Source organism: Panthera tigris, chromosome B1 (assembly GCF_018350195.1).
Source record: "Panthera tigris isolate Pti1 chromosome B1, P.tigris_Pti1_mat1.1, whole genome shotgun sequence".
Lineage (NCBI taxonomy): Eukaryota > Metazoa > Chordata > Mammalia > Carnivora > Felidae > Panthera > Panthera tigris.
Window position 1 is genome coordinate 158,083,657 of NC_056663.1, and position 72,089 is coordinate 158,155,745.

At 38.0% G+C, this 72,089-nt stretch overlaps 1 pseudogene; it reads left to right on the forward strand.

The window, feature by feature from the left end:
• Window positions 1-41,422: 41,422 nt before the first annotated feature.
• LOC102957934 lies at window positions 41,423-51,112 on the forward strand (annotated as a pseudogene).
• Window positions 51,113-72,089: the final 20,977 nt, after the last annotated feature.

The window sequence follows — 72,089 nt, forward strand, 5'->3', positions numbered from 1 at the left end:
AAATCCACAAGGGTCTGGATTTAGAGAAGAAGAGACCACGTGAATCTTACCTTTCTTTCTTGACGAGGCACTGTAGAGATCTGGGAGACCTGACTCTGGTTGGAATTCTCACCCTTCACCAGCTTCTACAGATGCAGGTGACTGGCCTGTACATCTGCCTGTCCCACAGGCCATTAGCAGTCAGCATGGGATTCCATTTTCTTCACCAAAAACTGTTAAAAATTGATTGAAGAAAACAATTTAGGTGATAAAACAGACTTTATTTAACACTTCATAAAGTGGACGGTCTCCTTTCAGAGAACTACAAAATGGGTTGGAGGCAAGACACTTTTATAAGACAAACAATAAAGAACAAGGAAGAGAAACATAGAAAATACTGAATATCTGGAGCCACACAGTTCACCTTGTTTGGGGTGAGGGGGAACAAAGAAGGATGAACAGAGCCCAGAGCTGGTTTCACGTCTGGGATTAGTTGACTGGATATACCACAGTCTGGTCAAGCAGGGCACTTACAGGGACATGAAAGTTATCTAAGCTTTGGTGTGCTGATGTAGCACCCCCAGGAGGAGTGACTCTGTCTTGGTCCTGGAAAGTTATTTCAACCCAGGTAAAAATTCCCCTGATGTATAATAACTATGTAAGATGATGAAAGAATAACTGTCTAGACAGATGATGGTTTCAGCTGCAGCAATATTATCCAGTGGATGCATTCCCTCTATTTCAAAGTAATTCAATTCAGTAGATATTTATTGAGTCTACATTGTGTGCAAAGCACACGCTCTAGTGAAAAATTCATTTTAAATCACAATATTTAAGATGAGATGTTAGCTAGTCTAACCTTTCTTTTACAGATAACAAAACAGAAACCAGTGAGTTTAGTGATGTTTTGCAGGAGGTCTCCCAAATTTAAAACTTCATGGCAACACCAAAAAGAGAACTAGGCCAAGTCTTCTCACCATGGTGCAAGCCTGCCAATATTTTTCACCTTTTCTGGGAAACCTTCCCTGACTATTCAAGTAAATCTGATCGTTTATCCTTTGTGCCACAATGGGGCCAAGTACATACATCTATTATTGTCATTAATCATTGTATTACAATTATTTATATCCATCTCCATTTATCTGGCATAGAAATTAAGAATATGGGCACTAGAGCTCTAATCTCCACCACTGACAAGCTTTATAACACCTGGAGGAAATTTCTTTAACTCTCTATGCTTCAGTTTCCTTACCTGCAAGTTGGATAATATTGATATCCAACTCAGAAGTTTATTAATGAGATTTAAATGAGAAAATCCATATAAAGTGTTTAGCGTGGTGTCTGTTACATAGTAACAGCTGAAAAGAATATTAACTATTTTATTTGTATTTTTATTATTATTGAAAAGTACTTATTGACTTCAAGAATATTTCTAATGCCAGATATACCTTGATTGTTCAATACAAAATTTTGAGTACCTAATATATCCCAAGTGCTCTGGACTTTCTAATATTGGTAAAATACAGTAATGAATGTGATAACAATTATAACTAAAATGGATTGAAGTCATAAGGGTAAGCACAAACAAAAGAGTGGTTAACACAGCTAGGGGCATAGTGGAGCATGAAGACAAGCTTTATAGGAAAGAAGAAATATAGGTATTCTGCAATACCTCCCCCTCTTCATTTCTTTTGTTGTGTCAGAAAAACTAAAATTTTCCTACACCTCTATACAGGCTGGAGAAAAATCCTTTTTTGTTTGTTTGTTTCTTTCAAATTTTTATTTAAATTCTACTTAGTCAACATATAGTGTAAAATTGGTTTCAGGAGTAGAATTTAGTGATTCATCACTTACATATAACACCCAGTGCTCATGACAAGTACCCTCCTTAATATCCATCCAGCCATTCCTCCACCCACCTCCCTCCATTAACCCTGTTTGTCCTCTATAGTTAAGACTTTCTTATAGTTTGCTTCCCTCTCTCTTTTTTTCCCTTCCCATATCTGTTCATCTGTTCTATTTCTTAAACTCTACATTTGAGTGAAATCATAGGTATTTGTCTTTCTCCGGCTGACTTATTTCACTTAGCTCTATGCACATTGTTGCAAACGGCAAGATTTCATTCTTTTTGATGGCTGAGTAATATGCCATTATTTATGTATATGTACCACTTCTTTTCCATTCATCAGTCAATGAACACTTGAGCTTTTTCCATAGTTAGGCATTGTTGATAATGCTGCTATAAACATTGGAGGAGGGTCTATGTGCCCCTTCAAATCTGTATTTTTGTATTCTTTTGGGTAAATACCTAGCAGTACAATTCCCGGATCATAGGGTACATCTATTTTTAGTTTTCTGAAGAACTCCCATACTGTTTTCCAGAGTGGCTGCACCAGTTTGGGCTCCCACCACCAATACAAGAGGGTTCCCTTTTTCCACATCCTCAGCAACATCTGTTGTTTCCTGTGTTGTTAATTTTAGCCATTCTGACAGGTGTGAGGTGGTATCTCATTGTAGTATGGACTTGTACTTCCCTGTTGATCTGTTCTACTGGGTTTTATGTCTATAGCATTTATTTCTGCTCCAATCTTTATTATTTCCCTTCTTCTGCTGGCTGTAGGCTTTGTTTGCTGTCCCTCTTATGGCTCTTTTAGGTGTGAGAAGGCTAGAAAGAAATCTGATGCAAAGAAAAGCTATTTGGGCATTACAGTACATATTGTAAGCTAATGTATATGAGCTAGATAATGCAATACAGAGTAAGAAGGGGCAAATTCATTATTAACATAAGGCCAGGAATATTGTTTCATAAGAAAAACAGTCTAGGTCAGATAATCAGAAAAACATAAATTACTCACACAGATGAGAGAGAATGTTCTTTAGGGAGAAAAAAAATGAATATTCCCACTAATAATGCATGTCTCATTTCAGGAGGAAACTAAATAAAACCCACTATCAAAGCCCACCATTTTCCTTCTCTCCCCATACACCTATTTCCCTCTACAGATCAGACAGTTCCCTTCTCTTGTGCCCCAGATACTCCATCTCCCAGAGACATTAGATCACACTACTACATCTTCCCTCAGCCACCTGGGTTATAATACTTTTAAAACATAACTTCTACGATATACTAAAATTTTATTAGACTTTTATTCTTTTAACATGCCCAAAGTATAATTATGGCACAAAGAACACTAGTGGAAACGATCCAAATAACTGCATGACAATATGAATATCACACTAATCATCGATGACCACGCTGAAACATAAAGTCACAAAGAAATTTTAACCAAGATACTTGAACCTTGCACACTGCAAAAAACACAGTGGTGAATTTTATACATGTATCTGCTCAGTTGAAGATGAGAAAATGCAATTAACTCCTTTCTTATAGGCCAGTGTATTACTCCCATGATCATTACTTAGCTAAGCTACTTAAGGATAACTGTCCTTTAAAGAAAGGACTCTGATTCTCATTAACTAGATTTCTGACCCATAGAGGAGCTTTAGCATTTATTTTCAGGCCCTTTGTTTTGTTTTGTTTTGTTTTGTTTTGTTTTGTTTTGTTTTTTGTCAATTAAGCACTGCATCGAAATTTTAAGTAGTAATGTGATTTAGTATTGTTTTGTCAAAGGTTCTTACTTAATAAATCTAATCAGACTACTGACTTAAGTCCAAAAAATAAAGGTCAAGCTCCTTGAAATAACTGTTGTCTAAAAATTTACAAATATACAGAATATAGGCTGAGATATTCCTTAAGTAGGTTTGCTTTGAGAGAATGTTCACTTTGACATTTAGAAAACCAAAATAAGTAATAATCATCCTCATCTCTGAGAGATAGACAAACAAAAAAAATCTGTTGAAGTCATATATGCATGTCATAGAGATGGTTAATAATCCAATGTGAAGGAGAACTATGATACAGTATACATCAATTATCCTAGATAATGAAACCAAGGGTATTGTATTTGAGATAATCAAAGAGTAAGTTAATAAGGAATAACTGGCATTTACATACTTTGCTCCAGCAGGAAGAATGCAGTGAATGCAGTTTTGCTGAATCCCTTAATAGTGTGACTTAATAGGATTATTAACACAATATTTTCAAAATAAAAACTATAGACCTGAAGCATGACATATTTTTCCTAATACTTAAAGAAAATTAAGAAATTAAAATTCTGTGTTTTTGTAGCTCCTCCATATTTACTTCAAAATTTATTATCAGAGGTGCCTGGGTGGCTCAGTTGGTTAAGTGTCCAACTTTGGCTCAGGTCATAATCTCACAGTTTGTGAGTTCAAACCCCACATGGGGTTCTCTGCTGTCAGCACAGAGCTCCCTTCAGATCATTTTTCCCCCTCTCTTTCTGCCATTCCCCCCGCTCTAAAACAAATAAACATTTTTTAAAAATCTTTAAAAATATTAATTAATTAATTTTCTTATCTGTTATAAACTTCAAGTGTGATTACTCAGGTGACTTGATACCCACAACTACACCAAAAGGAAGACTATAGGGTAGGGGAAGCATGAGGAGGAAAATAGTGTCTCATATATGCTCTGTGGAAATGAAATGCTATGGTAAGTCACTACATTTTGCCTTTTCCTGGGTTTCCAGGTCTCAAGTAAGGAAGTCACTACTAAGTCCCTATGTCCCTATCAAAGCCGGAAGAAAAAGATTGAAGGCACATTTTCAGAGACCCAGAAGTGACAGAGGCAGAGCACAGCCATGTTCATGGCTATTCAGAGTGCAGAAAGTGTCAGTTGACAATGGGGCAACCACAGTACGAGAGGAGACTGAGAAGCCATGTTTATAAAGAGCATCCTATGCTGCATCTGGAGCTTGGACTTGACACTAAAGCAATTGGGAGCCATTTAACAGCTTTCATTAGGGGAATAATACCATCAGCTCTGTGCTCTAGAAAGATCCCTCAGGCTGCTATGTAGACAACAAGGTAGACGGAGCAAAACTGGAGGAAGGAAAACCAATTGGGAGGCAAGTGCAGTAATCTAAGGGAAGATGAAGTTGTTAAGAACAAAGTTTATGACAGTGAGGATAGAGAGAAGCAGCTGGCTGTGAGAGATATTAGGGAGGTAGAAGCTGCCAGACTGGGTGATGGATTGGGCAACAAAGAGGTTGAGGCATTAAAATGACATGCAAGTTTCTCCCTCAGGCAACAGGATAAATAATGGTGCCTGAGTTTCCTTTGGAACATCCAGGGGTGACATCCACCAAGAGATTGATATACAGGTCGAGAGCTCAGCAGAGTGACCCAGGCTAGAGATAAAGACCCCTGTAGAAGATGCATTTCTTCTGCATTTCTATAGCAAGCTGAATGTATTTTCTATCAGGTTAATCACATTATTGCAATTATATGTTTATTCTTCTATTCTCTACCAGGCTATACGTTCGCTGACAGCAGGGATCATCTGTATTCATCTTTCTATCTCTAGTGCTCAACAAGCAATTAAAAGAATATTTGCCAGGCACTGTTTTTACATGCATAAATTTATTTAAATCTCACAACAACCTATGAGGTAGTAGTATTATTATCCCCACATTACAGTTAAGGAAACTGAAGCTGAGAATCAGTAAATAAATTTACCAAAGTCCTGCTGCCAGTAAAAGAGACACTAAACACAGATTGTGACCTTAGGTACATAGTAGGTATTTACTATCTGTTTATTTAAATAAATTGACCTGAGGACTAAATGGAAAATATTTTTTTTTCAATGATAAACTTGAATTTTATTTTTTTATTTTTTTTTTAACATATGAAATTTATTGTCAAATTGGTTTCCATACAACACCCAGTGCTCATCCCAAAAGGTGCCCTCCTTAATACCCATCACCCACCCTCCCCTCCCTCCCACCCCCCATCAACCCTCAGTTTGTTCTCAGTTTTTAACAGTCTCTTATGCTTTGGCTCTCTCCCACTCTAACCTCTTTTTTTTTTCCTTCCCATCCCCCGTGGGTTTCTGTTACGTTTCTCAGGATCCACATAAGAGTGAAACCATATGGTATCTGTCTTTCTCTGTATGGCTTATTTCACTTAGCATCACACTCTCCAGTTCCATCCACGTTGCTACAAAAGGCCATATTTCATTCTTTCTCATTGCCACGTAGTATTCCATTGTGTATATAAACCACAATTTCTTTATCCATTCATCAGTTGATGGACATTTAGGCTCTTTCCATAATTTGGCTAATGTTGAGAGTGCTGCTATAAACATTGGGGTACCAGTGCCCCTATGCATCAGTACTCCTGTATCCCTTGGATAAATTCCTAGCAGTGCTATTGCTGGGTCATAGGGTAGGTCTATTTTTAATTTTCTGAGGAACCTCCACACTGCTTTCCAGAGCGGCTGCACCAATTTGCATTCCCACCAACAGTGCAAGAGGGTTCCCGTTTCTCCACATCCTCTCCAGCATCTATAGTCTCCTGATTTGTTCGTTTTGGCCACTCTGACTGGCGTGAGGTGATATCTGAGTGTGGTTTTGATTTGTATTTCCCTGATAAGGAGCGACGTTGAGCATCTTTTCATGTGCCTGTTGGCCATCCGGATGTCTTCTTTAGAGAAGTGTCTATTCATGTTTTCTGCCCATTTCTTCACTGGATTATTTGTTTTTCGGGTGTGGAGTTTGGTGAGCTCTTTATAGATTTTGGATACTAGCCCTTTGTCCAATATGTCATTTGCAAATATCTTTTCCCATTCCGTTGGTTGCCTTTTAGTTTTGTTGGTTGTTTCCTTTGCTGTGCAGAAGCTTTTTATCTTCATAAGGTCCCAGTAATTCACTTTTGCTTTTAATTCCCTTGCCTTTGGGGATGTGTGGAGTAAGAGATTGCTACAGCTGAGGTCAGAGAGGCCTTTTCCTGCTTTCTCCTCTAAGGTTTTGATGGTTTCCGGTCTCACATTCAGGTCCTTTATCCATTTTGAGTTTATTTTTGTGAATGGTGTGAGAAAGTGGTCTAGTTTCAACCTTCTGCATGTTGCTGTCCAGTTCTCCCAGCACCATTTGTTAAAGAGACTGTCTTTTTTCCATTGGATGTTCTTTCCTGCTTTGTCAAAGATGAGTTGGTCATACGCTTGTGGGTCTAGTTCTGGGGTTTCTATTCTATTCCATTGGTCTATGTGTCTGTTTTTGTGCCAATACCATGCTGTCTTGATGATGACAGCTTGGTAGTAGAGGCTAAAGTCTGGGATTGTGATGCCTCCTGCTTTGGTCTTCTTCTTCAAAATTACTTTGGCTATTCGGGGCCTTTTGTGGTTCCATATGAATTTTAGGATTGCTTGTTCTAGTTTCGAGAAGAATGCTGGTGCAATTTTGATTGGGATTGCATTGAATGTGTAGATAGCTTTGGGTAGTATTGACATTTTGACAATATTTATTCTTCCAATCCATGAGCAGGGAATGTTTTTCCATGTCTTTATATCTTCTTCAATTTCCTTCATAAACTTTCTATAGTTTTCAGCATACAGATCTTTTACATCTTTGGTTAGATTTATTCCTAGGTATTTTATGCTTCTTGGTGCAATTGTGAATGGGATCAGTTTCTTTATTTGTCTTTCTGTTCCTTCATTGTTAGTGTATAAGAATGCAACTGATTTCTGTACATTGATTTTGTATCCTGCAACTTTGCTGAATTCATGTATCAGTTCTAGCAGACTTTTGGTGGAGTCTATCGGATTTTCCATGTATAATATCATGTCATCTGCAAAAAGTGAAAGCTTGACTTCATCTTTGCCAATTTTGATGCCTTTGATTTCCTTTTGTTGTCTGATTGCTGATGCTAGAACTTCCAGCACTATGTTAAACAACAGCGGTGACAGTGGGCATCCCTGTCGTGTTCCTGATCTCAGGGAAAAAGCTCTCAGTTTTTCCCCATTGAGGATGATGTTGGCTGTGGGGTTTTCATAAATGGCTTTTATGATCCTTAAGTATGTTCCTTCTATCCCGACTTTCTCCAGGGTTTTTATTAAGAAAGGGTGCTGGATTTTGTCAAAGGCCTTTTCTGCATCGATCGACAGGATCATATGGTTCTTCTCTTTTTTTTTGTTAATGTGATGTATCACGTTGATCGATTTGCGAATGTTGAACCAGCCCTGCATCCCAGGAATGAATCCCACTTGATCATGGTGAATAATTCTTTTTATATGCCATTGAATTCAATTTGCTAGTATCTTATTGAGAATTTTTTCATCCATATTCATCAGGGATATTGGCCTGTAGTTCTCTTTTTTTACTGGGTCTCTGTCTGATTTAGGAATCAAAGTAATACTGGCTTCATACAATGAGTCTGGAAGTTTTCCTTCCCTTTCTATTTCTTGGAATAGCTTGAGAAGGATAGGTATTATCTCTGCTTTAAACGTCTGGTAGAACTCCCCTGGGAAGCCATCTGGTCCTGGACTCTTATTTGTTGGGAGATTTTTGATAACCGATTCAATTTCTTCGCTGGTTATGGGTCTGTTCAAGCTTTCTATTTCCTCCTGATTGAGTTTTGGAAGCGTGTGGGTGTTTAGGAATTTGTCCATTTCTTCCAGGTTGTCCAGTTTGTTGGCATATAATTTTTCATAGTATTCCCTGATAATTGTTTGTATTTCTGAGGGATTGGTTGTAATCATTCAATTTTCATTCATGATTTTATCTATTTGGGTCATCTCCCTTTTCTTTTTGAGAAGCCTGGCTAGAGGTTTGTCAATTTTGTTTATTTTTTCAAAAAACCAACTCTTGGTTTCGTTGATCTGCTCTACAGTTTTTTTAGATTCTATATTGTTTATTTCTGCTCTGATCTTTATTATTTCTCTTCTTCTGCTGGGTTTAGGCTGCCTTTGCTGTTCTGCTTCTATTTCCTTTAGGTGTGCTGTTAGATTTTGTATTTGGGATTTTTCTTGTTTCTTGAGATAGGCCTGGATTGCAATGTATTTTCTTCTCAGGACTGCCTTCGCTGCGTCCCAAAGCATTTGGATTGTTGTATTTTCATTTTCATTTGTTTCCATATATTTTTTAATTTCTTCTCTAATTGCCTGGTTGACCCACTCATTCGTTAGTAGGGTGTTCTTTAACCTCCATGCTTTTGGAGGTTTTCCAGACTTTTTCCTGTGGTTGATTTCAAGCTTCATAGCATTGTGGTCTGAAAGTATGCATGGTATGATTTCAATTCTTGTAAACTTATGAAGGGCTGTTTTGTGACCCAGTATATGATCTATCTTGGAGAATGTTCCATGTGCACTCGAGAAGAAAGTATATTCTGTTGCTTTGGGATGCAGAGTTCTAAATATATCTGTCAAGTCCATCTGATCCAATTTATCATTCAGGGCCCTTGTTTCTTTATTGACCATGTGTCTAGATGATCTATCCATTTCTGTAAGTGGGGTGTTAAAGTCCCCTGCAATTACCACATTCTTATCAATAAGGTTGCTTATGTTTATGAGTAATTGTTTTATATATTTGGGGGCTCCGGTATTCGGCGCATAGACATTTATAATTGTTAGCTCTTCCTGATGGATAGACCCTGTAATTATTATATAATGCCCTTCTTCATCTCTTGTTACAGCCTTTAATTTAAAGTCTAGTTTGTCTGATATAAGTATGGCTACTCCAGCTTTCTTTTGGCTTCCAGGAGCATGATAAATAGTTCTCCATCCCCTCACTCTCAATCTAAAGGTGTCCTCAGATCTAAAATGAGTCTCTTGTAGACAGCAAATAGATGGGTCTTGTTTTTTTATCCATTCTGATACCCTATGTCTTTTGGTTGGCGCATTTAATCCATTTACATTCAGTGTTATTATAGAAAGATACGGGTTTAGAGTCATTGTGATGCCTGTATGTTTTATGCTTGTAGTGATGTCTCTGGTACTTTGTCTCACAGGGTCCCCCTTAGGATCTCTTGTAGGGCTGGTTTAGTGGTGACAAATTCCTTCAGTTTTTGTTTGTTTGGGAAGACCTTTATCTCTCCTTCTATTCTAAATGACAGACTTGCTGGATAAAGGATTCTCGGCTGCATATTTTTTCTGTTTAGCACACTGAAGATATCGTGCCAATCCTTTCTGGCCTGCCAAGTTTCAAAAGAGAGATCAGTCACGAGTCTTATAGGTCTCCCTTTATATGTGAGGGCACGTTTATCCCTTGCTGCTTTCAGAATTTTCTCTTTATCCTTGTATTTTGCCAGTTTCACTATGATATGTCGTGCAGAAGATCGATTCAAGTTACGTCTGAAGGGAGTTCTCTGTGCCTCTTGGATTTAAATGCCTTTTTCCTTCCCCAGGTCAGGGAAGTTCTCAGCTATAATTTCTTCAAGTACCCCTTCAGCACCTTTCCCTCTCTCTTCCTCCTCTGGGATACCAATTATGCGTATATTATTTCTTTTTAGTGTATCACTTAGTTCTCTAATTTTCCCCTCATACTCCTGGAATTTTTATATCTCTTTCTCTCAGCTTCCTCTTTTTCCATAACTTTATCTTCTAGTTCACCTATTCTCTCCTCTGCCTCTTCAATCCGAGCTGTCGTCGTTTCCATTTTGTTTTGTTTAAAGCGCTTTTCAGCTCCTCGTGACTGTTCCTTAGTCCCTCGATCTCTGTGGCAAGAGATTCTCTGCTGTCCTCTATACTGTTTTCAAGCCCAGCGATTAATTTTATGACTATTATTCTAAATTCACTTTCTGTTATATTATTTAAATCCTTTTTGATCAGTTCATTAGCTGTTGTTATTTCCTGGAGATTCTTCTGAGGGGAATTCTTCCGTTTGGTCATTTTGGATAGTCCCTGGAGTGGTGCGGGCCTGCAGGGCACTTCCCCTGTGCTGTGGTGTATAACTGGAGTTGGTGGGCGGGGCCGCAGTCCGACCTGATGTCTGCCCCCAGCCCACCGCTGGGGCCACAGTCAGACTGGTGTGTGCCTTCTCTTCCCCTCTCCTAGGGGCGGGATTCACTGTGGGGTGGCGTGGCCCGTCTGGGCTACTTGCACACTGCCAGGCTTGTGGTGCTGGGGATCTGGCGTATTAGCTGGGGTGGGTAGGCAAGGTGCACGGGGGCAGGAGGGGCAGGCTTAGCTCGCTTCTCCTTAGGTGATCCACTTCAGGAGGGGCCCTGTGGCAGCGGGAGGGAGTCAGATCCGCTGCCGGAGGTTTGGCTCCACAGAAGCACAGAGTTGGGTGTTTGCGCGGAGCGAGCAAGTTCCCTGGCAGGAACTGGTTCCCTTTGGGATTTTGGCTGGGGGATGGGCGGGGGAGATGGCGCTGGCGAGCGCCTTTGTTCCCCACCAAACTGAGCTCTGTCGTCCGGGGGCTCAGCAGCTCTCACTCCCTTTGTCCTCCAGCCTTCCCGCTTTCTGAGCAGAGCTGTTAACTTATGACCTCCCAGACGCTAAGTTGTGCTTGCTGTCGGAACACAGTCCGTCAGGCCCCTCCGCTTTTGCCAGCCAGACTCGGGGGCTCTGCTTGGCCGGCGAGCCGCCCCTCCGCCCCGGCTCCCTCCCGCCAGTCCGTGGAGCGCGCACCGCCTCGCCGCCCTTCCTACCCTCTTCCGTGGGCCTGTCGTCTGCGCTTGGCTCTAGAGACTCCGTTCTGCTAATCCTCTGGTGGTTTTCTGGGTTCTTTAGGCAGGTGTAGGTGGAATCTTAGTGATCAGCAGGACGCGCGGTGAGCCCAGCATCCTCCTACGCCGCCATCTTCCCTCTCTCCCGGAAAATATTTTACCTAAAGAAATGGAGGACAGTAAATAGAGGAGCATTAAAGTACCAGTTAAAATACTACCTATTGTTAAAATCTTCTCTAAACCACTTGACTAAGTCAAATTCCTTTTATAACCCCCCTATATTTTCCTTTATAGCATTTTGTAATTGCATGTTTCTTTATAAAGCTTTGTATCTCTCTCTTTCTCCCACTGCTTTTCCCATAGTAATTTTCTCATCTTCATATCCTTAGTGCCTAGTAGTGAGGCTTGTGCTCAGAAAGTACTTAAAAACAAATTCTGCCTGACTTATGCTTTATTTGAGTCCCTTCTCTTTTCTTTTTGATAAGCCTGGTGAGGGTTTTATCAGCACTTGCGAGGTTTAAAAAGCCTGGTGAGTGGTTAGACTTTTAGGATTTACAGGGCCAGGCCATACATGTTATATCTTATGGCAAGACTTCTTAACCTTGGCTCTACTGACATTTGAATTTGGTAATTCTCTGTTGTAGGAGGCTGTCTTTGTGCATTGTAAGATGTTTAGCAGCATCCCTGACCACTATATGCCAGTAGCACTGATCCCCCAAGTCATAAGAATCAAAAATGTCTCCAGCCATTGCCAGATGTCTCCTGGGGGAGAAGTGAATGACCAAATTACACCAGGATTACAACTGTCTTGGGGGCTGAAGTGAGAAAGGACAGAGAAAAGGAAGAAGATTCACCTTAGGAGGACAGAATCCTCCTTCAGTGACTCCTGCTGCCCAGGCCTGGGAACTGGTTATTTCCTTTGACCTCAAATTCTCCTGAATCTTTCATTCTAGATGCATTCATGTTTCCATTCCTCACGTGCCAAGCCTTTGATTTTCCTCAGTGTTTTCACTTTCACATAAAAACAACTGTATTCTCATGCACTGAGGAATCATATATTGATATAATGTCAAGCTCTCCTCCCTCCTGCCTTTCCTCTCTCTCTCTCTCCCTCCCTCTCTCATTCTCTGTCTCTCCCCTTTTCCCCTTAGTCACTAGTTACTAACATTAGCTAGGTTCTTTTTGTTGAGTCTGCAATTGCCTGTACTAGTTAGCTAATGCCACATAATTGCTGCATCATAAACCACAAAAACTCAGTGGCTGAAAACAGCCATCATTTGTTCTCATAGAGCTGAGGCTCAGCAGAAAGTTGGCTGTTCCAGGCTGTGTTAGTCAGGAGCTGTTAAGCTCTGCTCTAGGTCTCATCCTCCTGGGACTACAGAACTAACCAAAACAGGCTTGTGCCATGGTAAAAGTAGAGAGAGCTAACCCAATTGGGCAAACACTTTTCAAGTCTTCAGTTATCTCATAACTGCTAACATTCCATTGATCAAAGCAAATCATATAGGCAAAGCCACACAAGCAAGAGAAGAAAACATTAAGTCACATACAAAGGGTATGGTTACAAAGAGGGAGGTGGAACTAGGACCACTGTAATGTACAACATTCCCATTTTTAATTATCATTATTTCCATCTTTTTATTAATCTTTTTATCAAACTTTTCATCAAGTCTCATGAATGTACTTTCAAGAGTAGGCCTGCTTGTGCTAGCAATGTGGTAATAAAATAATGACCCAGTGCTCAGACACTAGGCCTTACCTATTAATATTCAATTTAGGTGCCAAAGGTCTACCAATCAACTTTTATTTTATAAATAGGACAGATTTGTTCCCTGATACTCCTGTTAATTTCACTCAATTTTCAAAATATATAGTACTTTAATCCTACACAAGAGATATAATTATCACCATTTTTTTTAAACTTTGCACATTTTGCCTTCTCAAATTAGTCACTACCTACAAATGGGAGATTAAAAATGGTCAGAATACATAATACTAATCAAACACATAAGGACCAGAGTGTTTCATGTACAACGTTCCTTTATTAAATACAGGAGGCTGACAATATGCATCGCAGTGAGAAAGAGCAGAAACTGATGAGAAATCCCTTTTGAAAGACTGATAAGACACAGTTACATCATTAAATTGTGGTTGTGACACAATGTGCATAAATATTAATTATATTAAGATAATTAAAACAGAATGGCTTACTTCTTTCTAGACGAGGCTCTTTTGCTATTGGGATTCTGGATTATCCAAGTTGAAATTCTCATCTGTTGTCCTGAATTTTGAAGTTGGAAAAACCAGCTGGTTAGGCTCATTGCCTGTCCAGTGGTCCCTGTGAACAATCAGGCATGCACCTGGTAACACCGCTGCCCATCTGCCCAAACAAGAGCAATGGAAGGACTGGAATCAGCACCTACAGAGCTCCAGTCCTCCTGTGGATACCTGGTTTTTCTTCAGCTTTATTCATAAGGCTGCCCATAAAATACTACTAGCTCTATGGCAACCTGGAACATTACAGAGTTAATACGCTTAAATCCTGCTTCTATAACATCTCCACATCCATGCATCCCAGACACATAAAATTTATCGTGTTCAACAAAACTCATGATCTTCCCAGTCAGCTTGCTCTTTCTTCTGTGCAATTTCCACAAGTAGGTCTAACTACCTTCCTGTTGCTCAAGAGCAACATTTGTCAATGACTCCTTTTCCCTTAACCTCCACCTATATCCAAGCTATTCCCAAATATATTTGATTACACGTTCTAAATATTTCTTGATCACCCTTTCCTCTCCATCCCACTGATATCACCTTAGTCCAAACCACCATAAACTTTCACTAAATTTTTTAATTTAGTGAACTACAGTACCTTGCACTAAATCTCTTCCATTTGCCATTTTTCAGGCTGAGGGGTCAAAGGAAAATGTGGACTTATTACTCCACAAAGCCTTTCCATTTCTTATAGGATACCATTCAAAATCTTCCACCTAAACTTTTGGCTTTTTTCACAATGTAACTGTGGTGATAGTGAAAGAAAGCAGTTTACTAAAGAAATTTATGGTGACATAAATGGCTTCATTGGTCCCCATCAATCAAAAGGTCACTGTCCCAAGTTGTCCACCTCTTCTCAGAGGAAAACACTACTTTTTATACTATCTTCCCAAAAGGTACTGATTGACAGAAAAGGCATTTGGAGTTCCCCAGGAAATTGTAAGAGACAGATACTCAAGTCCACCTGCCATTACAGTGCCTGACACATTATTGGTATCTAATAATTATTTGTTTAATTAGTGAAAAGCATAGTAACAAAGATACTACCATCTTTACATTATGGAAAAGGAAATTAAGGTCAGTTAAGAGACTTGTGAAAGACTAGAGAGTTTGCAAATCCCTGAACCAGGTTTGCATCCTGCTTTGTCTGTCTGCACACCTCAGAGGTGCCACCTGCAAGGTCCAGTGAGTCCACACAAATATGCATCCTCCAGCTCCATTCTCCTTTACACTGCCCCAGAGAAAGTTGGAAGGTGGAATTAGCAAGAGGGTTGTATCCAGACATCACAGAGCTAATAGTATTTGAAGTAAGGGAATAATGGAGGATTTAAAAAGTTACTTCAGAGAAATAAATTTGAAGATAACTCAATTCAACAAGCATCTGCTAGAAGCTGGGAATACCAAGTTGAGGAAGACAGTGGTCTGGGCCCTCCAGAACTCACATTGTTGCAGAGAAAACAAACATGCAAACAAATGACTATGATAAAATCCCATGAGGCAGTTAGGTAATATAATGAACAAACATACAACTCACACTTCCATCCTCTGGGAAATTCTATAGCTCTCTTAGATAAGAAATGGCCCAAACCAAACCAATCTTGGGTAAGTTGTGAGGTTTTGAAAAGCAGTGAATAATTAAGTCATGACTTCCATTACAACTTGACAAGATAACTTGTTAATTCAGCATACAGGTTCTGTTCTACTACTTGCTAGATACACAACTTTGAATAAGGAGCATTTTTTATGCCTCAGATTTCTCATCTGTTAAATAACTGGAAAAAAATGATAAATAATTCATAGAATATCTTTGAGAATTAAACCACAATAAGAACTAACTTTTATAGAGTTTTGCAGTGAGCCAGACAGTTTTTGGTACATTATCTCATTTTATTTCTGCAAAATCCCTATGTGATAAGTATTATTAGCCCCATTTTTCAGATGAGAAAACTGAGGTATAGTGAATTAAGTGATTTTCCCTAAGTCCTATAACTAGTAAGTGGCATGGCCAGTAGTCTGGCTCCAAAGCCTGTATTCTTTAATTACTTATCCAGTTTTAATTTACCTCTCAAATTAGATAATGCCTCTAAAGCTTCCAGCATAGGCCTTGTCACATGATTGAATTAGCTTAGCTTTATAACAGAAATTGTATTTAAAATATTGAGCCAATGTATCTTTTACTCTTCTCCTGCAGCAACATGTCCATTAGATGACAAGGAAGTGGAAAGGGAGAATCCTGGAAGCAAAAAGGTGAATTCTCTCTGGGACAGAAAAGGAAATGAATATAAGTGGGAGAGGAGAAACGAAGGTGGAAAGAGAAATCACTTACCCATGCCAAAGTAAAACCCAGGTTGAGAGGAGCAAGGAAGGAATCAGAGAATTTGATATGAAGGCTGAAAACAGGGGCCTGTTCTGCTCTCTGTCGAAAACTCTGAAGTAATACTGTCATTGGGTATAACAGAAATAGCTAATGGTTCTGGTCAGGCTGAGGGACAACCCAAGTTCATGTTCTGAGCCTGCCTTGCCTTCCACATGGTGTGGAAGAAATCCTAAGTTCCACGTGCTATGGGCAAGTGAATTCAAATTTAACTAGGCCTCCCAAATCTTATCTGGCAATCCAAGTCTCCATGTAAAGTTTTTTAGGGGAAATGATCCCTCCTACAAAGCATGATACAGCTCTGTAATGGAATCTTTGAAGCAAAAATAATCCCCCATTGAGTCTTTTGTCCCTTCACACATGGAGACAAAATATGGACAAGAAACAGATGATGACTTCAAATTAGGGAGGGAAATGGTTAATATCACCCACACTATACTAGTTTCAAGGAACTACAAGCAAATATGATAAATATATGACAAACCCTGAGAAAAGTTTCAGATCAAAATCACATCCTCCTTAACAATGTAAAAGATAAAAAAGATGAAATATGGTATCATATAAAAGACTACATAAACTTTTTAGTAAAAAGTCAAAAATCTTTAGATAAGCTGTATGAATGTTGTTTCTATTACTGTCATTTTCCATAAGTCAGATACTCAGTAATAGGGTTTCCTTGAATTTATTATCCTAAAGCATAAGTTACTATTAATATGACCAATATTAAAGGCAATAAAATATAATGGTTGAGAGCACAGATTCTGGAGTCAGACTTGTATTTTTATCTTACTTATTCCATGTTGCCATATCTGGAAACCTACCACACTTTTTCAGACTAGGTTTTAAACTTGGATTAAATAATTCCTAACAATGTGGTTATTCTGAGGAATAAATGAGATACTGTAGGTATATCATAGGTATACGGGCATATATAGTAAGTGCTCAAGAAGTGATGGCTCTCTACCTATCTAAATCTATGCCTAGATACAGATATAAATGTAAAGACAGACAGAAAGATAGATACATAGATACATAGGTACACAGATAGATGTGTATGTATAATATTTATATATACTTGATCATTTCATAAGGGTCAATTGTTGGTTGTCTTTGCCACTTCAGTGACCAGCTGAAGAAGATGAATACAGAGAGGAGTATTAAATGAGGGAGGGGGAAGGTAATGAGCAGTTCTCAAACATATTATTCTTAGAAAATGCCTGAAGGGTTATGGGTGAGTAAATTGGTCCACAAAAACGTTCATCATCCAGAGAAGAGTTGGTTTTGATCTAAGTGCAGAGTATTCACTGTGCTCATCTCTATTTCAGTCTTGACTTTTCATCGTAATGCTTCAACCACTAGGACTTTGTCACACAGAATAGTGGAGGTGGGAAGATTCAGAAAGGAACCTGTTATAGCCTCTTGCCTCCAGAGACAGGAATGGGATCCCTTCCTCTAGGTTCTACAAGGAAGTTACTAGTTGAGCAAAAACAAGATATCAGTGTTTTGAAGCCAACCAGGTCCCTTTCCACCTTACCCTGTTACTTCCCCAAGGGTGTAACATCAGTGGGTGGAGAGGTGACTGCAAGACAGCTCTCCTCTCAGGGGGTGAGGGTCATTCACTGTTGTAGCTCCTAGGTCTCTATCCTTACTTTCAGCCTCTTTGCTTCCCACTCCACACATTCCCAATGAGACAGCTCATTTCTACAGTGATAGCTCCCAAACCAGTACTTCCAGCTCAGATAGTCCTGCTAAGCTACATGCCAATGTATCCATCTGCATGTCCCATGGGCAAGAAAACTACATTCAAAGTGAAAAATATAATCCCTCCCACTCTTGCTTCTCTTCCTGTGTTTACTACTTTGTGTAAGGCAGCAACAGCCACCTTGTGAGGCACTTTTTATGTGACCTGTATTCAAATGAGACTGACTCTTTCAATCCAATGGACTTTTTCAATCCAAATTGACATCAAAATTATAATTGATAACATACTCATTAGGGGGAAAATCCTTCAATGGTCCCCACTTACTTCAATATGTATTTCAGACCCCTGAGAACCCTCTGGTTCTCCTTCCACTCCCACCCCCGTCATGTCCCGGTGAGTTCCCTTCAATCTCTCCCATTGTTTCCATTGCACAGATCTATCCAGGTAGCATCACATGGTTCTGTGGCATCTACTTACCTGGTAACTTCTTCAGTGCCAGGAATAGAGCCTGACACACATTTAGTGACAATCACTATTTATTAGTTGGATGAAACAAATGAATGATTGAAAGTCAAAGTCTTAAGATCACTATTCACTGCCTATAAGTCTTGGATGAGGTAATCACTTAACCACCCTTTGTCTTAAGTCCTTCATCTCTAAAATGACATTAATGCCCATCCTACCAAGTCACTGTGAGGACTAAAGGAGGTCATAGATGTGAATGCACTTTGTAACAAGCCATGTCCAGTACAGTATCAGTTATGTCGACTTTGGTACTTTATAAGTTTATTCTACCAGTGTGAAGGCTGCTAAAAGGAAAATTTTCTCAGAATCTATTTAACTCAAAGAATAAGCCCTTGAAAATATCTTATTGAACAAAATCTGAAGACCAAGTTGTAAGTGCCGGTGTCATCAGGATCCTTAATTATGGAGTTACAAGAAGTGGATGAACTGTCAAGGTTATAAGAGCCACTTTCTTCCCACCCCACCACTTTATTTACACAGTAGAGCTCTCATGTACTTGCAGAGTGGTAGGGGGGGAGAAGTGGTAAATGCACAAAGTATTATAACAAAGTCCACTTTTAAATAATTATAACTTAAGTTAATTACATTGACATTTCTCAGCAAGGATTAAGTAAGTCAGAAGGGGGAAAAAAGGCCTATGAGAAAATAAAAAGCAAGGGTTGGACTACAAGAGCATCTCTTTTGTCTTTCATTCAGGAGTGTAATTAAATTAAGTAGGATTGATTGAGTGTCAAACATCTGTGGGAGTCATTTCCTAACTTCATTAATGCTATTGTGCCTGAAGAAGCCTCAGTGGTAATTTCTCTCACAAGCATCTAATGAGAGTCTAGTGATGTGATATGAAAGCATTACACCAAGCCGCTGTGCCCTACGCCGCTGCCGATCTGTGTGTGAGGAATTTATTAGAAATGCTGGCCTGGCAACAGCAAAGCTACATTATCCACCTCAGCAGTGGGAGTGGGACAGCAGGCAGCAGTGAGCTGGGGTAATGGAGTCATAAAGTTGAGAGTTTAGACAGCAAGCATAACAGAATAAAAACAAGACTGCTAAGGAGAACTAAATGGTCATAAAAAAGATCATATATAATGAGGTACAGCAGATAATGAGGTGCATTTAGATGAAAAATACTAAATAAAAATTATGACTGCTTCCTCTTTAACCCCATAACCATCACAGCTTCTTCCAGCAGCTGGATTTGCCAGGTAAACTAAAGTGAGTAAACTAAGTGAAAGGAAAAAATATATATGTTGGCCAGCTTAGTTCATTATTATAAGCATCGCTGAATGTACAGAGGACCCCAGTAGAATATGAGGCACTGGGCAAGACGTTATGAAAGATCTATAACTCCTATCCTTTTTATAGAATTATGATTTTAAAGGTTCTAATACTATTATAATTATAAAGTAATTAAGTGGGGGATAAATGTAAGGTTGGTTTTTTTATTCAATTTATCATTGTGGTTAGAAGCTGCCTGCTCCCAAGCTTTGTTCATTCACCCATCTATCAGTTAATGAGCATTTACTATGTACTGGGAGTTCTGGCCAGCTGAAAGGATGCCAAGTCGCATAAGACCAGTCTCTGCTTTTCAGTAGCTTTTACACTGGTACAGAAAACTCACAAGTAATCAAATCTGCAAAACAAAAATTGAAGTGGAAAAACAGAGATGAGCACTGAGTCCCATGGGAACACAGTGGGCACAACACATGGCAGGGCTCAGAGTACTAAAAATGAACAGAAATCAGGTTGATTCAGGGGTGTGAAGGCTGATAGAGAAGAGAAAGGGAGGATGACAGAGTTTCAGTGTGAGCAAACAGCATTTACAAAATCACCTGGATATGAGGTGACAAATTTAAAGAAGAACTAGAAAAAGAATACTGATATGATCTGAGGTTGGAGAGCCCAGGTTTGGGGCCATGACGTGGGGCTAAGATTTCATCTTGCACGTGAGCAATGGGAACCATAGAGGGCTGCTGAGCTCATTTACCACTGCTACAAGTGCAACATTTAAATGTAACTTTCCCTTCTGAATTCTCTTGTTGAGAGAAACTAAGTCTGAAAGAGATGATATATAATTTCATGAAATGACTAACTTAAATTTACACAGCTAATTTCTCATTGTAATTTCTCAACATACCATATGCTTCTATGGCAAGGTAGTCTGTACTTGACAGGACCAACACTGGAAACTTACCAATTTCACTGGATTCTAAGTAATCCCTATACACTAAATCCTACTTGAAAGCCTCTTTGTAATGTAATAGTATATGGTGCTAAAATGCACAAACCTGCTCTGAAGTTTTATGAAGTTATGGTCACTTAATATTTCACCCTATTTATAAATGGGAGTTTTGACCCAATCAAAGGGGATATTGTAATTTGAAATTAATTTATCCTCAAGTCATTACTATAAAGGAATTTAATAATCATATTAATATTTTTTAGAAACACCTTGAAAATTTAGTAGCATTATACTACTTATATTGTGATATAGTGTTTACATTTCTGGCCATTGTGTGCCAAGCTTCCACTAAAAGTAGCTGTTAAGATCTGGAGAGTTGATATGAACTGCGGTTGAAACAACCCTGCTCATCAATAGCCCATTATGTAACATGGCTCTACTGCAATGATTTGTCCTGGAGTAGCAGCTCAGCAAAATGTACCACCTTAGAAAACCAACACATACATGGTCAACTTAACCAGACTGTGAGCATCTTGAGGATAGAAATCACCACATTCATCACTATTTGGCTTGACAGAGGCTTAGCAAATATATTAGAGTGTTGTCAACCCAATGCCATTGTCATCCTCATAGACAGTATTCTCTGCTTGTGGGGGGGGGGGGGTGTGCAGTATATTGTGGAGAGATCACATTTCCCAGAATTCCTTTCCCCGTATTGTTCTAGGCTAGTATCTGTTGGGAGAGGAATATGCATATCCCCACAAATGAAAAAGAAGGACCTATTATTCTGGCAGCTGTAGAAGAAGAACCTGCTTGAAGATCTTCTACTTTGGTGTAGACACCATGAATAGTGGCTTCCCTGACTTTTGTGTCCCCAGCCTATCCAACAATTAGAAAAGCCTCTATTTTCCTGCATTAAAACCCTTCCTACTTGGAACATTTGAAGTGGCTTCTGTTTTCCTTACCTAAGCCTGGCTGGAATGAGCACTTTAGTGGAGAAAAGACAAGACAGAAAATAAAGAAGAAAAGAGAAAATAGGGAAAAAGAGAAAGAGGAAGAAAGATATGAAATCACCTCCTTGGTTTTACAAATACAGTGAAACAGCAAGGGGTAAGTCTCATTCTTAATTCTATGTGTACTCTATCTCCTCAGGACAGGAGTGTGAGTTCTCCCATACTTTGGAAATACTAAAATGTCAGGAACTGTGACTCCAAGCAAGTCTTCCTCAGTATCCATGGACACCATTAATATAAATCAATGAAGATGAGCATTACAAGAAATTGTTACTAATTCCCTAAATTATAAATCTGAAATGTTGTCATATTAATAATCACAGTTGACAGAATAATTGAGCCAATCAGAAGAAAGACTGGAACAGCAGTGTGAACATCTTCGTAAGCCCACAGGGAACTTCCAGGAAATGAGCCACATCAGTCAAAACCAAAAAGAAACTATTCTTTTGAAGATTTCTACTCTGAAAAAGAATAGGTGCTATGAGTAAGCAAACTAAAGCAATCAAGTTTTCTGTGAATCAAATCCCTAACTTTTTTGTTTTACTATTCATAAGCCAAATGCTAGGGGAATAAAAAGCAGCGTATGTTTGAGACATATGTTAAACAAAGGAAGGTGTTAAACATATGGATGTTGACATATTTAAATCTGAACTAAAACAACTACTGCTTGTAATACATCCAGTTTCTGAAACTACTAAGTTCAGTATGACAATTTCTTCATGTATGTGGATGTATTCATTTTCCACAATTTCTTAAAAATTTTTTAGCTAGTCAAATATTTTCACTGATCCACAAAATGTAATCAATCCTTCCCACACTCATTGTTGTCAGTGAAGTGACAACGACAACTGTTAGTAATTTAAGCCATATAGTAACAGTTTTTAAAATCGTCTTTACACAGTGTTTACTAAGAAAGCAATGACTTTTCAGCTGAATCTCTTAGAACTTGGGTCTGGTGGCCTGTGCTAATTTACTCTTCTATGTACATGTTTCTCAACCCAAACTTCTTTCCCAAAACCAACTCCTCTTGACTTCTTACTACCATTCTTTCAGTCACCTGGGCTTGAAAACTTAAGAGTTCTCTTTGGATTCTTTCCTTTATTTTGCACATTCAATCTGAAGCAAAAAAAGCATAGAATTTTCTAGCACCTTTCCCTTCTCTTCTCATTCCTACAATACTGTACAAATTGGCTATACCTTTCAACCCAGAGAATAAATGGAGAAATTATTTATCAAATGTGAAGAAAGTTTATGATATTTAACAGATTTTTAATAATGTTAGTTCTCTTATCCTGCTTTCCTTTCATCTTTCTGGTTTAATCTCTAAACCATATAAAGCATAATTCTAATCAGATTATTACCCTGCTTAAAAATATCCAGGGCACCTCTTTCCCAAAACATGGCCTACTCAGCCAGTATTCAAAGGTGTCTGGTTCACATTCACCTTTTCAATTTTCTCTCACTGCTGTCTTATAGACAACACTCATGCTTCATAAACTAAACCATTACCCAGTGACACACACAAATATATCTGAGCTCCAGTCTTCACCAGGCCAACCTCCATTGGAAATAATTAAATAACTTATTTGTTAATTACAAAACACTGGAGACTGAACCTAACTATCTTAACATCAAGTGTATAGCCTTGTATCTAACTTAACTCTGACAGAAGAAACATCAACAATGAATATGTTATATCCTTGTACCCCAATAGACCAGGCACTTACTATCTATGCTGTGGATCAGCAAATTATGGCCCACAGACCAAATCTGGCCCATGCTATTTTTGTATAGCATGCACGCTAAGAAAGGGTTTTACATTTTTCGATTGTTGAAAAAATTCAAATGAAGCATAATATGTCATGCTACATGAACACCATATGAACTTCAAACTCCAGTGTCCACAGATAAAGTTTTATTAGAACACAACCATGGTTATTCATTTACATAGCTGCTTTTATGCTACAACAACAAAGTTGAATAGTTGCAACAGAGACTATATGGCCCATAAAGCCTAAAATATTTACTATCTAGTCCTTTAAAAAAATATTTGTTGGGTCTTGATCTATACTATGAATTAGGAACTTATACTACTTAGTATTAATATTTATGCTTTGTTTGTATTTCCTATTTCCCAACTTCTCTTAAAGCCCCTCAAGAATAGAAATCTTTTTTTTTAATATGAAATTTATTGTCAAATTGGTTTCCATACAACACCCAGTGCTCATCCCAACAGGTGCCCTCCTCAATACCTATCACCCACCCACCCCTCCCTCCCACCCCCCATAAACCCTCAGTTTGTTCTCAGTTGTTAGGAGTCTCTTATGTTTCTTTCTGCTACATTCTAACACTCTGGCCTACCACAGATGTTATGTTTTTGTTTTTGCTTTTGCTTTTGTTTTTGTTTGTTTGTTTGTTTACAGAGTTGATAGCCATAGATGCTTGTGAGTGACTCTCATGCTATTTCTACAAATAGATATAGGTAAGCACATAGATTTTCCTGGACCACCTGGGGAAACAAACAGCAGGCTATATTAACTACAGTTTTAATTGTAGAAGATGTTGTTTGTTCTCCCACTAACAAAAAAAATAGTTGCCATATGCTAATACTTATTTGAGTATTTCCCAGAAATGCTTTCCCATCTCCCTTGTACCTTAGAGTACACTTAGAAGTACTATAAAGCCATTGTGCATCTTGGCTTATAAAGCCATCACTTTCACTGAAATTTTATTTTGGCCCAACTACACCTGACAAAGAAGTGTAAATCCTGGACACAGCTCTTTAAATAATGAAATTAGCAAACCCAAATTTTTTCATGGAAAAGGGCATGATGTCCCTAGATGAGACCAAAATAACTGGCCAGTTAGGTTGTTCCATTCAACAGCACAGTGATTCTGTGAGACAAAAAATAAAAAATAAAACTAATCATTTGGCTAATTTAGCTTAATTCTATCCAAATACTCTACCTAGGAGCACTGTACAGAAAATATATACCTTGATTATTCAAATGCTAATGCCCCTCCATCAAATATAATATATGTGTATGCTTGTATGTGTGCACACATGCGGGTATGCATGTGTATTATACTTAAGGTGAACAAATAGAGAGTAAAACATAATATAAAATATCACTATGAAATACACTGCACATTTTTGGGCCTTTGTAGATTTTGCCAATTTTCTTCCTTCTGAATCTCTAAGACCTGTCTAAGCGGTCAACAATGCTATGTCAATTGTTTACAAAACAGATCTCATTCACTGGGGAGATAGAAGACTGATTCAGTACTCAGAGAAGCTGAGAAAGGAAAAAAAAAAAAACTAGATGAAACACTGACAGTTGCAGATTTTCATTTGAACTAGTAAAATCTGATGAATAAATAGGATGGCAGCAGAATCTAAGACTTCTCTTTTGGCCACAGGTTTATCTTAAGAATTATTGGCACAATATTCTTTAGACATGAGAAACATTTTTAATAACAGGATTCTTGGAATAAGACAAAACTGATACATAATGGATTGTATAACTTCAGCATCTATTGTAATTTCCCTTTGTTTCTTTCACTAAGTTTTCTTATCCTTTCTGCATTTCTCATTGATAGCAATTTTAACGTGTTAAGACCATGTGTTGTCACTCAAGGTATTTCAAAAGTTTCAAATGATCTCTGTTGGTCTTTTCATGTTAGTTGTAAAGAGAGTCATAAATACACATTTCCAATAGTTTTTCCAAGTACATCATATACTGGTAGTATATGTCTGGTAGTTGCATTGTCATCAGTAAATCTAATATACAGTTGAGCTGTGCAGTGCAGTATATTAAAAAAAAATTTTTTTTTTTAAGTTTCCAAATGAGGAGGAAGTTGGTAGAAGCTGTTCTTTATTATATAACTTCATTACTCAGCTAATTTGGTCTTGTAAAATATTAACTCTCTTCCTAAACATATTTTCAGAAGAAAGTACTGCAAGGTCAGAGTGGACAACTATTATCTCTAAATCTCCAGAATCCATTCACCCTACTTTGCTAGTAGCATTCCAATTTTCATACTGGGACTCATCCTTCCTTCCTTCATAGACCACACAGTTGCTATGGAGGTCATTTCACTTCCATCTGGGGTAACATGATCCCAGCCTGGTCAGTCAGATCATCTCCTTCCCGGGGCGGGGGGGGGGGGGGCAGGCAGGGATTGATTTATTTGTGAGCACATGGTTCAAGCTGAGTCAGTCAGGTCCAAGCAGGGCTAGCCTCAGAACCTTAGCCTGAATGACTGACAGCATGCTTGAATTCATACCTGAATCTGGTGAGGTGTGAGGCTGATGCTGCACCCTAATGGCACAGTCTATCAGTAACTGAAGCCAAGGCCAAAAAGGTTATATGAAGAAGTGAAGAGAGAGAATGTTGTCCTGGTGAAAATCATTTGAGCACTGTCTTTCCCAAAGCAACTTTATTTCCAGACTTCTTATGTGCTAATAGATACCCTTTAAATCAGTTTGAGTTGGGCATTCTGCCACTTGCTATTAAAAAAGGCTTGATGGGGCACCTGGGTGGCTCAGTCAGTTAAGTGTCCCACTTCGACTCAGGTCATGATCTCATGGTTCTTGGGTTTGAGCCCCATGTCGGGATATGTGCTGACAGCTCAGAGCTTGGAGCCTGCTTCAGATTGTGTCTCCTTCTCTCTCTGCCCCTCCCTGCTCCTTCTCTGTCTCTCTCTCTCAAATAAATAATAAACATTAAAAAAAAAATTTTAAGTCCTGATATAACAATTGGTGACTCTTGTTCTCCCCTGTATCCCTAATAGGCATAGAGGGTAAAACTCCAGTGCTTGCACCTCCATTCAGAAATCTCAACTCCCCATTTCCATAGTGTAGGAAGCTTTCAAGAGCACAGGTTAAATAGCAATCTCCATTCCTAAAATATCTCTTCCTTCCACCACTTCAGCAGCCTTCAGGAAGATATAAGGAATATTGCTGGTTCCCTCCAAGAACTTATACTCAAATTCTCCAAGATCAGCCATTGCGCAGTAAGAGTAGAAATTTGTGTGAAGAGACTAAAATGAAGAGGAATCTCTAGGCATAGTGGTTGGGAATTAATGTTCAGTCATCCCTCACATGTGGAGAGCCAGCTTTTAGTGTCAGTCTGGGAGGAGGTATACCTTTGGTGCTTGATTTTAAAAGAGATGGTGAATTTCCACACAAAAGATAAACAATGGTGGAATTGGTCTACTTCAGTAAACAAACTATTAACAAAGAAATACTGGACATGACTGGGCTTGGTGAGCAGACTTTGAAAAATGTTAAAAATGTAAGAAACTAGTCTTAACTAACTCAGAAGTTGGATTTCCTTCTGATGAAGAAGTCTAAAATGTTTTCATTCCTGCACTAAAATAAAGACTATCTAAGATCAGATTTGGAGATCACCACCCAGAAGCGAGGTCCATGAGTCAACAGTGTCAGATCCCAGCTCCACAGTTCTCTTAATCTCTTTAGGTTTATTCTGTATTCAACTTCCCCACCAGGAACCCTTCCTCCAACTTTGGAAAGACTCAATCCTAGTAAAAGGTCACCTTCCTTCCTGTGTCCCTCTAACCCCTGCTCCTAAATATGAGATTTTAAAGCCTAGAATCTTAATTTCGTGTATTCCCCCACATTTGGGGGGAGGGGGGAAAAACTTTCTCTAGAAAGCTCACCAGAAAGATTTTTAGAATAAAGGTTTGGAAATGTGTGTGCTGAAAGCAATCTTCCTGAGCTGAGCAGAGAGGGCTGGAGGCTACCCCTCTCCATTCATCAGGCCTCAGTGAAGCTCCCAGAGGAGAGCAGAGTAGCCGGCACTGGAGAAGGCCTTGCAACCAGCTGGACTGGAGAGAGTGCCAGCTGCCACTGTACTCGGCATAGGTTCCACTGAAGTTCTGAGACCGCTTACATAAGGAGCCGTTCCCATGTCCTTTCAACATAGGTATGAAAACCCTTATAAAGTGATTTGAAGGAAGGGAAGTCTACTTCTAATTCACACCTAAGAAGGTTCTCACCCTGCTTTATAGAGAAGCCTGTCTTCAAAATCATACTTAATTTCAGAGAGCTACTACACTGAAAGAGGCTTCAGAAAACTGTGGAATGCAAGGTGCAAAACACTTCCTGGCCCATGTGGCCAATGTATGGACAAAGCAGATGGGATGTACTTTCTGGTGGTTTAGTCGATTGCAGACAAACACTTCTCTTGCCCACACCTTAGCTGTGTGCTCCAAACTCCCAGCCTAATACTACAGACAGCTGGTCAAACATGGAAAACACTTTATTTTTTTTAATACCATACTTTTGATTCATTTACTTTTAAACCAGTTTTTCCTGAGCTACAGGTACTAATATGTTTATACCGTTGGGTTAATTTTTTAGAAAAAGTGTCCTTTACAAATTCAAATTCAAAACAGATTAACTCCCTTGTTCCACACATTTTTGCCTAAATATATACTATTTTTATTAAGTTATAAAGTATAAATTTATTTCTTAATTTTTTTAACATTTATTTATTTTTGAAAGAGAGAGAGTGTGTGTGAGCAGGGGAGAGGCAGAGAGAGAGGGAGACACAGAATCCGAAGCAGGCTCCAGGCTCTGAGCTTTCAGCACAGAGCCTGATGAGGGGCTCAAACCCATGGACCGCGAGATCATGACCTGAGCTGAAGTTGGATGCTTAACTAATTGAGCCACCCAGGTGACCCATAAAGTATAAATTTATTTCTAAAAAGAGTAAAGTACCTTCACCAGTGATAGAAATCTCAAGCATGTAATTAAATGCCAACATAACACACGTTTATTTTTAAGTCTTCAGGCCATCTGAAAGTATTTTTTAGTGGACTAAAATAACCACAATCTACCATATTTTCAGTAAAAATAAGTTAACATATTAGAAGATATTAAAGTTCACTAAACTGGGAGATTGAACTTGGAAAGTATGTAGACATTATACAGCTATATAATAAATTAAATATAGAAGAGAAATATATATACTCTATATGAAATTAACCAGACAAGATTCTTTAAGATGGGGACTTGCATTTTTTATTCACTAGGTAGTCCTCACTTTGTAAAGTTGTGTCAGCACTATTAAATACACAGAACAGTCATAAGCCATAAACAAAAGCCAGCTGGATGTCAACTGTTGAAACTTTCCCATTTAGTCAGGAAACCAAACATGTTTTTCCTGCTAATTTACACTTTACTTCACAGTTAAAGTTACCTTAAAAGTGTTAAAGGTAACAGTAATTCTGTGATCTGATTAAACTTAAAAAGGCTCTGTCTTTCTTCTCCTTAAGCACAGAGAACGTTGAAAAAGGCATTCCAAACTAAGATATTCACAGGAGTTTTTTAATAAGCAAAATATTTTACTTCTAACACTGACTGCACTATTTATATATAGACTGCAAAGAGAGCCAAGCTTAAGTGATAACGATGAAATACAACTGTCTGCAGAGGACCCAACACGGTGCCAGGAATGCTAAGTGCTCATCGCCTGTCAGTCATTAGAGACTCTGCACCATGGCACCTCATGATCCAGTGGCACCTAAGATGACTCCTCAATAAATTCCAGCTCTCAGAAAAATCTTGCTTCATACTGTATTCCCCAGCTGCAGGGAGGCTGTGAGAACCTCTGAGTTGCCTAAGGACCCAGTCTCATGGCCAACTTCCTCCTCGTATTCCCAGTCCTGAAACACCAAGGCTCAAAGTTAACACTACAGAGGGAAAGACTGGGAAAAACATGGACTCAAGGAAAGCTTAAATAACTCACAACTTCTCTTTTGCACATTATTTTATATCTATAGGCAAAATGGAACAGAAACCTTATACACCCTGGCACTGCCCCAGATTACAATTTCTGCAGAGTGTTCCAAGTAGTGTTTCTTCCTACTATTTTTCCTTCTTTGAAACAGTAATGTATTGTCCAGTCCTGGTTTTTCATTATTATAATTCAAATGTAAGTTTTATACAAACATGCGCTGGCCTTACTAACTTCACCCTATGAAAACTCCCCTTCTCTTCTCCCATTGTCTCTATCTCCCCTCCCCTCAAAATACTGTATCGCTGTAATCTCCAAGTTCCCTTGTAGTTTTCAAGTTTTGAGTTATTTTCAGTTGCTCTCTTCACTCTTTTCACACAGCCTCCCACAAATACTGAAATTATGTCATTTTAATCTACCATTTCCTCTCCACTCCCACAGCCACCCAGCCCAGGGTCCTCATCAGCCCACATCTGAGTGGCAGTGATGGTTTCTGAGCGGGTTTCTCCGCCTCCAGTCTCTTTTCATCAGATCCCACCTACTCACAGATGCTCTAATGATTTTCCTCTAACTTCATTTTCTTCAGGTCCTTTGCCTGCTCAGCAGTCTCCAGTGCTTTAGTGTCACTTATTATGCACACCCCAAGCCCTCCCTGGCTTTCAGGGCTTTCCACTAATATTATACCCCCAGGATCCCATCCCACCTTCATTTCTCATTACCTCTCACTGCAGCCTCTCTGCTCTGACCAGCACCAGCTGTCTGCCATCTCACATAAGCCAGATGCTCATTTTCATCTCTGTATCTTTCCTCATGCAACCCCCACCCACCCACTGACCTACAAATTCATTTCCCCTCTTTCCATCAATATCTTCCTTCTCTTCAAAATTTGGCCCATCACTCATCTCTTCAGAAATTCCTCCTTACTTAACTGCAACCAAACATGGGATTCCTTCTGTCCTTTATCCCCTCAAAACAGAGCAAACCTCTAGAGTTGTTGAGGATGGGGACTTGGAGACAGAAAGAGATTCAGGGCAATGCATGTTGTTTAGGTAACAAAGGCACAGATAGTTTGATCTAAATTCATAACAAAGAAACTGTCTTGCAAATAAAGTGATCAAAGGTCCAAACAAATCATTATTTATTTTTAATGTATGTTTGTTTGTTTGTTTGTTTGTTTGTTTAGAGAGAAAGAGCATTAGGGAAGGATGGCGGGGGAGAGAAAATCCCAAGCAGACTCCTCACTGTCAGTGCACAGCCCAATGCAGGACTTGAACTCACAAGCCATGAGATCATGGCCTGAGTCAAAATCAAGAGTCAGATGCTTAATTGACTGAGCTACCCAGATGCCGCTGAACAAAGCACTCTTACTCATGAAGGCTTTTATAAGGGAAATATCCATTTATAATAACAATACTTACCATGCATTAAGGGCTTTATTTTACTTCTGCCGAGGACCTTATGTACTCCTTTAATTTTTATTATAAACAAGATAAGCATTGTCACAGTCATGTTACAGAGAAGAAAACTGATGGTCAGAGAAGCAAAATAACTTGCCTGAGGCCACACTGCTAGTAATAAAGGCAGAATTTGAACCCAGGTTTGTCCTAATTCCAAAATCTATTGTCTTAACTACATAAGCTACTGCCACAAATTCCTAACAGCATTCATATCATTCTGCTCTGACAGTTCTTGGGGAAAAAAATCACACCTGAGCTGACTGATTTCACTTTTTCAATTACTGTTTTTTTTCACTTTTTCAATACTGCCCACATTTTCCCCTCTCTTCCCATACAATTCCTCCTCTTTCTTCTACACCAACAATCTCCTAGTAAACCTGTCCCTTACAGCAACTAGAAAATTGGAGCCATAACATACAAATCCCTCCTATTCCCACAAGTCATCTTAAAAACTGATTGAATTTGAATGATATTATTATTTTTTTCTTTTACAGTGTCTTTCCCCATGAAAGGTCAATACATCAGATCAATCCATTGGTGCCTTGGTACCAATATCCTCTTTTCTACCTTTTTTTTTCATGTTTGTTTATTTATTTTGAGAGAGGAGAGTGAGTGCACAGGGGAGGGGCAGAGAGGGAAAGAGAGAATCCCAAGCAGGCTCCATGCTGTCATGAGGGGCTGACACCAACCATGAGATCATGTCCTGAGCTGAAATCAAGAGTTGGAAACTTAACCCACTGAGCCATCCAGGTGCCCTGACCTTTATCTATCATTTATCCTCCAACCTTCTGCATCATTAATCTTTTTCTTTCTACCATACCCATTCCCATTATTTCTAAATATGCTATTGCAGCAGCCATAATTTTAAAAGTAAATAATATAGAATAAATATTTTTCAATTCCCATAACCCTATATGTTGGTTTAGATATAGCCTCATTTCCTTGCTCCTCTCCACAGTCAAACTCCTCAAATGCATTGTTTTCACAGCATTCCCTACTTCCTTACCTCCTACTTGTTATGAATTCCTCTAAATACTGGTTTCTTCCTCTTTCCACAGGAACTGTTCCAATCAAATCTCCAAACATCTCTGTAGAGGTCAAATCCATGTTGCCAAGTTCAGTGGGAATGTTCCTTCTTTATCTCACTTGACTTCATGGCAGCTTACAAGTTTCACCACTCTTTTCTGAAAATACTCTTTTCTAAACCTCGGTGATATCACTGATTGTCCACCCATCTCTACTGCTCATTCTCAGTTTCCGTGGCCGACCTATGCTTTCTTCTACCTAAATTTTGAAGTCCTTAGGAGCATGCCTTGTGCTATTTTCTTCTCTCTGTGTTCTCCCTAAGTAAGGTCATTAAAATTATTATGTCTATGGTTCTAAAATTTACGTCACTTGCCCAGACCTCTCCTTTGCATCTTGTTTATATATGCAAAGGAGAACTTTTTTCCTTCTAAAACTTGTTTTCACACACACTCACACACACACACACACACACACACACACACACACACACACACCAAACCCATTCTTTCCTATCTCAGTAAAAGGCCTAAACATCTCTCAACTACTCAAACAAAACCTCACCCTTGGATTGGACTCATGAGGACTCACGTTTGGTTCTACTCTCTCCCTCAACCCTTCATATCCAATTCAAAAGGCTTGTGTACTCTATTGCATACTCTATGGTGGGAGAGGCCCCAATCACCTCTTACCTGGGCCACAATAAATATCCTAAAATAGTTCCATTTCCATTCTTGTCCCTCTCCAATCCATTCTCCACTTATTTATCAGAAGGAGCTTCATAAGACATAAATCAGAATAATCTTATTTTCTTGCTTAAAACTCATTGATAGCTTCTCATTGTCTGTAGCTTGAAATCCAAAATATGTCCACATTCTGTGTTAGAAACAGACAAACTTGGGGCACCTGGGTGGTTCAGTCATTTAAGCATCTGACTTCAGCCCAGGTCATGATCTTGCAGTTCATGAGTTTGAGCCCCATGTCAGGCTCTGTGCTGACAGCTCAGAGCCTGGAGCCTGCTTTGGAATCTGTGACTCCCTCTCTCTCTGTCCCTCCCCCACTCATGCTCTGTCTCTCTCTCTCAAAAAAAATAAATAAACGTTAAAAAAAAAAAACAGAAACAAACTTTTCTGTAAAGAGCCAACTGCTAAATATTAGGCTTTTTGGTCTATATGGTCTCATTTAAACTATTCAACTCAGCCACTGTATCATGAAAGCAACCATAAACAATATGTAAAGGATTGAGCATGATTGTGTTTCAATAAAACTTTATTTGTGAGAAACTAGAAGAATTTTGCTAAATTTAGCCAAACTTGGCCCATGGGCAGTAATTTGTCAACCACTGTCTATATGGTCTTGCATGAATCATATCTCTGTGTCCTCCTGTAACCACATTTGTACCATTCTCTCCCTCAGTCATGTTGTCTTGGGCAATACTGGTCTTCAATTCCAAAACTAAATTCCAAAATGCCCATGCATATGCAATCCTTATAGCCTGGAATTCTCTGTTGACCCTTATCTTTCACTTAACTATTAGTTTCATCTCACTTGCCACTTCTGAAAGAGGATTTTCCTGATCACCCTGCATGAAATAAGGACACTACCCTACTATCATTATTTTCTATTCTCAAGGCTTTACTTCTTTCTCTCATAAAAATTATCCAGTAAAAATCATTATACTTATCTCTTTACTTATTTTTGTCTGTTTTTTCCTACCAGAATGCAGATTCTATAAAGACAAGTATCCATGTACATATGATCATCATTTTATTCTCTTTGGTTAGCCCTGTGCCTATCTAACATATTGCAGCTATTGTCCAATAAATATTTCTTGAAAGGAAAAATGAAAAGAATCAAACACAGCTATGTCCACCCAGTCACATAAAATAAGAATTGATTAAAACATTGGTCTGAAATTTTTTTATGACTATATACATTTCAAGGTAAGAAAAGAAAATAGTATACTCCCCCCCAGTATATGTGCATGCTTCTTTATAAATAATACATACACTGTCGTATAAATATATTATGGTTATAAAACATCCACCAAAATATCATTAAAGTAACATCAGCTATGAGAAAGAAAGAAAGAAAGAAAGAAAGAAAGAAAGAAAGAAAGAAAGAAAGAAAGAAAAAAGAAAGAAAGAAAGAAAGTAAATGGAAAGAAAAGTTTGTTTCTTCCTCATATATATCAAGAGATATATTCCTTATCTGTGGCAACTCTATTACAAATGGCTCCACAATCTTTAACACATGGCTTTTGAAGTCACCATGCTTATATCATCCATCAAATCAGCAGAAGGGAAAGAGCATTTATGAGAACAATGTAGGTTTTTATGGGTCAGGCCTAGAAGTCGAATACATCACTCAGGTCACATACTATTAACTGGAAATCAGTCATATAGATGCACCTAACTGCAAGGGAGTTTGTGAAATGTAATCTACCTGTGTGCCAGAAAAAAAAAATTAATGATTTTGATGACCAGCTAACCTATGTCTGCCATATTCATGTTAATGGAACTTCTACTTTCTTCTTCTATCTCTTCATCTGGTTTAATCACTGGAGGAACCAAACAGCCCACTTTGGAAATCACTAGATTAGAAGATTACATGACCATTGTAACATTAACATTTCTAAATGGTCTTTTAACTGACAGACAATGTTCACTAGTAAGGAAGAACTAAAGTTATACTTAGACAGATGGCAATTCCTTCTGATTGTCTATCAGCCAAAATAAGAAACTGGAGCAACAGTACTACGTCGCCTTACTCTCAGGATATTGTTCTCAGCCTGAAGCCACATCATTCAAGGTCAATGAGTGCTTGAATGAATTCCACACTTTCAACCACAATTGAACTCCCTCCCAGAAATTATTACTAATATGGGTGCCATTTTGCTTAGCAGTCTTGAAAACAGAAATAAATGATAATAATATTTGAATCAAAGAGGTGACCACATTCTTATTGGAAAAGATCTCTTAAAACTTTTTTTTTTTTTAACTAAAAAGAGATCATCAGAAACATTGCATTGTCAAATTTAGCTCTTTCACACATCATAATGGTATCAACTTTTTTCCATCTCCTGTCAGCAATGTGTCTGCTAAGGAATGTTTTTGTCTCCTCAAAATTCATATGCTGAAGCTTCAGGTCCCAGTGTGATGGTATTTGAAGGTAGAGCCTTTAGGAGTAATTAGGTCATAAGGACTCCACCCTAATGAATAGGATTAGTATACTTATAAGAAAAGGCATAAGTAAGAGAGTTAATATCTTTCTCCACCATGTGAGGATACAGCTTGAAGTCAGCCCTCTGCAAAGGAGCTCTCAGTAAGAACTGAATCAGCTGGCATCTTGATCTTGGATTTTCCAGCCTCCAGAACTGTGAGAAATAAATGTCTGTCATTTAAGACACCCAGTCTATGGTATTGTCATAGAAGACCAAGCCAAATAAAACATCTTCCCTCCTCAATATCATTCATGATTCCTATAGACTATCACTTGGATATTTTTCATTACTGGGCCAAATATAATTCCTTTAATTTCAGGTATCCCAGATTTCAGCTCTGGGCCTAGAACGTGTCTTTGGCTTCTATTTCCGTGCAAGCATACTATTTGTGCTCTACTTTATATTAATAGGTATTGCAAAATTTAGTACTTTCTCAAGCTTCTGTAAGAAAGATACCCACAGCAAGTATTTATGGGGAATCCCAAGTATCGGCCACATCATGCAACACACTGCCTTCAGAGAGCTTACATATTTTCATCTTACTATATTACTCTTCTCCCTCACTATCTCTCTTCTGGAAGCAAGGGAAATTATTCTCCTTATCTCTTTCCTCAAAAATTAAGGACAATTTTTTTATTTTCTTTATACGTGCCCTTGAGGTGTCACTATAAACTGCAACTGCTTTATCAAAGTACTTCTTTCAGACAGTGCTTGCTCCAAGAGAAATTCTGACAAATAGATGTTCTTCAAATCCTTATATGTTAATGAAAAGCATTCAGGTTTTCATTTTATCCTTATGATTTGGACTTCTCTATAACATTGAACAAGAGAAAACTACTTCCAGTTATGCTTATTAATAAAGCAATAGGTTTCAAAAATTCAAAAATTTTGACCACTGTGAGCATGGGCAGGGATTGACAGTTCTCTAACAAAATGTAGTTGTTAGAGATTAAAAATAAATCCTTATGGATGTTTTTAAGTGGCTACCTAATGAGAGTCTGAGAAATTGCATTTTTTTAATGTCAGAGGTAAATTTAGTACTTTTGAAATAGTGTGATATTTGTGGCACAGAAAGAGAGATTCAAAGTTTAGGAAGTGATTCTAAATTTCATGGGAATTTGGCTTTCTTAATAAAATGGCTTCAATATTGTTAGAGAAGACTAGTTCAACTATTCCAGAAGAAAGTGCCTTTCAAGTGTCTGGTGGAATATTATAGCCCGCTATTAAGAAAGGTTACACTGCTTATTTACACTCTAGTGATTATATCTTTAAAGATAAAGCACTAATCAATTAGTATTAAAGATTTATGAAGGGACAAGTTAATAATTTTCCACTCAATTCCTTCCTACTAATTAAAGATTTTTCACCATTAATCTTTGTCCTTTAGTATTTAATCTGAAGTAATGTTTGTCCTTTAGCTTTAGAATTAATTTTAAATAACATCTTTAATTTTGATATAGAGAACTATTTCACAATTGCCTTTCAGATTAAATTAAGAAATCTCTAAAACTCTTCTATTTAATTTTACATATAAAATATCATTTGCATTAATCTGCTGATTTTAAATTATACATTTGGCTCACAATATCTAATTAATTTGGCAAAAGAATTATGGAAATAATAAAATTACATCCAAATTTCAAGGAACACTTCATTTTTAAATGCCTAATTAAATGTATCTTTGTAATAAAAGAAATCATTCTGAAGAAATGTAATAGTATTTTAATTCCTGAGTAATAGGTATGCTGAATATTAATTTGCCCTATATTTGGCATCTACAGGAGACAAAAGCTTCTCCTCAATGCCAAAAGCAAGCAGTACATTCACACAATCTGAGACAGAAAATAAAATCAAAGTTGTTTGGCAAAGGGAGAACTTAAAAAACTGAGTGCTTCATTTAAAAAAAAACCTAACTGGCAGATGATTATTTTTAGGGTTTTTTTTTTTTTGCTTTTTTTTTTTTTGCATTTCAGTCAAGAGACTAATGAAGAGCAGTGATATTTAAGTTCAGCATTTTAGTTACTTGTTTCTTCATTTATTTATTTTGTGATTCTGCTTCCTCCTGACGAGTGCTGCTTCTGACTCACCTCAAGAATAGCCCAAAACAGAGAGGGAGGCAAACCATAAGAGACTCTTAAATACAGAGAACAAACTGAGGGCTGATGGAGGGGAGTGAGGGGCGGGGAAAATGGGTGACAGGCATTGAGGAAGGCACTTGGGATGAGCACTGGGTGTTGTATGTAAGCGATGAATCATGGCAATCTACTCCTGAAGCCAAGACTACTCTGTATACGCTGTATGTTAGCTAACTTGACAATAAATTATTAAAAAAAAAAAATAGCCCAAAACGTTCTAACTCATGCGTTAGCAATGAAGTTGGATAAAGAAGAAAAGTCATTCTGTCATTCTGCTTCTTTTCAAGACTGTTTCCAGCTCTCCTGCCTGCTTTTTCCCATTCTTATTTCAAACATTAAGATCAACTTATACCCTAATTTCTCCAGTGAGTGACCTATAATTATCCATTTTCTTCTTTCTCTAATTATGTTATACTTTACTCCCCAATTTTCTATTAAAGTCAATTTAAAATCATCTCATTTCCCTTCTTTCTATTTTTCAAGCTCAATGGCATTCAAAAACTATGCCAACTATATACCCCATGCCACAAGAATAAGACAAAATTTGACAAGTGTGATTTTTCTAAGCACAAACTAAATCTTTAAGAAATAGAAGTGTAATTCCAATACCCATGGGGTCAAAGTTAGATACTGCTAGATTAAGACTCTATGACATATCTGCATGTTAGTGAACACTATAATAATTCTAAAGGATATGACAATTATTAAAAGAAAAATCAATATATAAGTATATTATATAAATGCTCCCATTAACCTGTTAGATGTTTGGAAATAACTTATCTAAAAATCATTATTCTTTGCAGTATTTTGTATTCAAGTATAAAGAGCTTGTGACTCATGTTTAAAATTTCATCTTTCTTCAGAACAGTACAGTAACATTCAAAAACCTGAAGCGGAATCAAATCATTTAGAAAAATATCTTCCTCTCTGTGCATTATCAGGGAACTACACTCCTCATACCTTGCCATGCCAGAGAAGGTCTGAGTACCACTGGTTAATATTAGGCTTCAGGCTCCTACAGTTTTCCAAGTAAATGAAAGATCAATAATACCTGTTACTCGCAGGCTCCAGGCAGACAGTTTTGCCTACCAATTCAGCATTGCCCATGGTATCACTGCTGTAGTTACAGCGACTATCCCAAAGGTACTTACAGCTCGTTCCCTATTCATTCTAGCATAATCCTCTCACTTGCTGACCATTAGCAGTGTAATTAATGGGCATTTTCTGATCGATGTACCCTTGCAGGTAAGTGTTATAATAAAGGGTGATTACAGTGAAGAATAATACAGTTGAAAATCAGTACCTAGTCGTCACCACTCATTGGCAGGGCCATAACAGAATCAGACAGTGAGACCAGACTGCATAGAAATTATATCAAATAAAGTAATTCTTTCAATTTATTGCACTTTTAATTATGCCATCTTTAATTTAAAGAACTACCTTGCCCCATACAATGTAGTCTCCAAGCTAAAGGGAATTAATGTAAGGCTAACTAATTTTCACTCCCCAGCACATTTGAAATCAATTTTACCTTAAGCAAAATGTTTTATGAGTCTTTAGTTTACCTGGGCATTATGCATCTTCATAATTTTCTAATGAGCTTAAGATATCCATAAGCAGAAGCCATGAATCATATTTTTGGTAGCCCTTAAAAACATTTTTTTTGCAATCTGTTGTAAATTAAAAGAGATGTGAGAAAATGAGAATAAAATATCATTACCACTGACAACCTCACAGCTCAATACACCATGTTTTAAATCTCATTAAAGGGTCAGTTGTCATTTTTAGTAACCTTCATCATAGCCAACACTGTGCCATCCAATCTTTCTTTAAAATACCAAGGAACAGAGGTCACACAAAGAGCTGGGGCCATGAAAATCACCCCTGAGAGTGGTGTAAGGAAGTGGAGCTCTTTTCAGAGGTTTCCATTTCAATATTGACACACACTGAGCCTTGGTATTACACAGTAGGGTCGGGTACAAAGGTCCAATGAACAAAACTTGAGAAGACCCTGTGACTCACTGTGATTTCCTGATGACCAGAATCAGAGGGGACATGATGACCATCTCACAGGTAACCCAAAAGGAATACATAGCCAAGATGAGGCTTAATCATTACTTTGTGGATAAAGATAAAATGGAAAAAAATCAGATCTCCAGCAGTCACAAGCTTTATATACAACCAATTTTCTACATACAGATTATACTTACTGTGGATTCTCCTAGGTTGAATTTTAATAACAGACCAACTTCTATTATTGGCCAGTGGCTTCTGAAGCTGATCTCTTTCCCCTGTCCCTGGGTATGTTCATGGGAAGACAATATTTTAATATAATCGAAACATGCTGGATTAATGAGATATACGTGCTACCAAAAATAACAACAGCAAACAACTATTCTAGTAATTCAAGCAAAATATAAGTGATTTTTCAAAATTCTGTGTCTAGCCTGTCCACAACCATTCTTTTCCACTTGGCAAGTAATGGAGGTGATCATAAATAGAGAAGAAACTCATGCTTTAAAGTTATAGCACATTTTTCTTGATTTCAGCTTGTGGTAAGATAGTTTGTGGGCTGCTGGGAAGAATTAAATGGAGAAATTTAAATGAAGAAATGTCTATGCTCTGGAGGATTTCAAAAAGGTGTTCTTTTGTTTGTACCCAGGTAGGCAGAACTCCCCACAAAATAGCTATTCAAGCCCCACTTAGTCCACTTTTCTTCAGTTTTGCCCCCTTGTCAGCACATACTATATAACTGATCTTACCCCTTATTAAAATTCGCAGGTTCTAAATAAGAGGAAGGAGTTTATAACAAAATCAAAGGCACTGAGCACACAATTTTACTTACAGTCCATTAGATGTAATTATTGCCACTCCCAACAGCTTGCTACTCTGATTTCATTTTGGGAATGTTAAACATAGCTAGAGTTTTATCCTGAATTATTTCAAATAGTTGGTAGTAAAACTTCTCATCCTGTAGCTCACCTCCAAAGACATTCTGTCAACAAAGTTCACTACAGATCAGTCTTCACTGATTTTCCTGACACTTTATGTATTAGTCTGCTAAAGCAGCCATAATAAAACACCGCAGACTGAGTGGCTTAAAAAAACAGAAATTTATTTTGTTACAGTTATGGAAGCTGATCTAGAGATCAGGTGCCAGCATAATCAGTTTCTGGTGAGGTCTCTCTTCCTGGTTTGCAGAAGGCCACCTTCTTGCTGTGTTCTCACATGGCAGAGAGAGAGATAGAAAGCTCTAGTGTCTCTTCTCTTTATACAAACACCAGCCCTTTCAGATGAGGACCCTTCCCTAAGTTCTCATTTAACTTTTATCACCTGCTTACAGGCCCTATCTCCAAATATTGGGGATTACATGGGTCCAATCAACATATGGATTTTGGAGGGGTACAACTCAGTCTATAGCACTTTATATGACAGAAATGCCAAATCTCTTTTATTATTGCCATTTAAGACTCTTAATAGGACACCAAAACAATAGCTGATGCAAGAAAAAAAAAGAGTTATACTGGATGTTTCAAGAAATATATGCAGTGGACACACTATTCAAGCTGTGACCTTATTTTCTTCTATTAATATTTGATTCCATTTCTGTCTGGTGGCTGAAAGAAAATTATAGTCACTTCTGGGAGTTTTCCCTCCTCTCCGTTTCCATGGAGTAGCCTGAACATTCTACCAAATTTAGGTAGGCTCAAGGCATTGGGGAGTATGGGAGGGAACATCTGATTTTTGGTCAGTCTTTATCCACAAAAGCTCCTCTTCCTCTTAGGATCTTAGCCCTGATGCAAACTTCTCCTGGACACAGGCTTGAAGAGGAAATCTTTGGGGGGGTGGGAAACAATATGGAGAAAACATAATTTAGTATCTCAAATATTATCTTACCACATGAAGCAGAAGTTGTAAGTTTGATCCTTTTTATTCATCGAATGTCAGATTTAGAAAGGCTTGTAGTGATTTTGTACTGCATTATCATAATTTTGCAGATGAAGACACTGGGGTCCACACAGGTGACGTAACTCATGCCAGGTCCCATAACAACTTAATGGTAGGTCACAGACTGGAAGCCAGGTCTTCTCATGACACTGATGCATAATTCATAACATAATTCAATTAAACCAACACCACATGAATATCAGAAACCATGCTAGGCCCAGCAAGTGCCCTCGGAGGAGTCAAAAAATATAACATGTATAGTTTTTAATAGCACTGGGGTTCAATGGAAGGAAGTCTCCTGATGTCGCGATTGCTTCTTGCTGACCTGTTTTCAGAAATGTCTACTGAGAGCAAAATAGAGGACTCTGGTAGACTAAGAATACCTTAAGAGATTTTCTGCTTGAAACATCTTAACTAATAAAATTTACATTTTTCTCCTCTGTTTCAAGTCACCTACAGTAAAAAAACACTGCTGGACACTGTGATGAAATCTTGTTACACACTCTGTTCTATCAGCTTTGCTAAGATTAGTCAGGACTAAGAATCAGGGACACTTTGAAGTGAAAGGAGAACAACCTCTTATTTCACTTCTATGAAAAAAATCTTGTCAAACACTCCATCTTGAAGAAGAGGGTTTCCCTTCTTTGATTTTTTAATTAAATAAAATAACTCAAATACATAAAGATAGACTTTAGATTAAGTGCTTTATAACAAAAATATTAATCCTCCTAGATAATTCGCTTTTACAAAAACAGGGTTCTTATGGCTCTAATAGAGTAGGAAATGCTATTATTTTCTCTCTCAGCCCTACCACTAGATAGCAAGCAACTTGCAAGTTATGTGATCCCATTAAAAAGTCAAATTGCTTTGACGAAAGAAAAACTTTTTCATTATCGTTTTATCATTATTTTTATGTTATTTTCAAATGTACAGATATAAAATGAATATAAAAATGAATCCCATCATCCTGTTTCAACAATTACCAAATAATAACTAATTTGTTTTCCTCTGTACCTTCACCTATCACCCCTTTACACACAAATTATTTTGAAGCAAATTACTGTTATTTATCACATACATTTCATTATATATCTCTATAGAAAATCTTTTTAAGTATAACTCAAACAAATACCACCGTCCCATTTAAAACATTAATAATTATTCTACAATTTTATCAAATGTTCTCAATTCTTATAGTTTTATTTTTATAGTTTCTGCTTTTACTGCTCTTCAATTAACAATCCATGTAAGGTCCATGTGTTACAGTTGGTTTATATGTCTCTGAAGCTTCTAATTTATAGGTTCTTCCTCCATCTCTTAACTTTTTAAGTTTATTTATTTATTTTGAGAGAGAGAGCAAGCAGCGTAGGGGTAGAGAGAGGGGAAAGAGAGAGAATCCCAAGCAGGATCCACACTGGCAGCACAGAGCTGGCCGCGGGGCTCAAACCCACGAACCGTGAGATCATGACCTGAGCCAAAACCAAGAGTTAGTTGCTTGCAGTTATCTTTAACATTTTCCTCAGTCCCTGTATTTTCTATAAATGAGAAGTTAGATCTAGGGACTTCATCTACAGTCCCTTACAGATTTTCCACATAATACATCAAAACTGATGTATGCTTCCATCAAGAAGCACAAATGTTTGCATTTTTTCTTTTTGATATTAACAGATACTCATATATCATGAGGGGTTGTAAACTGATGACATTTTAAATTCTATGCTGTCCCTTTTCATACATTAGCTGGATATAGTTCTATATTCTACAAAAAGAAGCTTCCCTCATCCTTAGGTAAAATAAAAGTATATATTTTAGTTCTTGTAGTCCATTTCTTGTGGTTTATTTGTTGTTAGACATTCCCTCTGTGAGACTGCTTTAACAATGCACTTCCCTCCCAATACCTGATTTGTTTCTTATTGCCTGAGCCCCCTCTACCCAAGGTTGTTCATAGTTAGCACCTATTAAGGCAGTTAAGTTCATGGATGTACTATTTAAGCAGTGCGATAGAGCAAAGTGGTACATCTTTGGAACCTGGAATTACGAATAACTTTTCAACCTGGAGACTCCAGCTTTCTGAAATATAGTTTCTTCATCTGTGACAAGAGAATGATAACAGTACTTTTCTGTGCCAGTTATCATGTTCTTGCTCCAAATCCACGCTTCTTTGCCATGCTCTGTGACACTGGAATTGGACCACAAAACACTTCTCCATTGCCAAGCTGACACAATGTAAGGCTTCTCAATGGAGGGCGCTAGAGGGACACCGCAAGAGAAAGGAGCTTCCATATCTGATTCCAGTCTGGACTTCTCCCACCTATGTTATACCTGCCCAGTGGTGTTTGGGAGGCCCCAGTGGTGCTCACTCTCCACAAGTTGTACCTGTACCTCAGGAGCTACCTCCTGCAAATCAGCTCTGACCTGTTGAAATTCCGGGAAACTTCTACAGGCATTTCCTAAGGATAACTTCACCTACCTACATCTTTTAGCAGGTCAGCTATATCTTCTACTTTTGAAAGTAGTTACTTTATGCAATAGAGGTCCTAGAGTGCCCTGGAGTGCAGTGTCCCCTGTTCCCAGGAACCTGGCACTTCAGGAGAGTATCCTATGTATGTTGCTTATGTCCTGCTGTTGTGTCTGAATCACTTTCACTTTCCCCGCAGTCATCTGCACTGACTCTTTGCCTGCTGTGGGCTGTGCCTGCCCTCTGTGGTGTTACTGGGACCCACAGACAGGCCAGTTCCAACAGCGCATGCCCACCAGGGAACTTGGGAGTAGGTAAGCAGTATTAGCCAAATTTGCGCTGAGCCGCTGAGCTGCTAGTCCTTTGCCAGATGCCCAGAAGCACTGCAGAGGCTGGGGGGCTATGTACCAGGGTGCCCACGGGCACAAGGTTGAATGTGGCATACATACAGTGATGGCTGGGTGTGGCCAGGCCTATTGTGCAGGAATGGCTGGGGGCACGAGGTTGGGCATGGCCTAGTAGGTGGGCGCTGTATGCAGTGTGGGGCAGCAACTGTGCCCTCAGGGGCTGGACAGGGCATGGGCAGGGCACACGCACAGCTTTAACAAAATGTGCCCTGTGCCCAGGGCCTACGCTAGCAGACTTGGAGTGAGCGAGTCCTCAGGAGAAGTGGGAATAGCACACCACTAGCTGGTGAGGCAGTAAGTGTCTGTGTCACCCCACCTGCCACAGATGGCCCTGTGATTATGCTGGAGGGGGTAGGGGATGGAAAATGGCACCTTCATTTTTAGAGACGTTCCCCAACACACTCAGAAATCAGTATGAACAGATATGTCTTCTGTTTGCCCCCAGTGTTGTGTAAACTTTTGTTTTTATATTGCCTTTTCACACAGGCCCCTGCCTCTTTAAAGCAGCAACCCAGCTCACCTTCCACCCTCTGGGCTAGCCCTGTGCTGAGTCAGCTGACTCCAGGCTGAGTCCCACTGGTTTTAAACTCATGAAATTCAGCCCTTCTGGTTTTTAAAGCCAGACGTTATGGGGATTAGTCTTCCCTGTGGGAGCTTCTTGGCACAAGGGCCTGTTTCTCCGCTCTCTCCATGCACATAACTCCCTCCCTCCTGTAGGCAGGCTCCCTCCACCTTTCTGCCCCTTTCAGATGCAGCTTCTTCTCTGTATTTAGTTATGGAGTTTGTTCTAATGGTCTCTGAGGTCTCTGATCACTAGCTCTCAGGCTTATTGACTCGGATGTGGATGATATCTAGTTGTAAACGTAGAATGGGGTGAGCTCAGGGCTCCCCTACCCTGCGATCTTGCCAAGCTCCCCATCTTCCCTCTATTTTTAAAGGCCTCTTTACCCCTCTTAGGAGTTTATCACCTTTTACTAGTTTAATATTTTTTATATTAAATTACTGGGGTGATTTCTGTCTCCTGTTTGGAACCATGATTGATACACCACTTCAGTTTCTGGGAAACTAAATTGATGTACTTCATGTAATAATGCAAATAATACTAATGCCTAGCACTTAGTAAGTGTTAATTAATCCAGTTGTTATTCATTATGATGATTTCTCTACAAAACTATGGGTGAAAACCCTTATTTGGTTTACGTATAAAGGTATGTTACAGTAAGAAAAATTAGTCAAAAAAAATATGGAGTGCTCTCAATTCTACGACTCTCCCTAGAAATGAACTCAGAAAAATGTCACCTTTGAACAGGAAGACAGCAAAATGTTATAGTGAAAACAGAACTTTCTTTTAAAGTTCTCTCTGATAATTCTAGCATTTGGCCAGTTGAGGGACCTAATGTCAGGTGCAATACCCACAGATTGTACACCACACTCCCTTCCCTGGAACCATATTATTTTCACATTTGCAATAAAAGGTGACCATACAGAGCACCTGGGTTGCTCAGTAGGTTGAACAGTTGAGCATCAGACTCTTGATTTCAGCTCAGGTCATGACCTCCAGGGTTCCTGAATGTGAGCCCTTGTCAGGCTAACAGTGAGGGGCCTGCCTGGAATTCTCTCTCTCTGCCTCTATCCTACACATGTGCTCTGGTGCCCATGTTTTTGCTCACTCTCAAAATAAATAAATAAACTTTAAAAAGGGGGGCGGGAGTCTATTTATTATCTTTGTTTTTAATCAGAGTAATCATTGAAAGGGGAATGCATTTTGTGTTTGATATTTGAAAATATAGTCAAGAGAAATGCACATTTACTTCAGATGAGTTTAGGTCTAGAGAATCTTTCTAGATTCAGAATTCATAAAGGAAGTGAAATTTTAAGAGCTACTTGAAAATAAAGGCAAACGAACATTAAGAAGTAAGTGAATTAAAATTTATGTCAGGTATCATATTATTTACATGTGTTAACTTATTTAATTTAACAACAACAATACTGTGAAGTAAATATATTCCCCCATAAAAGGAATCTTTGGTTTATGAAGGACAAATGTGCTACCTAAATAATAGAGCTAAATTCTAACCTAGTTTTAATTGGACTTAAAAGCCAGTGGGTATTGGTATTCCCCAAAGTATGCTTCAAGAGACAATAGTGCCATAGAAAGCTGAGAACCAACACTTCTAACCTGAACGAATAAGTTCAGAAGACCCTGGGTTAAACAAAGTTAGTTACCTTTTTAATTACAAGATGATTCAGAGACATTCATATACTAATTATGATGTGAATCTTTAAGACAAGATATATTTATATAGCATTTCCACAACTCATTTGACCACTGAAGCCCTTTGCACAAGCATTTTGGGATACTAATATGTATTCTATGGAACACTCTTTGAGAAACAGTCTGACTCTCTGCACGAGCACTCACAAATTGAATCAATATTAACATTAGAAGCTCAAATGAGCATTTATGTTTAGAAGTTTTCATTCAGCTTTGCATATGTAGATCAATGAAGATCAAATACATCAAGAGAAAATATGTTGGCCCATCTTCTTGCTGTCTATCGCACAGTATAGTGGATCATTTTAAGCCAAATAGAGTAAATGGTTCACTAGCTAAAATAAATGAAAACATGCACCAGACGGTCCATAAGATAGCAAAGTGAAATAAAGTTCTTGCCAAGTCAACCTCTGCAAAGGAGAAAAAGCAAAGGAAAACATGATGATGGTAAATAGCTCTATCAAAGAGATTTTAGGAAAGAAATTTAATAAATTTTCTATTGTAAATAATGTACAATAAAGCAGGCTATTTGACCTTCTCCAATGATTTTAGTTGAAGAACTGTAATCCTGGGAGACAATGTTCAGGAAAAACTGTCCATCAAAATGTTGGTATTCATTATATTCACCAATGCATGCTTGAGGCTTGAATAGAACATGACTTACACAAAGCAAATCCCATGGCATCCTTTCCTGGAACAAAAGCTAGCTAGTTTTAAAACTCAATTGGCAGAAGGTACAATGATAACCACTTCAATTTTGAGATATGGGGATAGTTTACAATTCAAGTAATTCAAGTTTATAATTCTTATATACATACATATATGTGTGTGTTTGTGTTTATATATAGGTTTATATACATATACATATACATATACATATACATATACAAACATACATAAACATACATACACACATACTGCTCTCTTTCTCTCCCTGCTCCCTTTAACCCTGAAGTTCCTATAAAACCTCAAGCTGACCCTTCCTGACTTTTCAATTGTCCATAAGTTTCGTATCTTGAATGAGGTTATTCTAAATTATTCCTCATAGGCTGTGCATTATAGTTGAGCTTTATGGACTTGCATCTGACTCCAAGTCACAACACAAAATAGTTATAAGACCTCATTCAAGTTATTTAACTTTTTAAGATTCAGTTTCCTCTTCTGTAAAATAGACTTGCTATGAATATGAAATTATATGTTATCACGAAGTGTACAGCAGAGTTTTGGGCATATAAGAAATGGTAGCTATTACTAAGTTCTGACTGTTGTGAACATGAACCCATCTGACACTGACAAAGGAAGTATACAGTACTGTACTGTTTTTCTCAAGTGTTTCCACAGAGGTATCTTTAACAACAAAGAACAGTAACTTATGTCTCTCACCACTTAGGCCCAACACCCAGAAAAATGAAGACACTTCTTTAGAGTGTGCTTTCTTCTTAAAACCATGTAAATTTTGTTTGATATTCAATTATATATCCTTGTTTATTTTAACATAAAAATGTTTTCAAATTACTTACCCCTAAGGAAAATTAATGGTTGTAGAAGACAGTAGGCAACAAATAACAAAGTTTGAGAAACACCAAGTTTGAAGAGCCTGTATTAGGTCATACAATCAGTTTGTAGTTAACTCCCCTTCACCGTAAGCCTAGAATATTACTGCTTGGGCTGTGTTCCGCAATTTATTAACCATAAATATTTACTGAATGCTGCCCTGACTGTGCTCACAGGGGTTGGGTAAACCTAGCAAGAGCTCTTCTCATTAAGGGTTTTATGAGAAGGGTGGTAGGTTAAAATAGCATCACAAGAAGTAGAATAGAAATCATAGTCAAGAAGAGGAAAAGAACAGTTAAGCAAGAGCCTTGAGTCAAGTAGAAAATAATGATGTCAAAAGAGAAGTTAAGTACACCTCAAGAAATGGATCAAGGCAAGCAAATCAGGAAGGAGGCTATGAATGACATGTTCTTATATTGACTGTGTAGTGTGGGAACAAGTAAACTAGGGCAATGTTTATCACGAACATATGATTATGCCAGGTGCCTTTATCTATGAAAGCCAAAAAGTCAAGGTCTTTATCTCCTAAAATCTAACAATTTTAAAGGTGACAATAAAGACAAATATAAATATTTTTATCTTTACTCTGCTTTTAGAATGTAATATTGAAATAGCTAAAACCTACTGAACTGAACCAGTACCAGGAATCAGGCTCTTTTCTAAACACTTCACAAGCATTAACTCATTTAATCCTTAAAAAGGTAGATATAATCAACTATCTCATTTTGCTGATACAGAAATAAGATTAAAGAGGTTGAATAACTTGCCCAAGATTATATATCTAGTAAGTAGAAGAGCCAAGATTCAAGCTCAGGTAATCTAGTTCAGTGTCCTTATACCATCATTTTGGTCCACCAAACCGTCATGCAATTAGAAAGTAGAATAAGGACTAGGGGGAAAAAAATGAGGTCACAGGGATTGGTAGCTGAAATATCCTAGACAAGAGTGGTATAATTGTCACAGACTTTCAGTGCAAGGGAAGTAAAACCAACTAAAAATAGTATAAACGCAAAAAGGATAAATTAATCCATGAAACTAATAAATTAAAAGATTGCTAGATTCAGACAGAATTGGATCAAGTAATGCAAATTATGTTATTAGCACTCTCTCCCTCACCTGCTCCATCTCTCAACTTTAATTTTCTCTCTGTGTATTATTCTAATTCTATCATTACAAAATTACCCATGGATTTCCTCAATGCATCCAAGAAGTTTACTCATCGAAAGTCCACCAAAGTCTATAGTGCCCCATCTCAAAAATCCATAGAAAAGAGACTGTCTCTCTCCAATATCCATATGAACATCCCAAGGAAGGATTATGATTAATTCTGCTTGGATACCCCAAATAAATTATTCTGACCAGAAAAATGGAGAATTAAGCTAGGCAGGCCTAAGTGATGCTTGTGTCCAGAGGTGGAGTTTGTTTATAAAAGGGGAGGAGAGCAGAGGGATAAGAGAAAAAATGATCTGTTAACTAGAAACAATAGCTAGTAATAGAGTCCATTACAAATGGCATATGGAATTTACTTGTCTTGAGTCACGGGACAATATGGCAGACCTCGCAGTTTGGCTGAGCTGAGACAGGGAATTGACTTTCAAACTGGCCCTAATAACAATCACAGTGATTTCAAGAGTTAGCAATTGTGCACCACTTTACAGTTGAAAAGCATTTTCCACACATTACTTCCTTTGAAAAAAAATGATTCACTTTCCTTTCACTTTTGCCAGAAGATGGGTTCTCACTTGCTGTCACCTCCTCAGAGATTTACTCTAAGAAATATTGATTAAAATGTCTAATGTTTCACTTCTCCAAAACCAGCTTTATAGGGTATGGATGATATAAACATTCCAGAAGCTACACTGTTTAGCTTTGATCTCAGCAACTGCCCTTTAACATGATATTCTGAACATCTCACATCTGAAGCTACTCTCACTGTGCCATTGGCCAACCTTTAAGAATCCATGGGCAATGCCCTACTGATAAAGCTAACGTAAAATGTTTTAATGTTTGAAATAGGACCTATTAGTCTCGGCATATAAACTCATGCATGCTATAAATGTAAGGTTGAGACTATAAAAAGAGTGCTGATGTCAAAACTATTTCAAATTTATAATGTTTACACAAAGTATCTCAACATAGAAAATTAAAATAAACTACAGGCATAGATACCAGCAAAACGTTCGTGATGTTTTGAGTAGTTAACACAGATTAACAACATAAGTAAAATTACATATTTAGCCTGGTGCAGACATTGGGGACAGTGATGGGTGCTGCTTCCCTTGTGTCCACCTTGGCCACCTAGCTGCTCCAGCCCATGCAGAGCTACCACCTCTGCCATCACCCCTTCAACCTCTCCGTAGTTTGAAGTGAAGCAGTTGTCCTTTCTGGAAGGAAACTTGCCCAGATCAAGCAGGAAGTGTGGCAGAAGTTGGAAGAACGGACGGCACAGGGCAACAAGCAGACACACCTGAGTGTGGTTCTGGTTGGTGAGAATCCTGCAAGCCCCTCCTACATCCATAACAGAACAAGGGCAGCTGCAAGAGTAGGAATCAACAGTGAGACAATTGTGAAACCAGCTTCAATTTCAGAGGAAGAACTGCTGAATTTAATCAACAAACTAAATAATGATGGTAGTGTAGATGGCCTCCTTATTCAGCTGCTTCTTCCAGAGCACACTGACAGAAGAAAGATCTGCAATGCTGTCTCTCCAGATAAGGATGGCTTTCCTGTAATTAATGTAAGGCAAATGGGTTTGGACCAGTATTCCATATTACCAGCTACCCCACGGGGTGTCTGGGAAATAATTAAGCAAACTGGCATTCCAACCCTAGGAAAGAATGTGGTTTTGGCTGGGAGGTCAGGAGGTCAAAAAATGTTGGAATGCCCGTTGCAATGCTACTACACACAGATGAGGGCATGAACACCCTGGAGGTGATGCCACTGTTACAATATCTCCTGGATACTCTACCAAAGAGCAACTGAAGAAACATACGGTTCTTGCAGACATAGTGGTCTCTGCTGCAGCATTTCAAACCTGAGCACAGCAGATATGATCAAGGAGGGAGCAGCAGTCATCACTGTGGGAATAGAGTTCAAGATCCCTAACTGCTAAATTCAAGTTGGTTGGAGATGTGGATTTTGAAGGAGTCAGAAAGAAAGCCAGTCTCTGCAGGTGTTGGTTCCATGACAATGGTGATGCTAATGAAGAATACCATTACTGCCACAAAAAAAAAAAAGGTTGGGAGGTTTGAAGAGCAGGAAGTGTTGAAGGCTAAGGGGTGTAGAGTAGCAACTTAATTAACTATTGTGTCTTCTGTCATGAACAATACTCCAAGCCAGTTCAAGAGGCAAAGCAGGCCAATAGATATCTGCAATATTTTTTATTTATCTTATTGAAATGGCTTAAAATGATGCTTTGAATTCATTAAAAGCTTAAATGGGTGGTGTCTGTGCACATAGCTCTGCAGCACCTCACCATGGACTATGCCAGTATCATGCTGGGTCATGGAATCCAGCCAAGAAAAGCCATTAACCTAGTGATTAACATGGAGGGCATTGTCACATTGAGAATGGATGCTTAACTTTGTCAAGCCACTTCAGTTAAAATTTGCCTTTTCTAGGATTACATTTCCTAAGTACTATTCCAATAAGAGTTGATACTCGCTTTAGGTTCCAAACCTTTTGAGTTTAATTGGTCAAACCAAAGGAAAAGTGTTGCTAGAGAAAATGAGGGAAAAGGTAAAAAGGAATAAATGGTAATTGAGTAGAAAAATATTACTCTAATTTAAATACATATTATGTATAAAAACGACATGCTAATGGTGCCCTGACCTGTCATTTCACGGCTTAGTCATTGGAAAAATGTTTCAGATTGTTCCATGTGCTGGTAGTCCTCATTTTATGTGTGTTACATTCATGAGATTTTCCCATTATTTTCTAGGATTGAAAGGCTTATTTTATTTTATAGATTATTTGTTTGTACTATCATATTTGGCTTTTCTTATATCCTTGAACTTCATCGTTATATTTTTGTACTGTTAGGGGTGTCTGTATGGTTTCCTTGGTATATCTTGAAACCTATTTTTTAAAAAACAACACTCAGATTTGATAATCATTAGGGCAGCTTGTATAAGTTCGCAACTTACTTTTCCACCAAAGACCTTGTCAGTAGCTGCCTGATTTTCTCTGATGTACCTTTTGGCTTTCCCACACAGGTTTTTGAGAACTTGAGTTAATATTGAATTTTATCAGACTTTCTGATTAAAAGGCTTTTTGGGGGGTTTATTTCACTGTGTTTTTTTTTAATAAAACACTTCTTATTGGTGTGGGGAAAAAAAAGATACAGTTGGTTAGTTTAGAAACAAACATTTTCTGAGTGTCTGCCATGGACCAGGCACTATGCCGGACACTGAGCCTAAAAATATAAGTAATATCTCTGTACTTGAGGCACTTGATATTTAGAGGTGAAGACAACATATACACATAGTAGCAATTTGTTGAGGGAGGGAAATACTCAGGGCACTAAGGGAGACTCAGCGTACTAAGAGTACAAAGAAAGCAGAAACTGATCCAGTTTGGAAATTAAGTATAGGCTTCCTAGAAATTAAAATGCCTGAGTTGAGTTCTGAAAGAAGGGTAAGAATATCCATGTGAAGGAAAATAGGAGGAACATTCAAGGCAAAAGGAAAAAAGTGAACACGTGTAGAAATGTGGAATAGCACGAGGTATGCTAAGACAAACACACATTTCCAATTTAAGTGTAAATTATAAGGCATGAAGGTTGGGGAGATGAAGCTGAAGAAGTAGTGTTATGGACTGAATGTTTGTGTCTCCCCAAATTCATATGTTGAAGTTCTAACCTCAGATGTGATAATATTAGGAGGTGAGGCCTTTCAGTGGTTTATTAGGTTCAGATAAGGTCATGAGAGTGCACCCCTGCTGATGGGATTAGTGCCTCTAGAAGAAGAGGAAAAGACACCAGAAGTTCCTCTGTTCACCATGTGAGGACATGGCAAGAAGGTGGCCATCTGCAAGGTGGGAAGAGGGCCTTCACCAGAAACCAATCCGCTAGCACCCTGATCTTGGAACTCCCAGACTCCAGAACTGTGAGAAATAAATGTCTGTTAAGTTACCCAGTCCATGGTACTTTGCTATGGTAGCCCAAGCCAACTAAGACAGGTAGGTAGCAATAGGTTCATGAAAGGCTCTAAATACCTTACGGAAGTTTCCACTTTACTTTGTAAGCAATGGGAAGTCACTGAAGGGTTGTAAGAAGAAGCCACAATCAGAGTTTTATTTTGATAAATAACTGGCAACTATGCTGAGCATGAGCACAAATCATAGAGCAGAGCTACCCATGAAGAGGCTATTGCAGTTAGTCAAGGAGAGAGGAGTTTACAGCTTATAGTGGTATAAACAAAAAAAGATGAAAATTCAACAAATTTGTAGGAAGAGATCAAAATAATCAGATTGCGGTAATTATTGTGTGTGCAGTGAATGGGCTAGTGAAGAGCTAAGAGTAAAACCTGAGTATTATACCTAGAGAATTGGGTAGGTGGCTGTGAAAATAAAGAGTATCCAGAATACAGAAAGAGGCGAGGAAGAAGACACATCTTTGACAAGTAGTGTTTAACCTGCTGCAGAACATCCATGTATGTCCAGCAGAAAGTTGATTTTGAGCCTCATTCTCAGTGGAGAGTCAGAAATGCAAATTTGTATAACATAAGAGACAAAGAGATTTCATAAGCTTCTAGAGAATAAAGAAGAATCTCAGGTGAATAATCAGATATCATAATGGCTTTAGACCTCTTGAAAACAACATTGAAATTCCAAAGACAATGAACCTTAAGGCTGTGATCTCACACAAGTCTCACATGCCAGTACCTATATTTAAGTCTAGAGGGAGAGGCAGGTCTTGAAAATAATTGTGGGTGTAGTTTTCATCCTATGGACTGAAATGGAATCTAATATATAAAAACCCAACCAAATGTGAGAGGTGAATTGGCAAGAAAGCCACACCCTAGACTAAAAAGAAGTGAGACTGTTGAAGATGTAAAACATGGCAGGGCTGTTAACTTGCTAGAAGAAGGATGCAAGCTAACAAGGCTGCTCAGGCACCAAAATGGTATATTTTAATACTCTCTCTTTAGAAACAGCCAAGGACAGAAATGGAAAAGGAAGAATGACTCAGAAGGCAGAGGAAATCTTATAGAAAAAGAGTAAAAAAAGGGGGCAGGGGGAAAAATTAGGAAATTAGAGAACAAGTATACTATAATAGGAGTTTCAAGAAAGAAAATTGGGGAAAAAAATGGTTAGGAGGAAATCACTCAAGAACACTTCTCAGAACTCAAGGAATAGTCTGCAGACTAAAAAGGCCCACAATATACTCAAATAGACTCATACTGAGGCATATCATCATATAGTTTCAGATTACAGGAGGAAAAAGAAGATTCTACAAGCTTTCTGAGAAGAATAAAACAGTTTATAGGATAGAAATCAGAATGCCTTCAGACCTCTCACAGCAATATTGTGAACTAGAAGAAAGTGGGGAAATGGCTGCAATATTAAGAAAAAAATTATTTCCAATCTATAGTACTATATAGATATAGTTTGCCAGGCAAACTAGCAATCAAATATGAGAACAGAGTAAGATTATTTTTAAATACTCAATGTCTGAAAAGTATTTACTTCTCATGCACCATTTCTCAGGAATCTACTAGAGGATGCCCTAACTAAACAGACAGAGTGATCCAAGGAAAAGGAAGTCATGGAATACAGGAAATAGAACACTCAGCACATGAGAAAGGTGAAGGGAATCCCAGGCTAATGGTGACTGAAGATCCCAGGAAGACAGTAGTATACCAGCTATATAGAGGGAAGTGAGTCAGCTATATAGAGGGAAGAGGTCTGAGTAGCGCACTCCAAAGTTAAACTTGCAGAGTGTTATGATATCATTACCAGATGCTTGAATGGACCACATGCTGAGGACACTCACTACACCCTCAAAGAAGTTCTGCTTTTGCATATTTCTGAGAACTGGAGGCTGGCTAATGTGAATTTGAAATCCAAAGTATAGAACAGGACTATATTCCTACTAAAACCAGCACCTGGCTCAATGCAACCCTGCTGATAACCCATTGTGGTGAGAACTATACCTTCCAAGACTAATTCATGATCTTGCCCACTTACCTTTCCAGGAATGCCTAAATTCTCAGAGAAGCAAAGCCAGATTATGACCAGGCAACTCTGTTCAGCTTTTCTTCTGAAACCCCTCATCTATCAGTGGTGGTACCGTCTTCTCTGTCATAGTTAGGTTTGCACTCACTCTCTTTATATTTTCACCCTTCACATTCTTCTTACATGAAAATAACCACTGATAATAAAATATTAAACTGATAATAAAAGAGAAAAGAAAAACATCTGTAGGATATAGATCAATATGATCATAGTGGTATATTTTTCAGAGTCCAGTCAGCAAAACAGAGAACTCATTTATTACACTGCAAACACAGGAATTATTTAACATAAGAGTTAGAAGGCTTAGAGAATGCAGAGGAAACTCTAAGGGAAACTAGAAGTAATAACTGCAGGAAACAGCTGCCATATCCTTGGTCTGGTAAAACTAAAGGAGATGGGGTTACAAGAATCCAGACACATAAAAGAGGGGCTGGAGGGGTGAGTTCAGACATTTGAGGGATCCCCTCTGTCTCATCTGTACTTTTGAGAGGTCCCTGAAGTTGGTTCTGGAAGTGCCAAAAGAACGTGGAGGCCGGGGGAAAATTACCACTGGTGAATATTGAATGGAATGAGAAGAAACTGAGAAGTGCCTTCTCCCTCTTCTCACTCCCTATTGATAAAAACCTTCCAGGAAGCCATCTGGTAAAGCAGTCTGGGGAATGTCATTGGCAAAGGCACAGCCCCAGCTGCCCCAGCTACAGCATCACAAACAGAGTAAGGGAAGACAAACTTGCTGCTGAGGATTCTAGATAATAACAAGCTCAGCTGGCTACATCTGGAGATGAAACTAAAGACAGGGAAGGGTTTTGCTTTTTCTCTGCCATTTGAATCTTTTACAAGAATATATCTACATTTTACTTGAAATTTTAAAATGAAAAATCTTTAAGGGAAGCTTTAAGTTGATTATCAAATGAACTATACTTATATTTGTCTAATACATTCATGAAAGGAATAAAACTTTCATAAGAAAGATACTATTTTCTTTCACTTTATGTTGTGTGGTATGAAGAAATTTTTAAATAACTAATTTAAAACAGATTTTTTAGTATTTTATGGTGAATATATTTTATGATGAAAAACTAAAACTTGAAAATGCAAAGCTCCCTTATGGAGAACTCTGTCAAAAAACTGAAAATTTGTTATATACTGGTCATGAAGTGATAAGGTCACAACACTGAGCCAAAAAGACCTGGCCTTGAATCCCTACTCCACCACTCACTAATTGGGCAAATTGCTTCACCTTTCAAAGCCTCAGTTTCCTCAATCTATAAAATGAGGAAAAGATTTCCAGATGAAAATATGGCAGCATCTTAAGTGAGAATAGATTAAATGGTTGTCATTAAAGAGAGCACAGAACAGGAAGATTTTAGAAATCATTGGCTGAAAAAGACTGAAAATATTCGAACAGATAAATGTTTCACCTAAGCTGTATATTTCTCTAGATCTTTCTTAGTTGATGTTACGGTTTTTCTTAAATTGAGAACACAAGTAGAGGCAATAAAGGAGTTGCTCGTTAGAGATTTGATGCTGTTATTTGAATATGTCTAACTTATGGAAAGTATAATATGCTGGATGTTGTGCTAATCTCTGCTAAAAAAAAAAAAAGCCTAACTGGTTGGCTCACATGGTCATAAACTCAAGACACCAACAGCACATACGCAAGCAAAGTATGTTCTTGGCTTTGGGACTGCCATTGCTATTTGCAGAGACTAGTGATGTTTGCCTGATTCCAAGACAACAGGAATTACTTCAGTCTTTGTTTAAATTTCATCTTGAATTACTGTATATCAAGTTTTTTGGTTTGCTGACATTGTTTTCCAGACCTACACAGTTGTCATTTCGTGTGAGGCTGGGTTTCCATCTGTCCTTACATTTTACTCTTCTGCTTCGTAGCTACTCACTGAATTCTCCAATGCTCACCTAGTCTGGGTTTATATACTTATATATCACTAGATACAATGGTAAACCTGGGCATCAGCTTTAGTCATTCACCCATTCATTCTTAAATTCATACATTTATTGTCTTCTAAATATTGAATTCCATGCTTGATACTGTATATACAAAAATAAACAAAGCAATACATTTGCCCTCAAAGATGTCTGGAAAAGGAAAAGGACACAGAAACAGAAAATTAAAATACACTGGAATGATTTTAAAACAAAGAATCTTCAAAGAGGTAAGAAGAAGAAATAGATCCCAGAGGCGTTCAATTTTATAACAACTCTAGAAATTTTAGCAATATGAACTTTAGATGCGATCTACTCTAAGATCCAAATACATCCTTAGCTAATTTCACATTCTCCCTAAAAGCTTCACCCAAACCCCACAGCCTTTGTGTATGTGGCTAGTATTTATGTGTACATGTGGGTATCTGTCTGTGAGGGCTCTTGTTGCATTGGTGATACTGGTGTTGTATTATTTTTGTTAATATTTTCCTTTTTGTTCTTTGCTACACAGATATGTGAATTCGGTAACGGCTTTTCACCCTGTATTTCCAAAGAAGTCCTGGGTTATGTGAAAGGTCCCCCTTGAATCAGACCTTGGTCACCAACTGACAGTCAACACCCTACCACTAACTCAGTGAAAAATACAATTCACGACACTTGTTTGAGTTTAAAATTAAACTGAATCTGAAACACGACAAGGTGTAATAACCTCATTCAGGGTTTCTCAATGTCAGCACTACTGAAATTTTAGGTCAGGTAATCCTTTGTTGCTGGAGGCCACCCTATGCATTACAGAATGTTTAGCAGCATCTGTGGTTTCTACTGGATGCCAGTAAGACTTTGCCCCTCAAGTACTATCAAAAATGTCTCCAGGCATTGCCAAACATCACTTTGGAGGCAAAATCACACACGATTGAGAACCGCTATCCTAGTCAAAGCTTCTATGGCCGTTTAGCTGCCCATTTGAAAGCCGACTCTCAAAACAACTGTGTCTTGCACATTGCAGAGATATTTGAATAGCTCTGGCACTATTTGCTAGGACTTTTCAATTCTTGATATAGTTCCCAATTGTGAGTGGATCTGAGATGAGGATACATACAAATAACCATAATTACAGATTAAATCAATAAATTATTGAGTATCTGAAATTTGGCAGGCAGTGCAGCAGCTAATTTACATGAAAGTAGTGTGCACTAAGCAATTATTATGTGTCCAGTAAATAAGTTATTACATTCATTATCTCATTTAACTTTCACAACAACCTTACAATGTAGACTCTATATTTATTCTAGTATGACAGATAAGGAAACTGAGGTTTAGAAAGATAAAGTGGAACTTCTAGGTAAAATGGTCAAATAAACTGACATAGGAAACCAACATTTTCTTTTTTTTTTTTAATTTTTTTTTTTAACGTTTTATTTATTTTGAGACAGTGAGAGACAGAGCATGAACAGGGGAGGGTCAGAGAGAGGGAGACACAGAATCTGAAACAGGCTCCAGGCTCTGAGCTGTCAGCACAGAGCCCGACGCGGGGCTCGAACTCACAGACCGAGAGATCATGACCTGAGCCAAAGTCGGCCGCTCAACTGACTGAGCCACCCAGGCGCCCCCCTACATTTTCTATTACCACAAAAAAAATGCTAGATTTAGAAAAATATATATTTTTTTTAATTTAAAATTAATAGTAAATATTCAAAAAGAAATGTAAGTCCTAGAAATAAGAAGAAAATACACAGTTGTAACAGAATATTGAAATCAGATGGGTATAATGAAATCACTGGGGTCTGAGATATTAATACTCCAATGGAAAACTCAAATTAAAGTGTCTGAATAAAGTCAGAAGTCAGGAAAATTCCCTTGGCAAATATCCACCTACTAACGATGTGACATGATTATAAGCCTTGAGCCTTGGATGGAAAAAGTCTACCTCAAGAAATAAGATTCCCCAGCCTACATCTAAAAAAAAGTATAATATCCAAATTTGCTCATGACTTGCAGGGAGACCCAGAGCTAAAAAACTAACATGAAAACATTTCCAAAATGAGTGAACATATAGGACTACATCAGAAATAGCCATAAAATTATCAATAGGGTCATTTCCATGAGTCAAAAAAAAAAAAATGAAACTCAACAACAAATAGTTCCATAAAAAGTGAGCTGACAAAATCTATGCAGCATTTAAGGACACATATTGCCTTGAGTAGTCAGCAGAGGCTGAAGAACCATCAATAACAGAGCAATCAAAAAAGACTTTAAAATAATTGTCATTTTATAATAGCTAATGGGGGAAAAATCATAAATTAAGTACATTATTAAAGGTACATGTGAAAACAAAATTCTTTAAATCTAAATTATAGTCATTGAAATTTAAAAAAAAAAAAAAAGCCTCATTAAGTAAGATAAACAAAAGATTCCCCTAAGAAGAGAATCCCTGAAGAGATGAACGCTCTGGAGGAATCATCCAGAACATAGTATAAGGAGATACAGAGTAAAAAAATGAGAGGTTAAGAGACACGGAAGATCGAAAAAGAAATTCTAACGCTCATTTAGTAAGCACGGTAAAGAGGGAAAAAATGAGAGGATAGAAGTGAGTATTTGAAAAACATGTTGGCTGAGAAATTTTCAGAACTGAAAAAAGGCAGGAGAAGGCATGAGTCATCAGAGAAATTAAGTGGCTAAACCTGAATCTAAACCACTATGCTACATACCACCCATAAAAACTTATAATGGGGCACCTGGGTGGCTCAGTCGGTTAGGCGGCCAACTTCGGCTCAGGTCATGATCTCGCAGTCCGTGAGTTTGAGCCCTGCGTCGGGCTCTGTGCTGACAGCTCAGAGCCTGGAGCCTGTTTCAGATTCTGTGTCTCCCTCTCTCTGACCCTCCCCCGTTCATGCTCTGTCTCTCTCTGTCTCAAAAATAAATAAACGTTAAAAAAATTTAAAAAAAACTTACAATGTATAACTACCATTGTTTATTATCTACTATTAGCAGGTCACTTTATATCAATGCTTCTCAACCAGGAACACTTTTGAACCCCTGAAGATACTGGCAATGTCTAGAGACAGTTTTTGGTTGTCACAACTGGGAGGTGAGGGTGGTGGGGAGAAGGGTTTACCATTGGCATCTAATGAACAGAAGGCATTGATACTGTTAAAAGTCCTACCACCATAGGTCAGCCCTCGCATTGAAGAATTATCTGGTCCAAAATGTCAATAGTGCTGAGTGAGGCTGAGAAAACCTGCTTTCCAAAATAAATTGACACTGATACTCACAATCCAATAGTAGATCTTATTCCTGATGAAGAAACTGAGAAAAAATGGTTTAAGTAATTTGCCCAAGGTCATACAGCTAACAGAGTAGAGCTGAGATCCAGATCCATATTGGTCTTACTCCAAAACCTATGGCCTGCAAACTTCATTTTCTGCAAAAGTCCAAATCAACAGAGACTGCTACTATGAATGTGTGAAGGAGCAGCAGGAACACAGAATGCACAGGGGCTGACCACGCTGGTCATATGACTGCTCTTTAACATGGGATTAGCCTACCAGACTTATTCTTATCCCTCATCCTGCTATAGTTTTGTATGTATTCATATCCCACAATGGGAGAGATGGAGGTAGTTTTGTGCTCCTTTAATAAATTACAGTTCCTATAATAAATGCTCACTACCACTCTAATGCCCACTGCTGATACACTTACTCCTTGTGACCTAAAATTTGGAACATACGGTGCTTTTAAGGACTCTCTGGACCACCTTGACTTAAATCCACTTCGCAGTGAGACTCCATTGGATAGTGAATATTTCGTACTCATTTTTACTTCAGATGGGCCCTCCAGATGGTCTCTTTCTTGTTGGCTCAGCCCAAACACACATGCATAAATCAGCAGCAAATTTGGTAACAGGACACAAAATCTGGAATCAAAATGATCCACTGACATGATCATGCTGTGTTTCCTAGCCATGCTTTGATCTCTCAAATCATAGTGAAACTCACTTCAAAATAAAAACATGTCTAAATATGCCATTCCAATTGTATTCTAAAAATTAGATTCATGAACACTTTTCAATCAAACAAGTATTTTATTATTCTGTGTAGAAAGTGCATGTACTATTGTCACTATGGGTAGCTCATGATTCTCACAAGAAATCTAAGCTCATCTTAATGTGATTCTTTTAAAATTAGAAATGTTCTTCTTCATTGATGGGGCTGCTGTGATCTTTTCAAAATCTTTTTCAAATGTAGTTTATCTTATCCCCCATAATTTTTCTTATTACTGTTTTTAGACATAAGTTTCCTTGGAAACTGGACTTTCAATGGACTTTAGCCACAAATAGGCTTAAAAATGCCTTTATCCATTTATCATTTCATTATAATTAAATCTATATGATGTGGTCTGTTCTCATGTATGGTGTCTTGTTTCCATGGTAACTGAGATTTTCTACTATCCATAGTTTGAAATACCTTCACAGTATTTCTTGATTAACTCATGAGCCCAAAATTGCATTTTGTAAACTTACATGTAGTGGAACTTATAAAGAAAGGCTGAAAAAAAATTATCTTGTTTTCTATTTCTTTGAGATTTGCTTTGTTTTTATGATTCTTTTTCCTGATATGCTGTTCTCCTAGAGCAACATAATTTTGTGTCACTAAGAAAAGCAAAATCCATGACTAAATTTAGCAAACCTGATCATTTTTGTGGTTGGAATGCCATCTACAGTTCTTAAGACCCAGTGGCTGAGTGAAAAGAAGATCAACTATGGCATTTCCACAAAAGGGAGAAAGCAAAAAGGATTTGAGTAGCACTTTTCATTCTTTCTTTGCTATTATTTTTAATAATTTATTGCTATTGCTAATTTCAGGACAATTCAGAGGGCTGTAGTTATTGATCATATCCAGAATATGAAGTAAAACTGTGAATCTGTAAATCTCACTATTGTGTTAATGGCATTATAACATTAACAAAGCTCTTATTCTTGCTACAAAGTAATAATAAATAATAATGAACTATACCCAGAACTATCCAATTGTTCAACAAATGCTTATCAGTCACCCACGATAGCCAATACTATCTTAAACCCAGGCTCTGGCCAGTCTTAAATCCTAATAGCATCCAATTTGACAAGCTCATGGTTTTAAAGATTCTCTTGGCCTGGGGTGCTGTAAGAGCAAAGCTCAAGTAATATCTACATGGAAAAGTTATTTCCGAAACCAAAGACTGAAGTAATTCAAAACTAATCATGAAAAATGGAGAACCTGTTCAAGATTGAACTACCCTCCTAAATCCCATTTATGAGTACTGTATGAGAACTCAAGCCGTAGAAGGATCATGCCCATGTTTTGTATGCCTTCCCTTATTCTCCGAATTTATGGATATAACTAATATGTACTTCAGAGTTATTAATAAAGTTAGAAATTCCCTAGGGCTCTAACTGTGGACCCAGACTGTGAGGAACCAAATTACCTAAGGAAGACCTATTCTGCGGGAGAGACTCTTGATTTCCTTAAATCTCAGTTTCATGATAGTGAAAAAGGATAGCAAGCTTATAATGCCTACTTTACAAAACTGTCGTAATAAATAATGAGATACAATAGGGAGATGTTTTTTAAAACTCTAAAAGTATGATACAAATATTCAGTATTAATACTGTCAAGGTTATCTGGTGATATATGGGGGCAACCAGGGTTTAAACCTGCCAGTAATTTAATATGGGGAACCAGCAGCTCTACACTGAGGACTGAGGGAAGTCAGAATTCAGCAGCAAATAAGCCTTGGCTCTGGCCTCTGTAAGTCCACAGCTCCTGCCATATCAATGTATGTCATTCTTTGGTAGATCCCCAGGGAGATGCTTGAATTACCTCTACAAAGGCCCACTAATACAATACCACTCTCTTACTTCATTGTCTCCCCTGTGTCTGAGAGAACCTTAAAAGTTCAATGTTGCTGACTGCAAACAAAATGAAGATCCAAAGGAAAACTTGGTAGAGTTGAATCCCTCTCCCAGAGACTGAACAAATAAACTGCATGAATGAGAAAAATCTCCACTGATGAGCAAATGGAAAACTATGCTGTCCTTTCATACATATAAGCAATCTTTCACGAGTCCTTAAAAAAAAAAAAAAGATAACAAATCTCTCTGGTAATAACCTAGTAAGGGACAACAAGAAATATTCAGCCCTACAAATTCATCCTGCAAGAAATAATAAGTAACAAAACTCACAATGCTCAGTAATCATTTTCTATCCTATCCTCCAGGGGATAGATCTGAAAGAGGATTTTTAAAGATAAAGCAATTCTTGGGGTGCCTGGGTGGTTCAGTCGGTTAAGCGTCTGACTTCGGCTCAGGTCATGATCTCACAGTCCGTGAGTTCGAGCCCCGAGTCGAGCTCTGTGCTGACCGCTCAGAGCCTGGAGCCTGCTTCAGATTCTGTGTCTCCCTCTCTCTCTGACCCTGCCCCGTTCATGCTCTGTCTCTCTCTGTCTCAAAAATAAATAAACATTTAAAAAAATTTTTTTAATTAAAAAAAAAAGATAAAGCAATTCTGCAATGACAAAAAAATAGAATAGAAAAATGGATAATAAAAATTTTAAATGTTCAATTGTTTTTATTTAGAACATAATTTGTTACCCTTCTGTAGACACAAGGATAAGCCTACAGACTGCAAGAGCAAATGAGGGATCCTTCCAGGGAGTGAGAAGTACTTCATGAGACTGACGTGGTATTGCCCACTGCACAAAGAGGGCTGCTGAGAAGTGCTTTACATTTTGATCAGGGTGGGAGTGAGGTTGTAAAACTTCATCAAGCTGTGCATCTAAGATTACACTTTACCTAAGTTACATCTCAATTTTTCGAAAATGGAAAAAAAATAGTTTCCCATTTGGAAAAACAATACATAAAACTGATCATGTTAAGTCCATAGTTTATCTCAATGGTTTTTTTGAACAAACACTGAAATGTCTTAAATTTCCACGAAAATAAAAAAGTTCTGGAAATCTGCAACATGATAACCTTTGATTTCTCACAACACAGCTGAGGAAACTATTCGATTTATTTGATCAAACCCATACAGAGATGATACTACATAATTAGGCTGATGTGTTTATCTTTTGCAGTAACGATCAATTGAAATATTTGGCTCATTTTCTTCTCTAAAGATAGTTTTTTCTTTCTTTCTTTTTTTTTTCTTTTTGTAGTCAATATGTATGATGGTCTATGTTTATGGCTAGAACCAGAAAGCAAACATAAAGCCCAAAAGACCTAGACTTTGCAGCAATAAAAATGAAAATTGGGGTAAGAGAAATAGACCTGGATAGAGACATTCAGTAGCTGATAAACATAGGTGAGAAATAAAGCCAGAAAAAGGGCACAGAGAATTATTAAAAATGAAGCATAATTCTAAGGGAAGTCACTAAGCGTAAAATGATGCTGACAGTAATACCAGCATAGGTTAAAAAAAGTTTATGGTCTTTTCTGAGCATAACTTGGCCCTAAAATATTTTTGTATTGGCATAAATTAGATTAATAATGTTAGATCGCTTTTAATATCAAGAACCCATGCCTTAGATCTTAAAACAAAAAATAAAAAACCCAGCAATGTGTGTAAATGTAAGGTACTAGAGAGAATATGTGTAAAAGCAAGCAGATTCCCAGAAAATGTCAGCACCTTGTATGATGAGCTCTGGCAGCCATCTCAGTGTTGACAATATGCTAGAGAGGCTGGGAACATAAATCAATCTACATTTGTTCTCACAGGGACTGGGAGCTGGAATTACTGTTTCTGAAACTTGAGCCAATATTGTCACGGCAATATAAATGATGGAAACTTTGCCACTGTAGTTTCCTTCACCCATTGCATGAACCTCCTGGCAAACAGCGCCCTGGAATTTCATTAATTAGTACTAACTATGATTGGCACTGCCAGAGAGAACAATAAAACAACCACAGTGTTTTATGAACATATGGGTGGCGGAGTCTCTAGCTGGGTAATACAAGATTGGTTTCCAACTTATTAAAGCTTATTTATACTGCATATAATTTACCTAATTTTGCCTTTTTAAGCTAATGTATTTTTTTTCATTTTTGCAGATTAAATTATTGATGTATAAACTGTTTAGCTAGTATAAGTTACAATTTTCATCGCAGTGAAAAACATGAGAGTTTAGATTGGGAAGAACCTTTTGAAACTATCTAATTCAACACTTGTTTTTCAAATGAAGAAATTCAATCCCAGGAAAATTAAGTGACTTTTTTCCCAACCTCACAGAGTCAGTAGTAGAATTAAGGCTAAAACCCAGGTATTCTGAATCTAGGGGTTACCTCTCTATATCACATGATGTCGTAATTGGTAAGTGTTATCACTAGATTAACACTGAGTTGACATGTAACACTTGGTTGACATTTACTTGCTTCCTCTATGCATTTAAACTAAACACATTACATGAAATTTTCCATTTTCTTTTTTTTTTAATGTTTATTTATTTTTGAGAGAGAGAGAGAAAGAGAGAGAGTACACAAGCAGGGGAGGGGCAGAGACAGGGGGACAGAGGATCTGAAGGGGTTGTGTGCTGACAGCAGAGAGCCCAATGTGGGGCTTGAACTCACAAATCACAAGATTATGACCTGAGCTGAAGTCTGACACTTAACTAACTTAGCCACCCACACGCCCCAAGTTTTCCATTTTCCTACAACATTCTTCCAAATAAGTTACTAATACAGGTTTGAGGAAAGTATCCCATTAGACTCACTCCACTCTGTCATGTTTGTTACATCTGGGATGATAATTTGGAATTTTTCTTATTTAATTCACCTCTCAATTGGGGGAAATCATTATCAGGGAGAAGCTGTATTTTTCCTCTCTTTGAATCAGTAAGTAAAAAGGAGCTTAGTGAACCCTTCTGAACAGGGTTCATAAAAGTTTCCTCCCAAACACTTATCTATTCTATTTGAGAAAAATAAGGATAAATCATAAAATCCCAGACTTATAGAATTAGTAGTCTTGGAGAGGTCAGATGGATGACCAAATCATATCTGCTCTTTCTAGATTTTGTTAAGAAGAAAAAATGTATTAAAATTAGAATCACCAGAGCCTCTTTGTCTAACAATTTCATGAATTTCTTGCCTTCAAATATTCCTTTATTAGCTGCCACATCAGCTACATCTACCCTTCTTATTAATAAGAAAAATAAATCTCTTTACTTATTTAAGCCTCTGAAGGTCACAACAATAAATAATGTCTTCTGATGAGTCTTTCACCTCTTCCCCTCTTCCTGGGACATCCAGACATGTGCCTTTGGTATTGTGTTTGGATAGAGAGGAAACTGGTGGGAGAACATTTTAGTTGCTACTCTATTCTTGGAGTATACAAAAAAAACTGGAAAATCCTATTTCTGAGTTACATTTGCCTAACAGAGTCTAGACTCCATTGCATGGACGATGCGATGTAGCCAGTAGAATTTCCCGAGCTGATTTTGATCTTCAATGAGACCAGAACTCAAGGGCCTGAATTGGCATTTATATGAGAATGACAAACAAGTGGCAAGATAATAAATGTTCCAGCCATTCAGAGCAACATATGGGTCCAGATAGGTTAACAGAGAACTAGACATTCAGTTCAAGCAACCATCAGGGAGTTACAAATTCAGAACCCATTGTTTTTATTCCACCTTAAAATTGCTTTTAATGAACACTTTGTCTTTATAACTTAAGACCACATTAAAACACCCTATAGGAACAGTTCTGCAATATAGTCACTGTGGACATATCCTCGAAGCAGTTGTCTGATATCTCACACAGTATCCTTTTATGAACACTGATAAGACACATTTCTCTAGGTATCAGCTCAGGAAAATCAGTTGCCCAGAAGCAACAGATTTTATTTTTTTCACGGGCACCATAAAACTATAGAGAGGTATATGGTTAAGAGAAGTTGGTTTATTTGTTTAAGGTACGATGTACTTGCTCAAGGTCACATACTAAAGAAAAAAAGTTGGATATAGGGGGTGGAAATAGGGAGATGGCACAAATAGTCTATGTGTGTGTGTGTGGGGGGGGGGGGACTGAAATTGTTTATCTACTTTCTCCAACCAGCCTTTCCACCTCTTAAGACAACGTAGCATAGAGAGTAAACCTTGTTCTTTGGAGTCGGACCATCTGACCAGACCAGCTCTATCACTTATTAGATAAATGACCTTAATCAGGTTAATTAGCCTCATATTCCTCATCTGTAGAATGGAGGAAATAGTAGCTTACTTAATAGGATCATTGCTCAAATAAGCCAATATGTATATACCTGAAACAGCACCTAGAGCATAGCAAACTTTCAACAATTTACCATGATCATCATTATCATCTCTAACTCAGCTCCATCTTTGGAAGGAATGAGGAATGGGATTAAATTTAATTCAGCAAAATTACTAAACATCTATTGGTACCAAGTACTACAATAGGTGGTGAAAAGACAAAAATGAATCTCCTATTCTCAGGGACTCTTAGCCTAGTAAATAAATAATTGCACTGCTTATGTTAATATAAAAAATAATAACATATGCATCCAGATCCCCAGGTTGTGCAGGATAGGCAGTAGAAAATGGAATGAAAAACTCCTGGAAAATGCCTTGTATGTTTTTGGAACCTTGGGGTTCTCTCCCTAGAGGATGAAAGAACCTGACCTGAAGGCAACTTCCTCCCATCCCAGCCTTGCCATAGAAAGAGACCAACCCTTCCTGCCCCTTGGGAGCTGCGGTATGTGAGATGGAAGGGGAAGAGGGTTTCTAACTCTGAACTCCAAGAGATTAAGATTGTCTACTTTGTACATGTGGAAAATATGCAACCAGATGAATGATGGTAGCAGAGCCAGCACATGCATTAGTCATATCTAGAAACAACATATTAGGATTCACCAAAAATAAGAACCCTGAGCTTTCATGACTATCTTTTCACTCTCCAAATGCTTGACAAGTCTCTTATGAAATCTCCTCCATTGTGAGAGTCAAAGCAATAATACTTACAAGTCAACTAATGAACCAATACAAACACCCACTTAGGTAGGTGGTACCTTAGCTTTAAACTGTCTTAATCTCAAAGAAATATGAAAGTGTGTGTAGGTATGCAGTATGTGCATAAACAGGAAGATTTTATTTAACCAGATTTGATAGTTGGTATCATAAAATGTTGTATTATGTTGAATAGTTCCACAATAAATATAATTTAAAGAGACTCCCTCTAATCCATTTTTTTTAGTAAGTCAAAGTCAATGGAGTAAAGGCAATACAGTTCATAGTAGATCTTAAATCTTAAGGCCCTACCCGATCAGCACAACTTTGAAAGAGGTTGTGCTCCTTCAAAGGCTTTCCTCTAGCTCTCTCTTCCAACCCCAGTTGGCACCTTGCCTCTCCAAAGTTCTGGTTCCCCACCACCCAACCATGGCCCACACCTTACTTAGCCAAATCCATCCATTTCCTCTAGACCAAGGACTGAAGAGAGAAGCTCTTTTTGTTAGGTACAGAGATATACAACAATGGAGAACAACATTAAAGTTGGTATCAGAACCATTTTTACTAGTATGCCACTGAGTATCAGAGAACACAAATAAGGGAATAATTCAGGTCTTTGACACTTCTTTTATTTGTTGTTTTGTCATGACACTTTCACCCTTAGGATCTTAGAAGCAGAGAGAGAGACAAAAAATTTCAAAAATATTTCATTTCATTGTAAAAATATGTCTACATTCCTTCTTTTCCTCTCAGATCAACACAGTGTTCAGATGTGTACCTTCTTGAAAGACAAGATAAACTCAGGGCATTCAGATCTCCCAAATAAACTAAAGATTCAGATTAAAGATCTTGATCAAGGAGGAATTGCAAAATGGTATCTGAAGCTCTCGACCGTTGAGTCAATGGGTTATAGGGCATAATGTTGATAGAATACCAAATCTTCCTAGCCATAAACTTCAGGATTGTCCCAGATTTTCTTATAGTTCGGGTATTTTGGTCAAGAAGTCTAGTTGAGCTGAAATACCCTCCAAAAAGAAATGCACAGGATTCTCACTCAATTTTGCCACCGAAAGCAATGCTATTAAAGAGATGTACACCTTAAAACTCGTTATTCAATAAAATAATAAAAACAATATTATAACAATAAAAAATTTTAATTTCTCCTACAGCCACTCACTTCTCTGGCTGTCATTTTTAAATCCATGGTTTCCTCTATCTTTGCCTTTCTCTGGTCTATTGTGTTTCACTCATTATAGCCAAACAAAAACAGCCAGAGTAAGAATTTTTAGTTACTCAAAAAATTGTTAAATTATAAATTGAACCAGTCATACAGGACAAAAAAGAAAAAAAGAAAGAAAGTTCTTTTTCTGCTTCAGCCATAAGCTGAAGTTTATGAAATAGGTTATATATACTACCCTCACTCCAACCTCATTATCACTTACTGACACCTCTTCCTCATCACTCCTTCAGATTTCTTAAGGATCATAGTCGTCTTTTCTACTCAATTGCCTCCAGTCATCCTGAGTAATTTCAATGTATATTTTGATAAACCACCCAACACCCTGACCCCATCACTTCATGACGCCCTCCACTTCAAACCCTTACTTCTGCTCCAGATTCCATTCCATTGATCTTGTAATCAATCTTTCAATCAATCAATCTTTCAATTGTTCTTGAAATCAATTCTTTCACCCCTACCAATCTTTAGAAACTCTGCTCTTTGATCTCATCAGGCTCTCTGTTGACTTCCTACCTCATTTTCTCAAGTCATCCAGTCTCTTCTTGTCTTTATACAATTCCCAATCTTTCCGGGACCCAAGGGCACCCATTTTAAGTAAATGTTCAGTATCACCTTAATTCCTCCATCTCCTTCTCCTGGATCCTTGTGCTGATCCACAATCATTCATTTACTGCCCCTGCCCCAGTTAGCCAGAGCCACACACAGTTTTATACCATGTGCCCTACCCAGTGATTTCTTGTACAGGATTGCTCAGGAAAGGACAAAAGAGAAGCACTGCTTGCCGGGATCTAGGTGTCGCCTTCAACTGGATGGAGAGGCTCATTTGTGTAACATATACAAAGGCCCCTTTTGTTCCCCAAGCCTTTCTTCTATTGCACAGACATGAACAGTATGAGCTAGCCATAGCCCATTGGGTAGCTGAGCACAGTGGGGAAAATATAGAAAGGTGCTTTTATCCAATATGATTTCTTTGCAATTATCTGTCATTATTGACCATTCCCTGTTCTTGAAACTCTTTTCTATATCACTCTCTAAAACATTACTTTATTCTGGCCTCTTTTAAATCTCCTTCCCTGGCTCCTCTTCCTGAGACTGCCCAGCAAATGTCAGATGCCCATCAGGTTGCTCCCTTGATGCACTTCTGTTTCCTCTCCACACCTGTCTACACTTTCTCTCTGGGTGGTTTCATTACCTTGCACTGTATCAACTGCCTATTACATAAGTGGCATCCAAACCTATTTCTCTACTTCTAATTTCCCCTGGGTTCCAAATCCACCTTCCAATTGCACTGAACATTTTCACCTAACCATCCCATTAGCATCAAAAATTCATCATGTCCAAAACTGCATTCAACATTCCCCTAAATCCATTTCCCTTATGTCCACTGTCTTTGCTAGTGGCATGCCCATTCACCCAATCCCTCAAAACAGAAAACTCAAAGTCACTTTGGATTCACTTCTTTAACTCACTTTCCATATCCAACCAATCCAAGCCTGACTGATTGTCCTACTGTAATGTTGTTCAAATCTATCCCCTTCCCCCACTTCACTGTGCCTTCATATTCTTTCATCTAGGCTATAACAACAGCTTCTTAAATCCATATCCCTTTCTCCAGATTGCAGCATTTCAGATGCACCCTTTACTCTGCAGAGACTGACCAGAGCACTGCTCTGCTTAAAACCCTTTCAGTGTTTAATGAAATCCGAAATCAACAGCATGATTTTCTTGCAAGCATTTTTTACAATGTAATTCCAACTTACCTTCCAACCTTCCACTAGCCCCTTCCCCTATTCTGGTACTCTATTTTAGCCACATCAACCTGTTTAATTTTTCCTGAACATATCATGAATGCTCATACGTTACTCATACATTGTCCATACCTATTCTGCACCCCCCCTCCTAAAATGCCTACCACTTATTTTCTCTCTAACAGAGTCATACTCATTCTTAATTGTCCAGCTCTAATGTCCCCTTCTCTGAGGAGTATTCCCTGTTGTCCCATCCTTCGACTAAAAATTAACTGCCCCATCCTCTTTTCTTCTATAGTACTCTAGGCTTTTTTCATCATTCATTGCCTTACTTATAAATTGCACACTCTCTAATATGTGAAACTTAATTGTCCAGAGTTTTAGAATCAAGTTTACCTGGTATACAGTAAGCAAGTCGGCTGTCCCACCTCCATCCTATGGTTTCCTCAGTACTTGTAAATTGTATGTTGTGTTTTGGTGTTTATTTGCTCAATTGTTAATTTAATGAAGGAGAATTGTTTTGGTGAGAGGAAGAGAAATTTTGGCCCACTTTAGTTGTTAATTTTAATTTTTAACTTCTGTTTTTATGACTGTTGCACAGATTGGCCCAGTCCTCTGTGCAATAAAAAGAATCCATGGGAAAAACACAATTCACATTATAGGAGAAGATTCAATGTAGAATACAACCCTACGGTACCAACGTCAATTGCCTGAGGTGAAAGCAGGAGTGAACATCTCAGCAGACAGGAAACAGACTCTCTTTCAACCTCAATGTTTTCATTCCAATGACATATTTTCCCACTTGGATCAACCTCTTCTGGCTCTTCAGACATCACCATCCTAATCAAACTCTTTCTGCCATGCATTGGGACATGTCCTATCTCTTATATACAATGGACCCCAACCCCACAGAGCTGATCTCTCAAACCCAGAGGAGGACACTCAGATGTAACTTTGTTCATGTTGTACCCACTTCTTTTGTCCTCCATCTTCATAATATAACATTGCGACTGTCATTTTATCTTCTACATTTCATACTGTTATCTGTTCCTCCACTCCTGCAACCTAAATAATTAATATGCATTAGTTAAGAAAGAAGAGAGCTTAACAA